The sequence below is a fragment of the Pleurodeles waltl genome, chromosome 3_1 (genome assembly GCF_031143425.1).
Source record: "Pleurodeles waltl isolate 20211129_DDA chromosome 3_1, aPleWal1.hap1.20221129, whole genome shotgun sequence".
In the NCBI taxonomy this organism is placed as follows: domain Eukaryota; kingdom Metazoa; phylum Chordata; class Amphibia; order Caudata; family Salamandridae; genus Pleurodeles; species Pleurodeles waltl.
The window spans coordinates 499,185,103-499,256,170 of NC_090440.1; positions in this window are offsets into that span (position 1 = coordinate 499,185,103).

Sequence of the window (71,068 nt, forward strand, 5' to 3'; positions counted from 1 at the left end):
TGTTGCGGGCGCTAGGCCTACCCACACAAGTGAGGTATCATTTTTATCGGGAGACTTGGGGGAACGCTGGGTGGAAGGAAATTTGTGGCTCCTCTCTGATTCCAGAACTTTCTGTCACCGAAATGCGAGGAAAACGTGTTTATTTAGCCACATTTTGAGGCTTGCAAAGTATTCTGGGTAACAGAACCTGGTCAGAGCCCCACAAGCCACCCCATATTGGATTCCCCTAGGTCTCTAGTTTTCAAAAATGCACAGGTTTGGCAGGTTTCCCTAGGTGCCGGCTGAGCTAGACGCCAAAATCTACAGGTAGGCACTATGCAAAAAACAGCTCTGTTTTCTGTCAAAAAAATGGGATGTGTCCACGTTGTGTTTTGGGGCATTTCCTGTTGCGGGCGCTAGGCCTACCCACACAAGTGAGGTATCATTTTTATCGGGAGACTTTGGGGAACGCTGGGTGGAAGGAAATTTGTGGCTCCTCTCAGATTCCAGAACTTTCTGTCACCGAAATGCGAGGAAAACGTGTTTCTTTAGCCACATTTTGAGGTTTGCAAAGGATTCTGGGTAACAGAAACTGGTCAGAGCCCCACAAGCCACCCCATATTGGATTCCCCTAGGTCTCTAGTTTTCAAAAATGCACAGGTTTGGTAGGTTTCCCTAGGTGCCGGCTGAGCTAGAGGCCAAAATCTACAGGTAGGCACTATGCAAAAAACAGCTATGTTTTCTGTCAAAAAAATGGGATGTGTCCACGTTGTGTTTTGGGGCATTTCCTGTCGCGGGCGCTAGGCCTACCCAGACAAGTGAGGTACCATTTTTATCGGGAGACTTGGGGGAACGCTGGGTGGAAGGAAATTTGTGGCTCCTCTCTGATTCCAGAACTTTCTGTCACCGAAATGCGAGGAAAACGTGTTTATTTAGCCACATTTTGAGGCTTGCAAAGTATTCTGGGTAACAGAACCTGGTCAGAGCCCCACAAGCCACCCCATATTGGATTCCCCTAGGTCTCTAGTTTTCAAAAATGCACAGGTTTGTCAGGTTTCCCTAGGTGCCGGCTGAGCTAGACGCCAAAATCTACAGGTAGGCACTATGCAAAAAACAGCTCTGTTTTCTGTCAAAAAAATGGGATGTGTCCACGTTGTGTTTTGGGGCATTTCCTGTTGCGGGCGCTAGGCCTACCCACACAAGTGAGGTATCATTTTTATCGGGAGACTTTGGGGAACGCTGGGTGGAAGGAAATTTGTGGCTCCTCTCAGATTCCAGAACTTTCTGTCACCGAAATGCGAGGAAAACGTGTTTATTTAGCCACATTTTGAGGTTTGCAAAGGATTCTGGGTAACAGAAACTGGTCAGAGCCCCACAAGCCACCCCATATTGGATTCCCCTAGGTCTCTAGTTTTCAAAAATGCACAGGTTTGGTAGGTTTCCCTAGGTGCCGGCTGAGCTAGAGGCCAAAATCTACAGGTAGGCACTTTGCAAAAAACAGCTCTGTTTTCTGTCCTAAAATGGGATGTGTCCACGTTGTGTTTTGTGGCATTTCCTGTTGTGGGCGCTAGGTCTTCCCACACAAGTGAGGTATCATTTTTATCGGGAGACTTGGGGTATGCTGGGTGTAAGGAAATTTGTGGCTCCTCTCAGATTCCAGAACTTTCTGTCACCGAAATGTGAGGAAAATGTGTTTTTTTAGCCACATTTTGAGGTTTGCAAAGGATTCTGGGTAACAGAACCTGGTCAGAGCCCCACGAGTCACCCCATCTTGGATTCCCCTAGGTCTCTAGTTTTCAAAAATGCACAGGTTTGGTAGGTTTCCCTAGGTGCCGGCTGAGAAAGAGGCCAAAATCTATAGGCAGGCACTTTACAAAAAACAGCTCTGTTTTCTGTCAAAAAATGGGATGTGTCCACGTTGTGTTTTGGGGCATTTCCTGTCGCGGGCGCTAGGCCTACCCACACAAGTGAGGTACCATTTTTATAGGGAGACTTGGGGGAACGCTGGGTGGAAGGAAATTTGTGGCTCCTCTTAGATTCCAGAACTTCCTGTCACCGAAATGTGAGGAAAACGTGTTTTTTTAGCCACATTTTGAGGTTTGCAAAGGATTCTGGGTAACAGAACCTGGTCAGAGCCCACAAGTCACCCCATCTTGGATTCCCCTAGGTCTCTAGTTTTAAAAAATGCACAGGTTTGGTAGGTTTCCCTAGGTGCCGGCTGAGCTAGAGGCCAAAATCTACAGGTAGGCACTTTGCAAAAAACAGCTCTGTTTTCTGTCAAAAAATGGGATGTGTCCACGTTGTGTTTTGGGGCATTTCCTGTTGCGGGCGCTAGGCCTACCCACACAAGTGAGGTATCATTTTTATCGGGAGACTTGGGGGAACGCTGGGTGGAAGGAAATTTGTGGCTCCTCTCTGATTCCAGAACTTTCTGTCACCGAAATGCGAGGAAAACGTGTTTATTTAGCCACATTTTGAGGCTTGCAAAGTATTCTGGGTAACAGAACCTGGTCAGAGCCCCACAAGCCACCCCATATTGGATTCCCCTAGGTCTCTAGTTTTCAAAAATGCACAGGTTTGGCAGGTTTCCCTAGGTGCCGGCTGAGCTAGACGCCAAAATCTACAGGTAGGCACTATGCAAAAAACAGCTCTGTTTTCTGTCAAAAAAATGGGATGTGTCCACGTTGTGTTTTGGGGCATTTCCTGTTGCGGGCGCTAGGCCTACCCACACAAGTGAGGTATCATTTTTATCGGGAGACTTTGGGGAACGCTGGGTGGAAGGAAATTTGTGGCTCCTCTCAGATTCCAGAACTTTCTGTCACCGAAATGCGAGGAAAACGTGTTTCTTTAGCCACATTTTGAGGTTTGCAAAGGATTCTGGGTAACAGAAACTGGTCAGAGCCCCACAAGCCACCCCATATTGGATTCCCCTAGGTCTCTAGTTTTCAAAAATGCACAGGTTTGGTAGGTTTCCCTAGGTGCCGGCTGAGCTAGAGGCCAAAATCTACAGGTAGGCACTATGCAAAAAACAGCTATGTTTTCTGTCAAAAAAATGGGATGTGTCCACGTTGTGTTTTGGGGCATTTCCTGTCGCGGGCGCTAGGCCTACCCAGACAAGTGAGGTACCATTTTTATCGGGAGACTTGGGGGAACGCTGGGTGGAAGGAAATTTGTGGCTCCTCTCTGATTCCAGAACCTTCTGTCACCGAAATGCGAGGAAAACGTGTTTATTTAGCCACATTTTGAGGCTTGCAAAGTATTCTGGGTAACAGAACCTGGTCAGAGCCCCACAAGCCACCCCATATTGGATTCCCCTAGGTCTCTAGTTTTCAAAAATGCACAGGTTTGGCAGGTTTCCCTAGGTGCCGGCTGAGCTAGACGCCAAAATCTACAGGTAGGCACTATGCAAAAAACAGCTCTGTTTTCTGTCAAAAAAATGGGATGTGTCCACGTTGTGTTTTGGGGCATTTCCTGTTGCGGGCGCTAGGCCTACCCACACAAGTGAGGTATCATTTTTATCGGGAGACTTTGGGGAACGCTGGGTGGAAGGAAATTTGTGGCTCCTCTCAGATTCCAGAACTTTCTGTCACCGAAATGCGAGGAAAACGTGTTTATTTAGCCACATTTTGAGGTTTGCAAAGGATTCTGGGTAACAGAAACTGGTCAGAGCCCCACAAGCCACCCCATATTGGATTCCCCTAGGTCTCTAGTTTTCAAAAATGCACAGGTTTGGTAGGTTTCCCTAGGTGCCGGCTGAGCTAGAGGCCAAAATCTACAGGTAGGCACTATGCCAAAAACAGCACTGTTTTCTGTCAAAAAAATGGGATGTGTCCACGTTGTGTTTTGGGGCATTTCCTGTCGCGGGCGCTAGGCCTACCCAGACAAGTGAGGTACCATTTTTATAGGGAGACTTGGGGGAACGCTGGGTGGAAGGAAATTTGCGGCTCCTCTCAGATTCCAGAACTTTCTGTCACCGAAATGCGAGGAAAACGTGTTTATTTAGCCACATTTTGAGGTTTGCAAAGTATTCTGGGTAACAGAACCTGGTCAGAGCCCCACAAGGCACCCCATATTGGATTCCCCTAGGTCTCTAGTTTTCAAAAATGCACAGGTTTGGCAGGTTTCCCTAGGTGCCGGCTGAGCTAGACGCCAAAATCTACAGGTAGGCACTATGCAAAAAACAGCTCTTTTTTCTGTCAAAAAAATGGGATGTGTCCACGTTGTGTTTTGGGGCATTCCCTGTTGCGGGCGCTAGGCCTACCCACACAAGTGAGGTATCATTTTTATCGGGAGACTTGGGGGAACGCTGGTTGGAAGGAAATTTGTGGCTCCTCTCAGATTCCAGAAATTTCTGTCACCGAAATGCGAGGAAAACATGTTTATTTAGCCACATTCTGAGGTTTGCAAAGGAGTCTGGATAACAGAACCTGGTCAGAGCCCCACAAGTCACGTCATCTTGGATTCCCCTAGGTCTCTAGTTTTCAGAAATGCACAGGTTTGGTAGGTTTCCCTAGGTGCCGGCTGAGCTAGAGGCCAAAATCTACATGTAGGCACTTTGCAAAAAAAAGCTCTGTTTTCTGTCATAAAATGGGATGTGTCCACGTTGTCTTTTGTGGCATTTCCTGTCGTGGGCGCTAGGCCTACCCACACAAGTGAGGTATCATTTTTATCGGGAGACTTGGGGGAACGCTGGGTGGAAGGAAATTTGTGGCTCCTCTCAGATTCCAGAACTTCCTGTCACCGAAATGTGAGGAAAACGTGTTTTTTTAGCCACATTTTGAGGTTTGCATAGGATTCTGGGTAACAGAACCTGGTCAGAACCCCACAAGTCACCCCATCTTGGATTCCCCTAGGTCTCTAGTTTTCAAAAATGCACAGGTTTGAAAGGTTTCCCTAGGTGCCGGCTGAGCTAGACGCCAAAATCTACAGGTAGGCACTATGCAAAAAACAGCTCTGTTTTCTGTCAAAAAAATGGGATGTGTCCACGTTGTGTTTTGGGGCATTTCCTGTTGCGGGCGCTAGGCCTACCCACACAAGTGAGGTATCATTTTTATCGGGAGACTTTGGGGAACGCTGGGTGGAAGGAAATTTGTGGCTCCTCTCAGATTCCAGAACTTTCTGTCACCGAAATGTGAGGAAAACGTGTTTTTTTACCCACATTTTGAGGTTTGCAAAGGAGTCTGGGTAACAGAACCTGGTCAGAGCCCCACAAGTCACGTCATCTTGGATTCCCCTAGGTCTCTAGTTTTCAAAAATGCACAGGTTTGGTAGGTTTCCCTAGGTGCCGGCTGAGCTAGAGGACAAAATCTACAGGTAGGCACTATGCAAAAAACAGCTCTGTTTTCTGTCAAAAAATGGGATGTGTCCACATTGTGTTTTGGGGGCATTTCCTGTTGCGGGCGCTAGGCCTACCCACACAAGTGAGGTATCATTTTTATCGGGAGACTTGGGGGAACGCTGGGTGGAAGGAAATTTGTGGCTCCTCTCAGATTCCAGAAATTTCTGTCACCGAAATGCGAGGAAAACGTGTTTATTTAGCCACATTTTGAGGTTTGCAAAGGATTCTGGGTAACAGAACCTGGTCAGAGCCCCACAAGACACCCCATATTGGATTCCCCTAGGTCTCTAGTTTGCAAAAATGCACAGGTTTGGTAGGTTTCCCTAGGTGCCAGCTGAGCTAGAGGCCAAAATCTACAGGTAGGCACTATGCAAAAAACAGCTCTGTTTTCTGTCCTAAAATGGGATGTGTCCACGTTGTGTTTTGTGGCATTTCCTGTTGTGGGCGCTAGGTCTTCCCACACAAGTGAGGTATCATTTTTATCTGGAGACTTGGGGTACGCTGGGTGTAAGGAAATTTGTGGCTCCTCTCAGATTCCAGAACTTTCTGTCACCGAAATGTGAGGAAAATGTGATTTTTTAGCCACATTTTGAGGTTTGCAAAGGATTCTGGGTAACAGAACCTGGTCAGAGCCCCACGAGTCACCCCATCTTGGATTCCCCTAGGTCTCTAGTTTTCAAAAATGCACAGGTTTGGTAGGTTTCCCTAGGTGCCGGCTGAGAAAGAGGCCAAAATCTATAGGCAGGCACTTTACAAAAAACAGCTCTGTTTTCTGTCAAAAAATGGGATGTGTCCACGTTGTGTTTTGGGGCATTTCCTGTCGCGGGCGCTAGGCCTACCCACACAAGTGAGGTACCATTTTTATAGGGAGACTTGGGGGAACGCTGGGTGGAAGGAAATTTGTGGCTCCTCTTAGATTCCAGAACTTCCTGTCTCCGAAATGTGAGGAAAACGTGTTTTTTTAGCCACATTTTGAGGTTTGCAAAGGATTCTGGGTAACAGAACCTGGTCAGAGCCCACAAGTCACCCCATCTTGGATTCCCCTAGGTCTCTAGTTTTAAAAAATGCACAGGTTTGGTAGGTTTCCCTAGGTGCCGGCTGAGCTAGAGGCCAAAATCTACAGGTAGGCACTTTGCAAAAAACAGCTCTGTTTTCTGTCAAAAAATGGGATGTGTCCACGTTGTGTTTTGGGGCATTTCCTGTTGCGGGCGCTAGGCCTACCCACACAAGTGAGGTATCATTTTTATCGGGAGACTTGGGGGAACGCTGGGTGGAAGGAAATTTGTGGCTCCTCTCTGATTCCAGAACTTTCTGTCACCGAAATGCGAGGAAAACGTGTTTATTTAGCCACATTTTGAGGCTTGCAAAGTATTCTGGGTAACAGAACCTGGTCAGAGCCCCACAAGCCACCCCATATTGGATTCCCCTAGGTCTCTAGTTTTAAAAAATGCACAGGTTTGGCAGGTTTCCCTAGGTGCCGGCTGAGCTAGACGCCAAAATCTACAGGTAGGCACTATGCAAAAAACAGCTCTGTTTTCTGTCAAAAAAATGGGATGTGTCCACGTTGTGTTTTGGGGCATTTCCTGTTGCGGGCGCTAGGCCTACCCACACAAGTGAGGTATCATTTTTATCGGGAGACTTTGGGGAACGCTGGGTGGAAGGAAATTTGTGGCTCCTCTCAGATTCCAGAACTTTCTGTCACCGAAATGCGAGGAAAACGTGTTTCTTTAGCCACATTTTGAGGTTTGCAAAGGATTCTGGGTAACAGAAACTGGTCAGAGCCCCACAAGCCACCCCATATTGGATTCCCCTAGGTCTCTAGTTTTAAAAAATGGACAGGTTTGGTAGGTTTCCCTAGGTGCCGGCTGAGCTAGAGGCCAAAATCTACAGGTAGGCACTATTCAAAAAACAGCTCTGTTTTCTGTCAAAAAAATGGGATGTGTCCATGTTGTGTTTTGGGGCATTTCCTGTCGCGGGCGCTAGGCCTACCCAGACAAGTGAGGTACCATTTTTATAGGGAGACTTGGGGGAACGCTGGGTGGAAGGAAATTTGCGGCTCCTCTCAGATTCAAGAACTTTCTGTCACCGAAATGCGAGGAAAACGTGTTTATTTAGCCACATTTTGAGGTTTGCAAAGTATTCTGGGTAACAGAACCTGGTCAGAGCCCCACAAGGCACCCCATATTGGATTCCCCTAGGTCTCTAGTTTTCAAAAATGCACAGGTTTGGCAGGTTTCCCTAGGTGCCGGCTGAGCTAGACGCCAAAATCTACAGGTAGGCACTATGCAAAAAACAGCTCTTTTTTCTGTCAAAAAAATGGGATGTGTCCACGTTGTGTTTTGGGGCATTTCCTGTTGCGGGCGCTAGGCCTACCCACACAAGTGAGGTATCATTTTTATCGGGAGACTTGGGGGAACGCTGGTTGGAAGGAAATTTGTGGCTCCTCTCAGATTCCAGAAATTTCTGTCACCGAAATGCGAGGAAAACGTGTTTATTTAGCCACATTCTGAGGTTTGCAAAGTATTCTGGGTAACAGAACCTGGTCAGAGCCCCACAAGCCACCCCATATTGGATTCTCCTAGGTCTCTAGTTTTCAAAAATGCACAGGTTTGGTAGGTTTCCCTAGGTGCCGGCTGAGCTAGACGCCAAAATCTACAGGTAGGCACTATGCAAAAAACAGCTCTGTTTTCTGTCAAAAAAATGGGATGTGTCCACGTTGTGTTTTGGGGCATTTCCTGTTGCGGGCGCTAGGCCTACCCACACAAGTGAGGTATCATTTTTATCGGGAGACTTTGGGGAACGCTGGGTGGAAGGAAATTTGTTGCTCCTCTCAGATTCCAGAACTTTCTGTCACCGAAATGCGAGGAAAACGTGTTTATTTAGCCACATTTTGAGGTTTGCAAAGGATTCTGGGTAACAGAAACTGGTCAGTGCCCCACAAGCCACCCCATATTGGATTCCCCTAGGTCTCTAGTTTTCAAAAATGCACAGGTTTGGTAGGTTTCCCTAGGTGCCGGCTGAGCTAGAGGCCAAAATCTACAGGTAGGCACTATGCAAAAAACAGCTCTGTTTTCTGTCAAAAAAATGGGATGTGTCCACGTTGTGTTTTGGGGCATTTCCTGTTGCGGGCGCTAGGCCTACCCACACAAGTGAGGTATCATTTTTATCGGGAGACTTGTGGGAACGCTGGGTGGAAGGAAATTTGTGGCTCCTCTCAGATTCCAGAACTTTCTGTCACCGAAATGTGAGGAAAACGTGTTTTTTTATCCACATTTTGAGGTTTGCAAAGGAGTCTGCTTAACAGAACCTGGTCAGAGCCCCACAAGTCACGTCATCTTGGATTCCCCTAGGTCTCTAGTTTTAAAAAATGCACAGGTTTGGTAGGTTTCCCTAGGTGCCGGCTGAGCTAGAGGCCAAAATCTACAGGTAGGCACTATGCAAAAAACAGTTCTGTTTTCTGTTAAAAAATGGGATGTGACCACATTGTGTTTTGGGGGCATTTCCTGTTGCGGGCGCTAGGCCTACCCACACAAGTGAGGTATCATTTTTATCGGGAGACTTGGGGGAACGCTGGGTGGAAGGAAATTTGTGGCTCCTCTCAGATTCCAGAACTTTCTGTCACCGAAATGCGAGGAAAACGTGTTTATTTAGCCACATTTTGAGGTTTGCAAAGGATTCTGTGTAACAGAACCTAGTCAGAGCCCCACAAGCCACCGCATATTGGATTCCCCTAGGTCTCTAGTTTTCAAAAATGCACAGGTTTGGTAGGTTTCCCTAGGTGCCGGCTGAGCTAGAGGCCAAAATCTACAGGTAGGCACTTTGCAAAAAACAGCTCTGTTTTCTGACAAAAAATGGGATGTGTCCACGTTGTGTTTTGTGGCATTTCCTGTTGTGGGCGCTAGGCCTTCCCACACAAGTGAGGTATCATTTTTATCTGGAGACTTAGTGGAACGCTGGGTGGAAGGAAATTTGTGGCTCCTCTCAGATTCCAGAACTTTCTGTCACCGAAATGTGAGGAAAATGTGTTTTTTTAGCCACATTTTGAGGTTTGCAAAGGATTCTGGGTAACAGAACCTGGTCAGAGTCCCACGAGTCACCCCATCTTGGATTCCCCTAGGTCTCTAGTTTTCAAAAATGCACAGGTTTGGTAGGTTTCCCTAGGTGCCGGCTGAGCTAGAGGCCAAAATCTACAGGTAGGCACTATGCAATAAACAGCTCTGTTTTCTGTCAAAAAAATGGGATGTGTCCACGTTGTGTTTTGGGGCATTTCCTGTCGCGGGCGCTAGGCCTACCCAGACAAGTGAGGTACCATTTTTATAGGGAGACTTGGGGGAACGCTGGGTGGAAGGAAATTTGCGGCTCCTCTCAGATTCAAGAACTTTCTGTCACCGAAATGCGAGGAAAACGTGTTTATTTAGCCACATTTTGAGGTTTGCAAAGTATTCTGGGTAACAGAACCTGGTCAGAGCCCCACAAGGCACCCCATATTGGATTCCCCTAGGTCTCTAGTTTTCAAAAATGCACAGGTTTGGCAGGTTTCCCTAGGTGCCGGCTGAGCTAGACGCCAAAATCTACAGGTAGGCACTATGCAAAAAACAGCTCTTTTTTCTGTCAAAAAAATGGGATGTGTCCACGTTGTGTTTTGGGGCATTTCCTGTTGCGGGCGCTAGGCCTACCCACACAAGTGAGGTATCATTTTTATCGGGAGACTTGGGGGAACGCTGGTTGGAAGGAAATTTGTGGCTCCTCTCAGATTCCAGAAATTTCTGTCACCGAAATGCGAGGAAAACGTGTTTATTTAGCCACATTCTGAGGTTTGCAAAGTATTCTGGGTAACAGAACCTGGTCAGAGCCCCACAAGCCATCCCATATTGGATTCTCCTAGGTCTCTAGTTTTCAAAAATGCACAGGTTTGGTAGGTTTCCCTAGGTGCCGGCTGAGCTAGACGCCAAAATCTACAGGTAGGCACTATGCAAAAAACAGCTCTGTTTTCTGTCAAAGAAATGGGATGTGTCCACGTTGTGTTTTGGGGCATTTCCTGTTGCGGGCGCTAGGCCTACCCACACAAGTGAGGTATCATTTTTATCGGGAGACTTTGGGGAACGCTGGGTGGAAGGAAATTTGTTGCTCCTCTCAGATTCCAGAACTTTCTGTCACCGAAATGCGAGGAAAACGTGTTTATTTAGCCACATTTTGAGGTTTGCAAAGGATTCTGGGTAACAGAAACTGGTCAGTGCCCCACAAGCCACCCCATATTGGATTCCCCTAGGTCTCTAGTTTTCAAAAATGCACAGGTTTGGTAGGTTTCCCTAGGTGCCGGCTGAGCTAGAGGCCAAAATCTACAGGTAGGCACTATGCAAAAAACAGCTCTGTTTTCTGTCAAAAAAATGGGATGTGTCCACGTTGTGTTTTGGGGCATTTCCTGTTGCGGGCGCTAGGCCTACCCACACAAGTGAGGTATCATTTTTATCGGGAGACTTGTGGGAACGCTGGGTGGAAGGAAATTTGTGGCTCCTCTCAGATTCCAGAACTTTCTGTCACCGAAATGTGAGGAAAACGTGTTTTTTTATCCACATTTTGAGGTTTGCAAAGGAGTCTGCTTAACAGAACCTGGTCAGAGCCCCACAAGTCACGTCATCTTGGATTCCCCTAGGTCTCTAGTTTTCAAAAATGCACAGGTTTGGTAGGTTTCCCTAGGTGCCGGCTGAGCTAGAGGCCAAAATCTACAGGTAGGCACTATGCAAAAAACAGTTCTGTTTTCTTTTAAAAAAGCGGATGTGACCACATTGTGTTTTGGGGGCATTTCCTGTTGCGGGCGCTAGGCCTACCCACACAAGTGAGGTATCATTTTTATCGGGAGACTTGGGGGAACGCTGGGTGGAAGGAAATTTGTGGCTCCTCTCAGATTCCAGAACTTTCTGTCACCGAAATGCGAGGAAAACGTGTTTATTTAGCCACATTTTGAGGTTTGCAAAGGATTCTGTGTAACAGAACCTAGTCAGAGCCCCACAAGCCACCGCATATTGGATTCCCCTAGGTCTCTAGTTTTGAAAAATGCACAGGTTTGGTAGGTTTCCCTAGGTGCCGGCTGAGCTAGAGGCCAAAATCTACAGGTAGGCACTTTGCAAAAAACAGCTCTGTTTTCTGACAAAAAATGGGATGTGTCCACGTTGTGTTTTGTGGCATTTCCTGTTGTGGGCGCTAGGCCTTCCCACACAAGTGAGGTATCATTTTTATCTGGAGACTTAGTGGAACGCTGGGTGGAAGGAAATTTGTGGCTCCTCTCAGATTCCTGAACTTTCTGTCACCGAAATGTGAGGAAAATGTGTTTTTTTAGCCACATTTTGAGGTTTGCAAAGGATTCTGGGTAACAGAACCTGGTCAGAGTCCCACGAGTCAACCCATCTTGGATTCCCCTAGGTCTCCAGTTTTCAAAAATGCACAGGTTTGGTAGGTTTCCCTAGGTGCCGGCTGAGAAAGAGGCCAAAATCTACAGGCAGGCACTTTGCAAAAAACAGCTCTGTTTTCTGTAAAAAAATGGGATGTGTCCACGTTGTGTTTTGGGGCATTTCCTGTTGCGGGCGCTAGGCCTACCCACACAAGTGAGGTACCATTTTTATAGGGAGACTTGGGGGAACGCTGGGTGGAAGGAAATTTGTGGCTCCTCTTAGATTCCAGAACTTCCTGTCACCGAAATGTGAGGAAAACGTGTTTCTTTAGCCACATTTTGAGGTTTGCAAAGGATTCTGGGTAACAGAACCTTGGTCAGAGCCCCACAAGTCACCCCATCTTGGATTCCCCTAGGTCTCTAGTTTTCAAAAATGCACAGGTTTGGTAGGTTTCCCTAGGTGCCCGCTGAGCTAGAGGCCAAAATCTACAGGTAGGCACTTTGCAAAAAACAGCTCTGTTTTCTGTCAAAAAATGGGATGTGTCCACGTTGTGTTTTGGGGCATTTCCTGTTGCGGGTGCTAGGCCTACCCACACAAGTGAGGTATCATTTTTATCGGGACACTTGGGGGAACGCTGGGTGGAAGGAAATTTGTGGCTCCTCTCAGATTCCAGAACTTTCTGTCACCGAAATGCGAGGAAAACGTGTTTATTTAGCCACATTTTGAGGTTTGCAAAGTATTCTGGGTAACAGAACCTGGTCAGAGCAACACAAGCCACCCCGTATTGGATTCCCCTAGGTCTCTAGTTTTCAAAAATGCACAGGTTTGGCAGGTTTCCCTAGGTGCCGGCTGAGCTAGACGCCAAAATCTACAGGTAGGCACTATGCAAAAAACAGCTTTGTTTTCTGTTCAAAAAATGGGATGTGTCCACGTTGTGTTTTGGGGCATTTCCTGTTGCGGGCGCTAGGCCTACCCACACAAGTGAGGTATCATTTTTATCGGGAGACTTGGGGGAACGCTGGGTGGAAGGAAATTTGTGGCTCCTCTCAGATTCCAGAACTTTCTGTCACAGAAATGTGAGGAAAACGTGTTTATTTAGCCACATTCTGAGGTTTGCAAAGTATTCTGGGTAACAGAACCTGGTCAGAGCCCCACAACCCACCCCATATTGGATTCCCCTAGGTCTCTAGTTTTCAAAAATGCACAGGTTTGGCAGGTTTCCGTAGGTGCCGGCTGAGCTAGACGCCAAAATCTACAGGTAGGCACTATGCAAAAAACAGCTCTGTTTTCTGTCAAAAAAATGGGATGTGTCCACGTTGTGTTTTGGGGCATTTCCTGTTGCGGGCGCTAGGCCTACCCACACAAGTGAGGTATCATTTTTATCGGGTGACTTGGGGGAACGCTGGGTGGAAGGAAATTTGTGGCTCCTCTCAGATTCCAGAACTTTCTGTCACCGAAATGTGAGGAAAATGTGTTTTTTTAGCCACATTTTGAGGTTTGCAAAGGATTCTGGGTAACAGAACCTGGTCAGAGTCCCACGAGTCACCCCATCTTGGATTCCCCTAGGTCTCTAGTTTTAAAAAATGCACAGGTTTGGTAGGTTTCCCTAGCTGCCGGCTGAGAAAGAGGCCAAAATCTACAGGCAGGCACTTTGCAAAAAACAGCTCTGTTTTCTGTCAAAAAATGGGATGTGTCCACGTTGTGTTTTGGGGCATTTCCTGTTGCGGGCGCTAGGCCTACCCACACAAGTGAGGTACCATTTTTATAGGGAGACTTGGGGGAACGCTGGCTGGAAGGAAATTTGTGGCTCCTCTTAGATTCCAGAACTTCCTGTCACCGAAATGTGAGGAAAACGTGTTTTTTTAGCCACATTTTGAGGTTTGCAAAGGATTCTGGGTAACAGAACCTGGTCAGAGCCCCACAAGTCACCCCATCTTGGATTCCCCTAGGTCTCTAGTTTTCAAAAATGCACAGGTTTGGTAGGTTTCCCTAGGTGCCCGCTGAGATAGAGGCCAAAATCTACAGGTAGGCACTTTGCAAAAAACAGCTCTGTTTTCTGTCAAAAAATGGGATGTGTCCACGTTGTGTTTTGGGGCATTTCCTGTTGCGGGTGCTAGGCCTACCCACACAAGTGAGGTATCATTTTTATCGGGAGACTTGGGGGAACGCTGGGTGGAAGGAAATTTGTGGCTCCTCTCAGATACCAGAACTTTCTGTCACCGAAATGCGAGGAAAACGTGTTTATTTAGCCACATTTTGAGGTTTGCAAAGTATTCTGGGTAACAGAACCTGGTCAGAGCCCCACAAGCCACCCCATATTGGATTCCCCTAGGTCTCTAGTTTTCAAAAATGCACAGGTTTGGCAGGTTTCCCTAGGTGCCGGCTGAGCTAGACGCCAAAATCTACAGGTAGGCACTATGCAAAAAACAGCTCTGTTTTCTGTCAAAAAAATGGGATGTGTCCACGTTGTGTTTTGGGGCATTTCCTGTTGCGGGCGCTAGGCCTACCCACACAAGTGAGGTATCATTTTTATCGGGAGACTTGGGGGAACGCTGGGTGGAAGGAAATTTGTGGCTCCTCTCAGATTCCAGAACTTTCTGTCACCGAAATGTGAGGAAAATGTGTTTTTTTAGCCACATTTTGAGGTTTGCAAAGGATTCTGGGTAACAGAACCTGGTCAGAGCCCCACAAGTCACCCCATCTGGGATTCCCCTAGGTCTCTAGTTTTCAGAAATGCACAGGTTTGGTAGGTTTCCCTAGGTGCCGGCTGAGCTAGAGGCCAAAATCTACAGGTAGGCACTTTGTAAAAAAAAGCTGTTTTCTGTCAAAAAATGGGATGTGTCCACGTTGTGTTTTGGGGGCATTTCCTGTTGCGGGCGCTAGGCCTACCCACACAAGTGAGGTATCATTTTTATCGGGAGACTTGGGGGAACGCTGGGTGGAAGGAAATTTGTGGCTCCTCTCAGATTCCAGAACTTTCTGTCACCGAAATGCGAGGAAAACGTGTTTATTTAGCCACATTCTGAGGTTTGCAAAGTATTCTGGGTAACAGAACCTGGTCAGAGCCCCACAAGCCACCCCATATTGGATTCCCCTAGGTCTCTAGTTTTCAAAAATGCACAGGTTTGGCAGGTTTCCGTAGGTGCCGGCTGAGCTAGACGTCAAAATCTACAGGTAGGCACTATGCAAAAAGCAGCTCTGTTTTCTGTCAAAAAAATGGGATGTGTCCACGTTGTGTTTTGGGGCATTTCCTGTTGCGGGCGCTAGGCCTACCCACACAAGTGAGGTATCATTTTTATCGGGTGACTTGGGGGAACGCTGGGTGGAAGGAAATTTGTGGCTCCTCTCAGATTCCAGAATTTTCTGTCACTGTAATGCTAGGAAAACGTGTTTATTTAGCCACATTTTGAGGTTTGCAAAGGATTCTGGGTAACAGAACCTGGTCAGAGCCCCACAAGCCACCCCGTATTGGATTCCCCTAGGTCTCTAGTTTTCAAAAATGCACAGGTTTGGTAGGTTTCCCTAGGTGCCGGCTGAGCTAGAGGCCAAAATCTACAGGTAGGCACTTTGCAAAAAAAGGTTCTGTTTTCTGTAAAAAAATGGGATGTGTCCACATTGTGTTTTGGGGCATTTCCTGTCACAGGCGCTAGGCCTACCCACACAAGTGAGGTATCATTTTTATCGGGAGACTTGGGGGAACGCTGGGTGGAAGGAAGTTTGTGGCTCCTCTCAGATTCCAGAACTTTCTGTCACCGAAATGTGAGGAAAATGTGTTTTTTTAGCCACATTTTGAGGTTTGCAAAGGATTCTGGGTAACAGAACCTGGTCAGAGCCCCACAAGTCACCCCATCTGGGATTCCCCTAGGTCTCTAGTTTTCAGAAATGCACAGGTTTGGTAGGTTTCCCTAGGTGCCGGCTGAGCTAGAGGCCAAAATCTACAGGTAGGCACTTTGTAAAAAAAAGCTGTTTTCTGTCAAAAAATGGGATGTGTCCACGTTGTGTTTTGGGGGCATTTCCTGTTGCGGGCGCTAGGCCTACCCACACAAGTGAGGTATCATTTTTATCGGGAGACTTGGGGGAACGCTGGGTGGAAGGAAATTTGTGGCTCCTCTCAGATTCCAGAACTTTCTGTCACCGAAATGCGAGGAAAACGTGTTTATTTAGCCACATTTTGAGGTTTGCAAAGTATTCTGGGTAACAGAACCTGGTCAGAGCCCCACAAGCCACCCCATATTGGATTCCCCTAGGTCTCTAGTTTTCAAAAATGCACAGGTTTGGCAGGTTTCCCTAGGTGAGGCTGAGCTAGACGTCAAAATCTACAGGTTGGCACTATGCAAAAAACAGCTCTGTTTTCTGTCAAAAAAATGGGATGTGTCCACGTTGTGTTTTGGGGCATTTCCTGTTGCGGGCGCTAGGCCTACCCATACAAGTGAGGTATCATTTTTATCGGGAGACTTGGGGGAACGCTGGGTGGAAGGAAATTTGTGGCTCCTCTCAGATTCCAGAACTTTCTGTCACCGAAATGCGAGGAAAACGTGTTTATTTAGCCACATTCTGAGGTTTGCAAAGTATTCTGGGTAACAGAACCTGGTCAGAGCCCCACAAGCCACCCCATATTGGATTCCCCTAGGTCTCTAGTTTTCAAAAATGCACAGGTTTGGCAGGTTTCCGTAGGTGCCGGCTGAGCTAGACGTCAAAATCTACAGGTAGGCACTATGCAAAAAACAGCTCTGTTTTCTGTCAAAAAAATGGGATGTGTCCACGTTGTGTTTTGGGGCATTTCCTGTTGCGGGCGCTAGGCCTACCCACACAAGTGAGGTATCATTTTTATCGGGTGACTTGGGGGAACGCTGGGTGGAAGGAAATTTGTGGCTCCTCTCAGATTCCAGAATTTTCTGTCACCGAAATGCGATGAAAACGTGTTTATTTAGCCACATTTTGAGGTTTGCAAAGTATTCTGGGTAACAGAACCTGGTCAGAGCCCCACAAGCCACCCCATATTGGATTCCCCTTGTTCTCTAGTTTTCAAAAATGCACAGGTTTGGCAGGTTTCCCTAGGTGCCGGCTGAGCTAGACGCCAAAATCTACAGGTAGGCACTTTGCAAAAAACAGCTCTGTTTTCTGTCAAAAAAATGGGATGTGTCCACGTTGTGTTTTGGGGCATTTCCTGTTGCGGGCGCTAGGCCTACCCACACAAGTGAGGTATCATTTTTATCGGGTGACTTGGGGGAACGCTGGGTGGAAGGAAATTTGTGGCTCCTCTCAGATTCCAGAACTTTCTGTCACCGAAATGCGAGGAAAACGTGTTTATTTAGCCACATTTTGAGGTTTGCAAAGGATTCTGGGTAACAGAACCTGGTCAGAGCCCCACAAGCCACCCCATATTGGATTCCCCTAGGTCTCTAGTTTTCAAAAATGCACAGGTTTGGTAGGTTTCCCTAGGTGCCGGCTGAGCTAGAGGCCAAAATCTACAGGTAGACACTTTGCAAAAAACGGCTGTTTTCTGTAAAAAAATGGGATGTGTCCACGTTGTGTTTTGGGGCATTTCCTGTCACAGGCGCTAGGCCTACCCACACAAGTGAGGTATAATTTGTATCGGGAGACTTGGGGGAACGCTGGGTGGAAGGAAATTTGTGGCTCCTCTCAGATTCCAGAACTTTCTGTCACAGAAATGTGAGGAAAACGTGTTTTTTTAGCCACATTTTGAGGTTTGCAAAGGATTCTCGGTAACAGAACCTGGTCAGAGCCCCACCAGTCACCCCATCTTGGATTCCCCTAGGTCTCTAGTTTTCAGAAATGCACAGGTTTGGTAGGTTTCTCTAGGTGCCGGCTGAGCTAGAGGCCAAAATCTACAGGTAGGCACTTTGTAAAAAAACAGCTCTGTTTTCTGTCAAAAAATGGGATGTGTCCACGTTGTGTTTTGGGGGCATTTCCTGTTGTGGGCGCTAGGCCTACCCACACAAGTGAGGTATCATTTTTATCGGGAGACTTGGGGGAACGCTGGGTGGAAGGAAATTTGTGGCATCTCTCAGATTCCAGAACTTTCTGTCACCGAAATGCGAGGAAAACATGTTTATTTAGCCACATTTTGAGGTTTGCAAAGGATTCTGGGTAACAGAACCTGGTCAGAGCCCCACAAACCACCCCATATTGGATTCCCCGAGGCCTCTAGTTTTCAAAAATGCACAGGTTTGGTAGGTTTCCCTAGGTGCCGGCTGAGCTAGAGGCCAAAATCTACAGGTAGACACTTTGCAAAAAACGGCTCTGTTTTCTGTAAAAAAATGGGATGTGTCCACGTTGTGTTTTGGGGCATTTCCTGTCACAGGCGCTAGGCCTACCCACACAAGTGAGGTATAATTTGTATCGGGAGACTTGGGGGAACGCTGGGTGGAAGGAAATTTGTGGCTCCTCTCAGATTCCAGAACTTTCTGTAACTGAAATGTGAGGAAAATGTGTTTTTTTAGCCACATTTTGAGGTTTGCAAAGGATTCTCGGTAACAGAACCTGGTCAGAGCCCCACCAGTCACCCCATCTTGGATTCCCCTAGGTCTCTAGTTTTCAGAAATGCACAGGTTTGGTAGGTTTCTCTAGGTGCCGGCTGAGCTAGAGGCCAAAATCTACAGGTAGGCACTTTGTAAAAAAACAGCTCTGTTTTCTGTCAAAAAATGGGATGTCTCCACGTTGTGTTTTGGGGGAATTTCCTGTTGCGGGCGCTAGGCCTACCCACACAAGTGAGGTATCATTTTTATCGGGAGACTTGGGGGAACGCTGGGTGGAAGGAAATTTGTGGCTTCTCTCAGATTCCAGAACTTTCTGTTACCGAAATGCGAGGAAAACATGTTTATTTAGCCACATTTTGAGGTTTGCAAAGGATTCTGGGTAACAGAACCTGGTCAGAGCCCCACAAGCCACCCCATATTGGATTCCCCCAGGCCTCTAGTTTTCAAAAATGCACAGGTTTGGTAGGTTTCCCTAGGTGCCGGCTGAGCTAGAGGCCAAAATCTACAAGTAGGCACTTTGCAAAAAACAGCTCTGTTTTCTGTCATAAAATGGGATGTGTCCACGTTAACTTTTGTGGCATTTCCTGTCGTGGGCGCTAGGCCTACCCACACAAGTGAGGTATCATTTTTATCGGGAGACTTGGGGGAACGCTGGGTGGAAGGAAATTTGTGGCTCCTCTCAGATTCCAGAACTTCCTGTCACCAAAATGTGAGGAAAACGTGTTTTTTTAGCCACATTTTGAGGTTTGCATAGGATTCTGGGTAACAGAACCTGGTCAGAGCCCCACAAGTCACCCCATCTTGGTTTCCCCTAGGTCTCTAGTTTTAAAAAATGCACAGGTTTGGCAGGTTTCCCTAGGTGCCGGCTGAGCTAGACGCCAAAATCTACAGGTAGGCACTATGCAAAAAACAGCTCTGTTTTCTGTCAAAAAAATGGGATGTGTCCACGTTGTGTTTTGGGGCATTTCCTGTTGCGGGCGCTAGGCCTACCCACACAAGTGAGGTATCATTTTTATCGGGTGACTTGGGGGAACGCTGGGTGGCAGGAAATTTGTGGCTCCTCTCAGATTCCAGAACTTTCTGTCACCGAAATGCGAGGAAAACGTGTTTATTTAGCCACATTTTGAGGTTTGCAAAGGATTCTGGGTAACAGAACCTGGTCAGAGCCCCACAAGCCACTCCATATTGGATTCCCCTAGGTCTCTAGTTTTCAAAAATGCACAGGTTTGGTAGGTTTCCCTAGGTGCCGGCTGAGCTAGAGGCCAAAATCTACAGGTAGGCACTTTGCAAAAAACCGCTCTGTTTTCTGTAAAAAAATGGGATGTGTCCACGTTGTGTTTTGGGGCATTTCCTGTCACAGGCGCTAGGCCTACCCACACAAGTGAGGTATCATTTTTATCGGGAGACTTGGGGGAACGCTGGGTGGAAGGAAATTTGTGGCTCCTCTCAGATTCCAGAACTTTCTGTCACTGAAATATGAGGAAAATGTGTTTTTTTAGCCACATTTTGAGATTTGCAAAGGATTCTGGGTAACAGAACCTGGTCAGAGCCCCACCAGTCACGCCATCTTGGATTCCCCTAGGCCTCTAGTTTTCAGAAATGCACAGGTTTGGTAGGTTTCCCTAGGTGCCGGCTGAGCTAGAGGCCAAAATCTACAGGTAGGCACTTTGTAAAAAAACAGCTCTGTTTTCTGTCAAAAAATGGGATGTGTCCACGTTGTGTTTTGGGGGCATTTCCTGTTGCGGGCGCTAGGCCTACCCACACAAGTGAGGTATCATTTTTATCGGGAGACTTGGGGGAACGCTGGGTGGAAGGAAATTTGTGGCTTCTCTCAGATTCCAGAACTTTCTGTCACCGAAATGCGAGGAAAACATGTTTATTTAGCCACATTTTGAGGTTTGCAAAGGATTCTGGGTAACAGAACCTGGTCAGAGCCCCACAAACCACCCCATATTGGATTCCCCGAGGCCTCTAGTTTTAAAAAATGCACAGGTTTGCAAGGTTTCCCTAGGTGCCGGCTGAGCTAGAGGCCAAAATCTACAGCTAGGCACTTTGCAAAAAACAGCTCTGTTTTCTGTCATAAAATGGGATGTGTCCACGTTGTCTTTTGTGGCATTTCCTGTCGTGGGCGCTAGGCCTACCCACACAAGTGAGGTATCATTTTTATCGGGAGACTTGGGGGAACGCTGGGTGGAAGGAAATTTGTGGCTCCTCTCAGATTCCAGAACTTCCTGTCACCGAAATGTGAGGAAAACATGTTTTTTTAACCACATTTTGAGGTTTGCATAGGATTCTGGGTAACAGAACCTCGTCAGAGCCCCACAAGTCACCCCATCTTGGATTCCCCTAGGTCTCTAGTTTTCAAAAATGCACAGGTTTGGCAGGTTTCCCTAGGTGCCGGCTGAGCTAGACGCCAAAATCTACAGGTAGGCACTATGCAAAAAACAGCTCTGTTTTCTGTAAAAAAATGGGATGTGTCCACGTTGTGTTTTGGGGCATTTCCTGTTGCGGGTGCTAGGCCTACCCACACAAGTGAGGTATCATTTTTATCGGGAGACTTTGTGGAACGCTGGGTGGAAGGAAATTTGTGGCTCCTCTCAGATTCCAGAACTTTCTGTCACCGAAATGTGAGGAAAACGTGTTTTTTTAGCCACATTTTGAGGTTTGCAAAGGAGTCTGGGTTACAGAACCTGGTCAGAGCCCCACAAGTCACGTCATCTTGGATTCCCCTAGGTCTCTAGTTTTCAGAAATGCACAGGTTTGGTAGGTTTCCCTAGGTGTCGGCTGAGCTAGAGGCCAAAATCTACATGTAGGCACTTTGCAAAAAACAGCTCTGTTTTCTGTCAAAAAAATGGGATGTGTCCAAGTTGTGTTTTGGGGCATTTCCTGTTGCGGGCGCTAGGCCTACCCACACAAGTGAGGTATCATTTTTATCGGGAGACTTTGGGGAACGCTGGGTGGAAGGAAATTTGTGGCTTCTCTCAGATTCCAGAACTTTCTGTCACCGAAATGCGAGGAAAACATGTTTATTTAGCCACATTTTGAGGTTTGCAAAGGATTCTGGGTAACAGAACCTGGTCAGAGCCCCACAAGCCACCCCATATTGGATTCCCCGAGGCCTCTAGTTTTAAAAAATGCACAGGTTTGCAAGGTTTCCCTAGGTGCCGGCTGAGCTAGAGGCCAAAATCTACAGGTAGGCACTTTGCAAAAAACAGCTCTGTTTTCTGTCATAAAATGGGATGTGTCCACGTTGTCTTTTGTGGCATTTCCTGTCGTGGGCGCTAGGCCTACCCACACAAGTGAGGTATCATTTTTATCGGGAGACTTGGGGGAACGCTGGGTGGAAGGAAATTTGTGGCTCCTCTCAGATTCCAGAACTTCCTGTCACCGAAATGTGAGGAAAACGTGTTTTTTTAACCACATTTTGAGGTTTGCATAGGATTCTGGGTAACAGAACCTCGTCAGAGCCCCACAAGTCACCCCATCTTGGATTCCCCTAGGTCTCTAGTTTTCAAAAATGCACAGGTTTGGCAGGTTTCCCTAGGTGCCGGCTGAGCTAGACGCCAAAATCTACAGGTAGGCACTATGCAAAAAACAGCTCTGTTTTCTGTCAAAAAAATGGGATGTGTCCACGTTGTGTTTTGGGGCATTTCCTGTTGCGGGTGCTAGGCCTACCCACACAAGTGAGGTATCATTTTTATCGGGAGACTTTGTGGAACGCTGGGTGGAAGGAAATTTGTGGCTCCTCTCAGATTCCAGAACTTTCTGTCACCGAAATGTGAGGAAAACGTGTTTTTTTTAGCCACATTTTGAGGTTTGCAAAGGAGTCTGGGTAACAGAACCTGGTCAGAGCCCCACAAGTCACGTCACCTTGGATTCCCCTAGGTCTCTAGTTTTCAGAAATGCACAGGTTTGGTAGGTTTCCCTACGTGCCGGCTGAGCTAGAGGCCAAAATCTACATGTAGGCACTTTGCAAAAAACAGCTCTGTTTTCTGTCATAAAATGGGATGTGTCCACGTTGTCTTTTGTGGCATTTCCTGTCGTGGGCGCTAGGCCTACCCACACAAGTGAGGTATCATTTTTATCGGGAGACTTGGGGGAACGCTGGGTGGAAGGAAATTTGTGGCTCCTCTCAGATTCCAGAACTTCCTGTCACCGAAATGTGAGGAAAACGTGTTTTTTTTGCCACATTTTGAGGTTTGCATAGGATTCTGGGTAACAGAACCTGGTCAGAGCCCCACAAGTCACCCCATCTTGGATTCCTCTAGGTCTCTAGTTTTCAAAAATGCACAGGTTTGGCAGGTTTCCCTAGGTGCCGGCTGAGCTAGACGCCAAAATCTACAGGTAGGCACTATGCAAAAAACAGCTCTGTTTTCTGTCAAAAAAATGGGATGTGTCCACGTTGTGTTTTGGGGCATTTCCTGTTGCGGGCGCTAGGCCTACCCCCACAAGTGAGGTATCATTTTTATCGGGAGACTTTGGGGAACGCTGGGTGGAAGGAAATTTGTGGCTCCTCTCAGATTCCAGAACTTTCTGTCACCGAAATGTGAGGAAAACGTGTTTTTTTACCCACATTTTGAGGTTTGCAAAGGAGTCTGGGTAACAGAACCTGGTCAGAGCCCCACAAGTCACGTCATCTTGGATTCCCCTAGGTCTCTAGTTTTCAAAAATGCACAGGTTTGGTAGGTTTCCCTAGGTGCCGGCTGAGCTAGAGGCCAAAATCTACAGGTAGGCACTATGCAAAAAACAGCTCTGTTTTCTGTCAAAAAATGGGATGTGTCCACATTGTGTTTTGGGGGCATTTCCTGTTGCGGGCGCTAGGCCTACCCACACAAGTGAGGTATCATTTTTATCGGGAGACTTGGGGGAACGCTGGGTGGAAGGAAATTTGTGGCTCCTCTCAGATTCCAGAAATTTCTGTCACCGAAATGCGAGGAAAACGTGTTTATTTAGCCACATTTTGAGGTTTGCAAAGGATTCTGGGTAACAGAACCTGGTCAGAGCCCCACAAGCCACCCCATATTGGATTCCCCGAGGCCTCTAGTTTTAAAAAATGCACAGGTTTGCAAGGTTTCCCTAGGTGCCGGCTGAGCTAGAGGCCAAAATCTACAGGTAGGCACTTTGCAAAAAACAGCTCTGTTTTCTGTCATAAAATGGGATGTGTCCACGTTGTCTTTTGTGGCATTTCCTGTCGTGGGCGCTAGGCCTACCCACACAAGTGAGGTATCATTTTTATCGGGAGACTTGGGGGAACGCTGGGTGGAAGGAAATTTGTGGCTCCTCTCAGATTCCAGAACTTCCTGTCACCGAAATGTGAGGAAAACGTGTTTTTTTAACCACATTTTGAGGTTTGCATAGGATTCTGGGTAACAGAACCTCGTCAGAGCCCCACAAGTCACCCCATCTTGGATTCCCCTAGGTCTCTAGTTTTCAAAAATGCACAGATTTGGCAGGTTTCCCTAGGTGCCGGCTGAGCTAGACGCCAAAATCTACAGGTAGGCACTATGCAAAAAACAGCTCTGTTTTCTGTCAAAAAAATGGGATGTGTCCACGTTGTGTTTTGGGGCATTTCCTGTTGCGGGTGCTAGGCCTACCCACACAAGTGAGGTATCATTTTTATCGGGAGACTTTGTGGAACGCTGGGTGGAAGGAAATTTGTGGCTCCTCTCAGATTCCAGAACTTTCTGTCACCGAAATGTGAGGAAAACGTGTTTTTTTAGCCACATTTTGAGGTTTGCAAAGGAGTCTGGGTAACAGAACCTGGTCAGAGCCCCACAAGTCACGTCACCTTGGATTCCCCTAGGTCTCTAGTTTTCAGAAATGCACAGGTTTGGTAGGTTTCCCTAGGTGCCGGCTGAGCTAGAGGCCAAAATCTACAGGTAGGCACTATGCAAAAAACAGCTCTGTTTTCTGTCAAAAAATGGGATGTGTCCACATTGTGTTTTGGGGGCATTTCCTGTTGCGGGCGCTAGGCCTACCCACACAAGTGAGGTATCATTTTTATCGGGAGACTTGGGGGAACGCTGGGTGGAAGGAAATTTGTGGCTCCTCTCAGATTCCAGAAATTTCTGTCACCGAAATGCGAGGAAAAAGTGTTTATTTAGCCACATTTTGAGGTTTGCAAAGGATTCTGGGTAACAGAACCTGGTCAGAGCCCCACAAGACACCCCATATTGGATTCCCCTAGGTCTCTAGTTTTAAAAAATGCACAGGTTTGGTAGGTTTCCCTAGGTGCCGGCTGAGCTAGAGGCCAAAATCTACAGGTAGGCACTTTGCAAAAAACAGCTCTGTTTTCTGTCCAAAAATGGGATGTGTCCACGTTGTGTTTTGTGGCATTTCCTGTTGTGGGCGCTAGGCCTTCCCACACAAGTGAGGTTTCATTTTTATCGGGAGACTTGGGGTACGCTGGGTGTAAGGAAATTTGTGGCTCCTCTCAGATTCCAGAACTTTCTGTCACCGAAATGTGAGGAAAATGTGTTTTTTTAGCCACATTTTGAGGTTTGCAAAGGATTCTGGGTAACAGAACCTGGTCAGAACCCCACGAGTCACCCCATCTTGGATTCCCCTAGGTCTCTAGTTTTCAAAAATGCACAGGTTTGGTAGGTTTCCCTAGGTGCCGGCTGAGAAAGAGGCCAAAATCTATAGGCAGGCACTTTACAAAAAACAGCTCTGTTTTCTGTCAAAAAATGGGATGTGTCCACGTTGTATTTTGGGGCATTTCCTGTCGCGGGCGCTAGGCCTACCCACACAAGTGAGGTACCATTTTTATAGGGAGACTTGGGGGAACGCTGGGTGGAAGGAAATTTGTGGCTCCTCTTAGATTCCAGAACTTCCTGTCACCGAAATGTGAGGAAAACGTGTTTTTTTAGCCACATTTTGAGGTTTGCAAAGGATTCTGGGTAACAGAACCTGGTCAGAGCCCACAAGTCACCCCATCTTGGATTCCCCTTGGTCTCTAGTTTTCAAAAATGCACAGGTTTGGTAGGTTTCCCTAGGTGCCGGCTGAGCTAGAGGCCAAAATCTACAGGTAGGCACTTTGCAAAAAACAGCTCTGTTTTCTGTCAAAAAATGGGATGTGTCCACGTTGTGTTTTGGGGCATTTCCTGTTGCGGGCGCTAGGCCTACCCACACAAGTGAGGAATCATTTTTATCGGGAGACTTGGGGGAACGCTGGGTGGAAGGAAATTTGTGGCTCCTCTCTGATTCCAGAACTTTCTGTCACCGAAATGCGAGGAAAACGTGTTTATTTAGCCACATTTTGAGGCTTGCAAAGTATTCTGGGTAACAGAACCTGGTCAGAGCCCCACAAGCCACCCCATATTGGATTCCCCTAGGTCTCTAGTTTTCAAAAATGCACAGGTTTGGCAGGTTTCCCTAGGTGCCGGCTGAGCTAGACGCCAAAATCTACAGGTAGGCACTATGCAAAAAACAGCTCTGTTTTCTGTCAAAAAAATGGGATGTGTCCACGTTGTGTTTTGGGGCATTTCCTGTTGCGGGCGCTAGGCCTACCCACACAAGTGAGGTATCATTTTTATCGGGAGACTTGGGAGAACGCTGGGTGGAAGGAAATTTGTGGCTCCTCTCAGATTCCAGAACTTTCTGTCACCGAAATGCGCGGAAAACGTGTTTATTTAGCCACATTCTGAGGTTTGCAAAGTATTCTGGGTAACAGAACCTGGTCAGAGCCCCACAAGCCACCCCATATTGGATTCTCCTAGGTCTCTAGTTTTCAAAAATGCACAGGTTTGGTAGGTTTCCCTAGGTGCCAGCTGAGCTAGACGCCAAAATCTACAGGTAGGCACTATGCAAAAAACAGCTCTGTTTTCTGTCAAAAAAATGGGATGTGTCCACGTTGTATTTTGGTGCATTTCCTGTTGCGGGCGCTAGGCCTACCCACACAAGTGAGGTATCATTTTTATCAGGAGACTTTGGGGAACGCTGGGTGGAAGGAAATTTGTGGCTCCTCTCAGATTCCAGAACTTTCTGTCACCGAAATGCGAGGAAAACGTGTTTATTTAGCCACATTTTGAGGTTTGCAAAGGATTCTGGGTAACAGAAACTGGTCAGAGCCCCAAAAGCCACCCCATATTGGATTCCCCTAGGTCTCTAGTTTTCAAAAATGCACAGGTTTGGTAGGTTTCCCTAGGTGCCGGCTGAGCTAGAGGCCAAAATCTACAGGTAGGCACTATGCAAAAAACAGCTCTGTTTTCTGTCAAAAAAATGGGATGTGTCCACGTTGTGTTTTGGGGCATTTCCTGTCGCGGGCGCTAGGCCTACCCAGACAAGTGAGGTACCATTTTTATAGGGAGACTTGGGGGAACGCTGGGTGGAAGGAAATTTGTGGCTCCTCTTAGATTCCAGAACTTCCTGTCACCGAAATGTGAGGAAAACGTGTTTTTTTAGCCACATTTTGAGGTTTGCAAAGGATTCTGGGTAACAGAACCTGGTCAGAGCCCACAAGTCACCCCATCTTGGATTCCCCTAGGTCTCTAGTTTTCAAAAATGCACAGGTTTGGTAGGTTTCCCTAGGTGCCGGCTGAGCTAGAGGCCAAAATCTACAGGTAGGCACTTTGCAAAAAACAGCTCTGTTTTCTGTCAAAAAATGGGATGTGTCCACGTTGTGTTTTGGGGCATTTCCTGTTGCGCGTGCTAGGCCTACCCACACAAGTGAGGTATCATTTTTATCGGGAGACTTGGGGGAACGCTGGGTGGAAGGAAATTTGCGGCTCCTCTCAGATTCCAGAACTTTCTGTCACCGAAATGCGAGGAAAACGTGTTTATTTAGCCACATTTTGAGGTTTGCAAAGTATTCTGGGTAACAGAACCTGGTCAGAGCCCCACAAGCCACCCCATATTGGATTCCCCTAGGTCTCTAGTTTTCAAAAATGCACAGGTTTGGCAGGTTTCCCTAGGTGAGGCTGAGCTAGACGTCAAAATCTACAGGTTGGCACTATGCAAAAAACAGCTCTGTTTTCTGTCAAAAAAATGGGATGTGTCCACGTTGTGTTTTGGGGCATTTCCTGTTGCGGGCGCTAGGCCTACCCATACAAGTGAGGTATCATTTTTATCGGGAGACTTGGGGGAACGCTGGGTGGAAGGAAATTTGTGGCTCCTCTCAGATTCCAGAACTTTCTGTCACCGAAATGCGAGGAAAACGTGTTTATTTAGCCACATTCTGAGGTTTGCAAAGTATTCTGGGTAACAGAACCTGGTCAGAGCCCCACAAGCCACCCCATATTGGATTCCCCTAGGTCTCTAGTTTTCAAAAATGCACAGGTTTGGCAGGTTTCCGTAGGTGCCGGCTGAGCTAGACGTCAAAATCTACAGGTAGGCACTATGCAAAAAACAGCTCTGTTTTCTGTCAAAAAAATGGGATGTGTCCACGTGGTGTTTTGGGGCATTTCCTGTTGCGGGCGCTAGGCCTACCCACACAAGTGAGGTATCATTTTTATCGGGTGACTTGGGGGAACGCTGGGTGGAAGGAAATTTGTGGCTCCTCTCAGATTCCAGAATTTTCTGTCACCGAAATGCAATGAAAACGTGTTTATTTAGCCACATTTTGAGGTTTGCAAAGTATTCTGGGTAACAGAACCTGGTCAGAGCCCCACAAGCCACCCCATATTGGATTCCCCTTGTTCTCTAGTTTTCAAAAATGCACAGGTTTGGCAGGTTTCCCTAGGTGCCGGCTGAGCTAGACGCCATAATCTACAGGTAGGCACTTTGCAAAAAACAGCTCTGTTTTCTGTCAAAAAAATGGGATGTGTCCACGTTGTGTTTTGGGGCATTTCCTGTTGCGGGCGCTAGGCCTACCCACACAAGTGAGGTATCATTTTTATCGGGTGACTTGGGGGAACGCTGGGTGGAAGGAAATTTGTGGCTCCTCTCAGATTCCAGAACTTTCTGTCACCGAAATGCGAGGAAAACGTGTTTATTTAGCCACATTTTGAGGTTTGCAAAGGATTCTGGGTAACAGAACCTGGTCAGAGCCCCACAAGCCACCCCATATTGGATTCCCCTAGGTCTCTAGTTTTCAAAAATGCACAGGTTTGGTAGGTTTCCCTAGGTGCCGGCTGAGCTAGAGGCCAAAATCTACAGGTAGACACTTTGCAAAAAACGGCTCTGTTTTCTGTAAAAAAATGGGATGTGTCCACGTTGTGTTTTGGGGCATTTCCTGTCACAGGCGCTAGGCCTACCCACACAAGTGAGGTATAATTTGTATCGGGAGACTTGGGGGAACGCTGGGTGGAAGGAAATTTGTGGCTCCTCTCAGATTCCAGAACTTTCTGTAACTGAAATGTGAGGAAAATGTGTTTTTTTAGCCACATTTTGAGGTTTGCAAAGGATTCTCGGTAACAGAACCTGGTCAGAGCCCCACCAGTCACCCCATCTTGGATTCCCCTAGGTCTCTAGTTTTCAGAAATGCACAGGTTTGGTAGGTTTCTCTAGGTGCCGGCTGAGCTAGAGGCCAAAATCTACAGGTAGGCACTTTGTAAAAAAACAGCTCTGTTTTCTGTCAAAAAATGGGATGTGTCCACGTTGTGTTTTGGGGGCATTTCCTGTTGCGGGCGCTAGGCCTACCCACACAAGTGAGGTATCATTTTTATCGGGAGACTTGGGGGAACGCTGGGTGGAAGGAAATTTGTGGCATCTCTCAGATTCCAGAACTTTCTGTCACCGAAATGCGAGGAAAACATGTTTATTTAGCCACATTTTGAGGTTTGCAAAGGATTCTGGGTAACAGAACCTGGTCAGAGCCCCACAAACCACCCCATATTGGATTCCCCGAGGCCTCTAGTTTTCAAAAATGCACAGGTTTGGTAGGTTTCCCTAGGTGCCGGCTGAGCTAGAGGCCAAAATCTACAGGTAGACACTTTGCAAAAAACGGCTCTGTTTTCTGTAAAAAAATGGGATGTGTCCACGTTGTGTTTTGGGGCATTTCCTGTCACAGGCGCTAGGCCTACCCACTCAAGTGAGGTATAATTTGTATCGGGAGACTTGGGGGAACGCTGGGTGGAAGGAAATTTGTGGCTCCTCTCAGATTCCAGAACTTTCTGTAACTGAAATGTGAGGAAAATGTGTTTTTTTAGCCACATTTTGAGGTTTGCAAAGGATTCTCGGTAACAGAACCTGGTCAGAGCCCCACCAGTCACCCCATCTTGGATTCCCCTAGGTCTCTAGTTTTCAGAAATGCACAGGTTTGGTAGGTTTCTCTAGGTGCCGGCTGAGCTAGAGGCCAAAATCTACAGGTAGGCACTTTGTAAAAAAACAGCTCTGTTTTCTGTCAAAAAATGGGATGTCTCCACGTTGTGTTTTGGGGGAATTTCCTGTTGCGGGCGCTAGGCCTACCCACACAAGTGAGGTATCATTTTTATCGGGAGACTTGGGGGAACGCTGGGTGGAAGGAAATTTGTGGCTTCTCTCAGATTCCAGAACTTTCTGTTACCGAAATGCGAGGAAAACATGTTTATTTAGCCACATTTTGAGGTTTGCAAAGGATTCTGGGTAACAGAACCTCGTCAGAGCCCCACAAGCCACCCGATATTGGATTCCCCCAGGCCTCTAGTTTTCAAAAATGCACAGGTTTGGTAGGTTTCCCTAGGTGCCGGCTGAGCTAGAGGCCAAAATCTACAAGTAGGCACTTTGCAAAAAACAGCTCTGTTTTCTGTCATAAAATGGGATGTGTCCACGTTAACTTTTGTGGCATTTCCTGTCGTGGGCGCTAGGCCTACCCACACAAGTGAGGTATCATTTTTATCGGGAGACTTGGGGGAACGCTGGGTGGAAGGAAATTTGTGGCTCCTCTCAGATTCCAGAACTTCCTGTCACCGAAATGTGAGGAAAATGTGTTTTTTTAGCCACATTTTGAGGTTTGCATAGGATTCTGGGTAACAGAACCTGGTCAGAGCCCCACAAGTCACCCCATCTTGGTTTCCCCTAGGTCTCTAGTTTTAAAAAATGCACAGGTTTGGCAGGTTTCCCTAGGTGCCGGCTGAGCTAGACGCCAAAATCTACAGGTAGGCACTATGCAAAAAACAGCTCTGTTTTCTGTAAAAAAAATGGGATGTGTCCACGTTGTGTTTTGGGGCATTTCCTGTTGCGGGCGCTAGGCCTACCCACACAAGTGAGGTATCATTTTTATCGGGTGACTTGGGGGAACGCTGGGTGGCAGGAAATTTGTGGCTCCTCTCAGATTCCAGAACTTTCTGTCACCGAAATGCGAGGAAAACGTGTTTATTTAGCCACATTTTGAGGTTTGCAAAGGATTCTGGGTAACAGAACCTGGTCAGAGCCCCACAAGCCACTCCATATTGGATTCCCCTAGGTCTCTAGTTTTCAAAAATGCACAGGTTTGGTAGGTTTCCCTAGGTGCCGGCTGAGCTAGAGGCCAAAATCTACAGGTAGGCACTTTGCAAAAAACCGCTCTGTTTTCTGTAAAAAAATGGGATGTGTCCACGTTGTGTTTTGGGGCATTTCCTGTCACAGGCACTAGGCCTACCCACACAAGTGAGGTATCATTTTTATCGGGAGACTTGGGGGAACGCTGGGTGGAAGGAAATTTGTGGCTCCTCTCAGATTCCAGAACTTTCTGTCACTGAAATATGAGGAAAATTTGTTTTTTTAGCCACATTTTGAGATTTGCAAAGGATTCTGGGTAACAGAACCTGGTCAGAGCCCCACCAGTCACGCCATCTTGGATTCCCCTAGGCCTCTAGTTTTCAGAAATGCACAGGTTTGGTAGGTTTCTCTAGGTGCCGGCTGAGCTAGAGGCCAAAATCTACAGGTAGGCACTTTGTAAAAAAACAGCTCTGTTTTCTGTCAAAAAATGGGATGTGTCCACGTTGTGTTTTGGGGGCATTTCCTGTTGCGGGCGCTAGGCCTACCCACACAAGTGAGGTATCATTTTTATCGGGAGACTTGGGGGAACGCTGGGTGGAAGGAAATTTGTGGCTTCTCTCAGATTCCAGAACTTTCAGTCACCGAAATGCGAGGAAAACATGTTTATTTAGCCACATTTTGAGGTTTGCAAAGGATTCTGGGTAACAGAACCTGGTCAGAGCCCCACAAACCACCCCATATTGGATTCCCCGAGGCCTCTAGTTTTAAAAAATGCACAGGTTTGCAAGGTTTCCCTAGGTGCCGGCTGAGCTAGAGGCCAAAATCTACAGCTAGGCACTTTGCAAAAAACAGCTCTGTTTTCTGTCATAAAATGGGATGTGTCCACGTTGTCTTTTGTGGCATTTCCTGTCGTGGGCGCTAGGCCTACCCACACAAGTGAGGTATCATTTTTATCGGGAGACTTGGGGGAACGCTGGGTGGAAGGAAATTTGTGGCTCCTCTCAGATTCCAGAACTTCCTGTCACCGAAATGTGAGGAAAACGTGTTTTTTTAACCACATTTTGAGGTTTGCATAGGATTCTGGGTAACAGAACCTCGTCAGAGCCCCACAAGTCACCCCATCTTGGATTCCCCTAGGTCTCTAGTTTTCAAAAATGCACAGGTTTGGCAGGTTTCCCTAGGTGCCGGCTGAGCTAGACACCAAAATCTACAGGTAGGCACTATGCAAAAAACAGCTCTGTTTTCTGTCAAAAAAATGGGATGTGTCCACGTTGTGTTTTGGGGCATTTCCTGTTGCGGGTGCTAGGCCTACCCACACAAGTGAGGTATCATTTTTATCGGGAGACTTTGTGGAACGCTGGGTGGAAGGAAATTTGTGGCTCCTCTCAGATTCCAGAACTTTCTGTCACCGAAATGTGAGTAAAACGTGTTTTTTTAGCCACATTTTGAGGTTTGCAAAGGAGTCTGGGTTACAGAACCTGGTCAGAGCCCCACAAGTCACGTCATCTTGGATTCCCCTAGGTCTCTAGTTTTCAGAAATGCACAGGTTTGGTAGGTTTCCCTAGGTGTCGGCTGAGCTAGAGGCCAAAATCTACATGTAGGCACTTTGCAAAAAACAGCTCTGTTTTCTGTCATAAAATGGGATGTGTCCACGTTGTCTTTTGTGGCATTTCCTGTCGTGGGCGCTAGGCCTACCCACACAAGTGAGGTATCATTTTTATCGGGAGACTTGGGGGAACGCTGGGTGGAAGGAAATTTGTGGCTCCTCTCAGATTCCAGAACTTCCTGTCACCGAAATGTGAGGAAAACGTGTTTTTTTAGCCACATTTTGAGGTTTGCATAGGATTCTGGGTAACAGAACCTGGTGAGAGCCCCACAAGTCACCCCATCTTGGATTCCCCTAGGTCTCTAGTTTTCAAAAATGCACAGGTTTGGCAGGTTTCCCTAGGTGCCGGCTGATCTAGACGCCAAAATCTACAGGTAGGCACTATGCAAAAAACAGCTCTGTTTTCTGTCAAAAAAATGGGATGTGTCCACGTTGTGTTTTGGGGCATTTCCTGTTGCGGGCGCTAGGCCTACCCACACAAGTGAGGTATCATTTTTATCGGGAGACTTTGGGGAACGCTGGGTGGAAGGAAATTTGTGGCTTCTCTCAGATTCCAGAACTTTCTGTCACCGAAATGCGAGGAAAACATGTTTATTTAGCCACATTTTGAGGTTTGCAAAGGATTCTGGGTAACAGAACCTGGTCAGAGCCCCACAAGCCACCCCATATTGGATTCCCCGAGGCCTCTAGTTTTAAAAAATGCACAGGTTTGCAAGGTTTCCCTAGGTGCCGGCTGAGCTAGAGGCCAAAATCTACAGGTAGGCACTTTGCAAAAAACAGCTCTGTTTTCTGTCATAAAATGGGATGTGTCCACGTTGTCTTTTGTGGCATTTCCTGTCGTGGGCGCTAGGCCTACCCACACAAGTGAGGTATCATTTTTATCGGGAGACTTGGGGGAACGCTGGGTGGAAGGAAATTTGTGGCTCCTCTCAGATTCCAGAACTTCCTGTCACCGAAATGTGAGGAAAACGTGTTTTTTTAACCACATTTTGAGGTTTGCATAGGATTCTGGGTAACAGAACCTCGTCAGAGCCCCACAAGTCACCCCATCTTGGATTCCCCTAGGTCTCTAGTTTTCAAAAATGCACAGGTTTGGCAGGTTTCCCTAGGTGCCGGCTGAGCTAGACGCCAAAATCTACAGGTAGGCACTATGCAAAAAACAGCTCTGTTTTCTGTCAAAAAAATGGGATGTGTCCACGTTGTGTTTTGGGGCATTTCCTGTTGCGGGTGCTAGGCCTACCCACACAAGTGAGGTATCATTTTTATCGGGAGACTTTGTGGAACGCTGGGTGGAAGGAAATTTGTGGCTCCTCTCAGATTCCAGAACTTTCTGTCACCGAAATGTGAGGAAAACGTGTTTTTTTAGCCACATTTTGAGGTTTGCAAAGGAGTCTGGGTAACAGGACCTGGTCAGAGCCCCACAAGTCACGTCATCTTGGATTCCCCTAGGTCTCTAGTTTTCAAAAATGCACAGGTTTGGTAGGTTTCCCTAGGTGCCGGCTGAGCTAGAGGCCAAAATCTACAGGTAGGCACTATGCAAAAAACAGCTCTGTTTTCTGTCAAAAAATGGGATGTGTCCACATTGTGTTTTGGGGGCATTTCCTGTTGCGGGCGCTAGGCCTACCCACACAAGTGAGGTATCATTTTTATCGGGAGACTTGGGGGAACGCTGGGTGGAAGGAAATTTGTGGCTCCTCTCAGATTCCAGAACTTCCTGTCACCGAAATGTGAGGAAAACGTGTTTTTTTTGCCACATTTTGATGTTTGCATAGGATTCTGGGTAACAGAACCTGGTCAGAGCCCCACAAGTCACCCCATCTTGGATTCCTCTAGGTCTCTAGTTTTCAAAAATGCACAGGTTTGGCAGGTTTCCCTAGGTGCCGGCTGAGCTAGACGCCAAAATCTACAGGTAGGCACTATGCAAAAAACAGCTCTGTTTTCTGTCAAAAAAATGGGATGTGTCCACGTTGTGTTTTGGGGCATTTCCTGTTGCGGGCGCTAGGCCTACCCACACAAGTGAGGTATCATTTTTATCGGGAGACTTTGGGGAACGCTGGGTGGAAGGAAATTTGTGGCTCCTCTCAGATTCCAGAACTTTCTGTCACCGAAATGTGAGGAAAACGTGTTTTTTTAGCCACATTTTGAGGTTTGCAAAGGAGTCTGGGTAACAGAACCTGGTCAGAGCCCCACAAGTCACGTCATCTTGGATTCCCCTAGGTCTCTAGTTTTCAAAAATGCACAGGTTTGGTAGGTTTCCCTACGTGCCGGCTGAGCTAGAGGCCAAAATCTACATGTAGGCACTTTGCAAAAAACAGCTCTTTTTCTGTCATAAAATGGGATGTGTCCACGTTGTCTTTTGTGGCATTTCCTGTCGTGGGCGCTAGGCCTACCCACACAAGTGAGGTATCATTTTTATCGGGAGACTTGGGGGAACGCTGGGTGGAAGGAAATTTGTGGCTCCTCTCAGATTCCAGAACTTCCTGTCACCGAAATGTGAGGAAAACGTGTTTTTTTTGCCACATTTTGAGGTTTGCATAGGATTCTGGGTAACAGAACCTGGTCAGAGCCCCACAAGTCACCCCATCTTGGATTCCTCTAGGTCTCTAGTTTTCAAAAATGCACAGGTTTGGCAGGTTTCCCTAGGTGCCGGCTGAGCTAGACGCCAAAATCTACAGGTAGGCACTATGCAAAAAACAGCTCTGTTTTCTGTCAAAAAAATGGGATGTGTCCACGTTGTGTTTTGGGGCATTTCCTGTTGCGGGCGCTAGGCCTACCCACACAAGTGAGGTATCATTTTTATCGGGAGACTTTGGGGAACGCTGGGTGGAAGGAAATTTGTGGCTCCTCTCAGATTCCAGAACTTTCTGTCACCGAAATGTGAGGAAAACGTGTTTTTTTACCCACATTTTGAGGTTTGCAAAGGAGTCTGGGTAACAGAACCTGGTCAGAGCCCCACAAGTCACGTCATCTTGGATTCCCCTAGGTCTCTAGTTTTCAAAAATGCACAGGTTTGGTAGGTTTCCCTAGGTGCCGGCTGAGCTAGAGGCCAAAATCTACAGGTAGGCACTATGCAAAAAACAGCTCTGTTTTCTGTCAAAAAATGGGATGTGTCCACATTGTGTTTTGGGGGCATTTCCTGTTGCGGGCGCTAGGCCTACCCACACAAGTGAGGTATCATTTTTATCGGGAGACTTGGGGGAACGCTGGGTGGAAGGAAATTTGTGGCTCCTCTCAGATTCCAGAAATTTCTGTCACCGAAATGCGAGGAAAACGTGTTTATTTAGCCACATTTTGAGGTTTGCAAAGGATTCTGGGTAACAGAACCTGGTCAGAGCCCCACAAGACACCCCATATTGGATTCCCCTAGGTCTCTAGTTTTAAAAAATGCACAGGTTTGGTAGGTTTCCCTAGGTGCCGGCTGAGCTAGAGGCCAAAATCTACAGGTAGGCACTTTGCAAAAAACAGCTCTGTTTTCTGTCCAAAAATGGGATGTGTCCACGTTGTGTTTTGTGGCATTTCCTGTTGTGGGCGCTAGGCCTTCCCACACAAGTGAGGTATCATTTTTATCGGGAGACTTGGGGTACGCTGGGTGTAAGGAAATTTGTGGCTCCTCTCAGATTCCAGAACTTTCTTTCACCGAAATGTGAGGAAAATGTGTTTTTTTAGCCACATTTTGAGGTTTGCAAAGGATTCTGGGTAACAGAACCTGGTCAGAACCCCACGAGTCACCCCATCTTGGATTCCCCTATGTCTCTAGTTTTCAAAAATGCACAGGTTTGGTAGGTTTCCCTAGGTGCCGGCTGAGAAAGAGGCCAAAATCTATAGGCAGGCACTTTACAAAAAACAGCTCTGTTTTCTGTCAAAAAATGGGATGTGTCCACGTTGTGTTTTGGGGCATTTCCTGTCGCGGGCGCTAGGCCTACCCACACAAGTGAGGTACCATTTTTATAGGGAGACTTGGGGGAACGCTGGGTGGAAGGAAATTTGTGGCTCCTCTTAGATTCCAGAACTTCCTGTCACCGAAATGTGAGGAAAACGTGTTTTTTTAGCCACATTTTGAGGTTTGCAAAGGATTCTGGGTAACAGAACCTGGTCAGAGCCCACAAGTCACCCCATCTTGGATTCCCCTAGGTCTCTAGTTTTCAAAAATGCACAGGTTTGGTAGGTTTCCCTAGGTGCCGGCTGAGCTAGAGGCCAAAATCTACAGGTAGGCACTTTGCAAAAAACAGCTCTGTTTTCTGTCAAAAAATGGGATGTGTCCACGTTGTGTTTTGGGGCATTTCCTGTTGCGGGCGCTAGGCCTACCCACACAAGTGAGGTATCATTTTTATCGGGAGACTTGGGGGAACGCTGGGTGGAAGGAAATTTGTGGCTCCTCTCTGCTTCCAGAACTTTCTGTCACCGAAATGCGAGGAAAACGTGTTTATTTAGCCACATTTTGAGGCTTGCAAAGTATTCTGGGTAATAGAACCTGGTCAGAGCCCCACAAGCCACCCCATATTGGATTCCCCTAGGTCTCTAGTTTTCAAAAATGCACAGGTTTGGCAGGTTTCCCTAGGTGCCGGCTGAGCTAGACGCCAAAATCTACAGGTAGGCACTATGCAAAAAACAGCTCTGTTTTCTGTCAAAAAAATGGGATGTGTCCACGTTGTGTTTTGGGGCATTTCCTGTTGCGGGCGCTAGGCCTACCCACACAAGTGAGGTATCATTTTTATCGGGAGACTTGGGAGAACGCTGGGTGGAAGGAAATTTGTGGCTCCTCTCAGATTCCAGAACTTTCTGTCACCGAAATGCGCGGAAAACGTGTTTATTTAGCCACATTCTGAGGTTTGCAAAGTATTCTGGGTAACAGAACCTGGTCAGAGCCCCACAAGCCACCCCATATTGGATTCTCCTAGGTCTCTAGTTTTCAAAAATGCACAGGTTTGGTAGGTTTCCCTAGGTGCCAGCTGAGCTAGACGCCAAAATCTACAGGTAGGCACTATGCAAAAAACAGCTCTGTTTTCTGTCAAAAAAATGGGATGTGTCCACGTTGTATTTTGGTGCATTTCTTGTTGCGGGCGCTAGGCCTACCCACACAAGTGAGGTATCATTTTTATCGGGAGACTTTGGGGAACGCTGGGTGGAAGGAAATTTGTGGCTCCTCTCAGATTCCAGAACTTTCTGTCACCGAAATGCGAGGAAAACGTGTTTATTTAGCCACATTTTGAGGTTTGCAAAGGATTCTGGGTAACAGAAACTGGTCAGAGCCCCAAAAGCCACCCCATATTGGATTCCCCTAGGTCTCTAGTTTTCAAAAATGCACAGGTTTGGTAGGTTTCCCTAGGTGCCGGCTGAGCTAGAGGCCAAAATCTACAGGTAGGCACTTTGCAAAAAACAGCTCTGTTTTCTGTCAAAAAATGGGATGTGTCCACGTTGTGTTTTGGGGCATTTCCTGTTGCGCGTGCTAGGCCTACCCACACAAGTGAGGTATCATTTTTATCGGGAGACTTGGGGGAACGCTGGGTGGAAGGAAATTTGCGGCTCCTCTCAGATTCCAGAACTTTCTGTCACCGAAATGCGAGGAAAACGTGTTTATTTAGCCACATTTTGAGGTTTGCAAAGTATTCTGGGTAACAGAACCTGGTCAGAGCCCCACAAGGCACCCCATATTGGATTCCCCTAGGTCTCTAGTTTTAAAAAATGCACAGGTTTGGCAGGTTTCCCTAGGTGCCGGCTGAGCTAGACGCCAAAATCTACAGGTAGGCACTATGCAAAAAACGGCTCTTTTTTCTGTCAAAAAAATGGGATGTGTCCACGTTGTGTTTTGGGGCATTTCCTGTTGCGGGCGCTAGGCCTACCCACACAAGTGAGGTATCATTTTTATCGGGAGACTTGGGGGAACGCTGGTTGGAAGGAAATTTGTGGCTCCTCTCAGATTCCAGAAATTTCTGTCACCGAAATGCGAGGAAAACGTGTTTATTTAGCCACATTCTGAGGTTTGCAAAGTATTCTGGGTAACAGAACCTGGTCAGAGCCCCACAAGCCACCCCATATTGGATTCTCCTAGGTCTCTAGTTTTCAAAAATGCACAGGTTTGGTAGGTTTCCCTAGGTGCCGGCTGAGCTAGACGCCAAAATCTACAGGTAGGCACTATGCAAAAAACAGCTCTGTTTTCTGTAAAAAAAATGGGATGTGTCCACGTTGTGTTTTGGGGCATTTCCTGTTGCGGGCGCTAGGCCTACCCACACAAGTGAGGTATCATTTTTATCGGGAGACTTTGGGGAACGCTGGGTGGAAGGAAATTTGTTGCTCCTCTCAGATTCCAGAACTTTCTGTCACCGAAATGCGAGGAAAACGTGTTTATTTAGCCACATTTTGAGGTTTGCAAAGGATTCTGGGTAACAGAAACTGGTCAGTGCCCCACAAGCCACCCCATATTGGATTCCCCTAGGTCTCTAGTTTTCAAAAATGCACAGGTTTGGTAGGTTTCCCTAGGTGCCGGCTGAGCTAGAGGCCAAAATCTACAGGTAGGCACTATGCAAAAAACAGCTCTGTTTTCTGTCAAAAAAATGGGATGTGTCCACGTTGTGTTTTGGGGCATTTCCTGTTGCGGGCGCTAGGCCTACCCACACAAGTGAGGTATCATTTTTATCGGGAGACTTGTGGGAACGCTGGGTGGAAGGAAATTTGTGGCTCCTCTCAGATTCCAGAACTTTCTGTCACCGAAATGTGAGGAAAACGTGTTTTTTTATCCACATTTTGAGGTTTGCAAAGGAGTCTGCTTAACAGAACCTGGTCAGAGCCCCACAAGTCACGTCATCTTGGATTCCCCTAGGTCTCTAGTTTTAAAAAATGCACAGGTTTGGTAGGTTTCCCTAGGTGCCGGCTGAGCTAGAGGCCAAAATCTACAGGTAGGCACTATGCAAAAAACAGTTCTGTTTTCTGTCAAAAAATGGGATGTGTCCACATTGTGTTTTGGGGGCATTTCCTGTTGCGGGCGCTAGGCCTACCCACACAAGTGAGGTATCATTTTTATCGGGAGACTTGGGGGAACGCTGGGTGGAAGGAAATTTGTGGCTCCTCTCAGATTCCAGAAATTTCTGTCACCGAAATGCGAGGAAAACGTGTTTATTTAGCCACATTTTGAGGTTTGCAAAGGATTCTGGGTAACAGAACCTGGTCAGAGCCCCACAAGACACCCCATATTGGATTCCCCTAGGTCTCTAGTTTTCAAAAATGCACAGGTTTGGTAGGTTTCCCTAGGTGCCGGCTGAGCTAGAGGCCAAAATCTACAGGTAGGCACTTTGCAAAAAACAGCTCTGTTTTCTGTCCAAAAATGGGATGTGACCACGTTGTGTTTTGTGGCATTTCCTGTTGTGGGCGCTAGGCCTTCCCACACAAGTGAGGTATCATTTTTATCGGGAGACTTGGGGTACGCTGGGTGTAAGGAAATTTGTGGCTCCTCTCAGATTCCAGAACTTTCTGTCACCGAAATGTGAGGAAAATGTGTTTTTTTAGCCACATTTTGAGGTTTGCAAAGGATTCTGGGTAACAGAACCTGGTCAGAGCCCCACGAGTCACCCCATCTTGGATTCCCCTAGGTCTCTAGTTTTAAAAAATGCACAGGTTTGGTAGGTTTCCCTAGGTGCCGGCTGAGAAAGAGGCCAAAATCTATAGGCAGGCACTTTACAAAAAACAGCTCTGTTTTCTGTCAAAAAATGGGATGTGTCCACGTTGTGTTTTGGGGCATTTCCTGTCGCGGGCGCTAGGCCTACCCACACAAGTGAGGTACCATTTTTATAGGGAGACTTGGGGGAACGCTGGGTGGAAGGAAATTTGTGGCTCCTCTTAGATTCCAGAACTTCCTGTCACCGAAATGTGAGGAAAACGTGTTTTTTTAGCCACATTTTGAGGTTTGCAAAGGATTCTGGGTAACAGAACCTGGTCAGAGCCCACAAGTCACCCCATCTTGGATTCCCCTAGGTCTCTAGTTTTCAAAAATGCACAGGTTTGGTAGGTTTCCCTAGGTGCCGGCTGAGCTAGAGGCCAAAATCTACAGGTAGGCACTTTGCAAAAAACAGCTCTGTTTTCTGTCAAAAAATGGGATGTGTCCACGTTGTGTTTTGGGGCATTTCCTGTTGTGGGCGCTAGGCCTACCCACACAAGTGAGGTATCATTTTTATCGGGAGACATGGGGGAACGCTGGGTGGAAGGAAATTTGTGGCTCCTCTCAGATTCCAGAAATTTCTGTCACCGAAATGCGAGGAAAACGTGTTTATTTAGCCACATTTTGAGGTTTGCAAAGGATTCTGGGTAACAGAACCTGGTCAGAGCCCCACAAGACACCCCATATTGGATTCCCCTAGGTCTCTAGTTTTAAAAAATGCACAGGTTTGGTAGGTTTCCCTAGGTGCCGGCTGAGCTAGAGGCCAAAATCTACAGGTAGGCACTTTGCAAAAAACAGCTCTGTTTTCTGTCCAAAAATGGGATGTGTCCACGTTGTGTTTTGTGGCATTTCCTGTTGTGGGCGCTAGGCCTTCCCACACAAGTGAGGTATCATTTTTATCGGGAGACTTGGGGTACGCTGGGTGTAAGGAAATTTGTGGCTCCTCTCAGATTCCAGAACTTTCTTTCACCGAAATGTGAGGAAAATGTGTTTTTTTAGCCACATTTTGAGGTTTGCAAAGGATTCTGGGTAACAGAACCTGGTCAGAACCCCACGAGTCACCCCATCTTGGATTCCCCTAGGTCTCTAGTTTTCAAAAATGCACAGGTTTGGTAGGTTTCCCTAGGTGCCGGCTGAGAAAGAGGCCAAAATCTATAGGCAGGCACTTTACAAAAAACAGCTCTGTTTTCTGTCAAAAAATGGGATGTGTCCACGTTGTGTTTTGGGGCATTTCCTGTCGCGGGCGCTAGGCCTACCCACACAAGTGAGGTACCATTTTTATAGGGAGACTTGGGGGAACGCTGGGTGGAAGGAAATTTGTGGCTCCTCTTAGATTCCAGAACTTCCTGTCACCGAAATGTGAGGAAAACGTGTTTTTTTAGCCACATTTTGAGGTTTGCAAAGGATTCTGGGTAACAGAACCTGGTCAGAGCCCACAAGTCACCCCATCTTGGATTCCCCTAGGTCTCTAGTTTTCAAAAATGCACAGGTTTGGTAGGTTTCCCTAGGTGCCGGCTGAGCTAGAGGCCAAAATCTACAGGTAGGCACTTTGCAAAAAACAGCTCTGTTTTCTGTCAAAAAATGGGATGTGTCCACGTTGTGTTTTGGGGCATTTCCTGTTGCGGGCGCTAGGCCTACCCACACAAGTGAGGTATCATTTTTATCGGGAGACTTGGGGGGAACGCTGGGTGGAAGGAAATTTGTGGCTCCTCTCTGCTTCCAGAACTTTCTGTCACCGAAATGCGAGGAAAACGTGTTTATTTAGCCACATTTTGAGGCTTGCAAAGTATTCTGGGTAATAGAACCTGGTCAGAGCCCCACAAGCCACCCCATATTGGATTCCCCTAGGTCTCTAGTTTTCAAAAATGCACAGGTTTGGCAGGTTTCCCTAGGTGCCGGCTGAGCTAGACGCCAAAATCTACAGGTAGGCACTATGCAAAAAACAGCTCTGTTTTCTGTCAAAAAAATGGGATGTGTCCACGTTGTGTTTTGGGGCATTTCCTGTTGCGGGCGCTAGGCCTACCCACACAAGTGAGGTATCATTTTTATCGGGAGACTTGGGAGAACGCTGGGTGGAAGGAAATTTGTGGCTCCTCTCAGATTCCAGAACTTTCTGTCACCGAAATGCGCGGAAAACGTGTTTATTTAGCCACATTCTGAGGTTTGCAAAGTATTCTGGGTAACAGAACCTGGTCAGAGCCCCACAAGCCACCCCATATTGGATTCTCCTAGGTCTCTAGTTTTCAAAAATGCACAGGTTTGGTAGGTTTCCCTAGGTGCCAGCTGAGCTAGACGCCAAAATCTACAGGTAGGCACTATGCAAAAAACAGCTCTGTTTTCTGTCAAAAAAATGGGATGTGTCCACGTTGTATTTTGGTGCATTTCTTGTTGCGGGCGCTAGGCCTACCCACACAAGTGAGGTATCATTTTTATCGGGAGACTTTGGGGAACGCTGGGTGGAAGGAAATTTGTGGCTCCTCTCAGATTCCAGAACTTTCTGTCACCGAAATGCGAGGAAAACGTGTTTATTTAGCCACATTTTGAGGTTTGCAAAGGATTCTGGGTAACAGAAACTGGTCAGAGCCCCAAAAGCTACCCCATATTGGATTCCCCTAGGTCTCTAGTTTTCAAAAATGCACAGGTTTGGTAGGTTTCCCTAGGTGCCGGCTGAGCTAGAGGCCAAAATCTACAGGTAGTCACTATGCAAAAAACAGCTCTGTTTTCTGTCAAAAAAATGGGATGTGTCCACGTTGTGTTTTGGGGCATTTCCTGTCGCGGGCGCTAGGCCTACCCAGACAAGTGAGGTACCATTTTTATAGGGAGACTTGGGGGAACGCTGGGTGGAAGGAAATTTGTGGCTCCTCTTAGATTCCAGAACTTCCTGTCACCGAAATGTGAGGAAAACGTGTTTTTTTAGCCACATTTTGAGGTTTGCAAAGGATTCTGGGTAACAGAACCAGGTCAGAGCCCACAAGTCACCCCATCTTGGATTCCCCTAGGTCTCTAGTTTTCAAAAATGCACAGGTTTGGTAGGTTTCCCTAGGTGCCGGCTGAGCTAGAGGCCAAAATCTACAGGTAGGCACTTTGCAAAAAACAGCTCTGTTTTCTGTCAAAAAATGGGATGTGTCCACGTTGTGTTTTGGGGCATTTCCTGTTGCGCGTGCTAGGCCTACCCACACAAGTGAGGTATCATTTTTATCGGGAGACTTGGGGGAACGCTGGGTGGAAGGAAATTTGCGGCTCCTCTCAGATTCCAGAACTTTCTGTCACCGAAATGCGAGGAAAACGTGTTTATTTAGCCACATTTTGAGGTTTGCAAAGTATTCTGGGTAACAGAACCTGGTCAGAGCCCCACAAGGCACCCCATATTGGATTCCCCTAGGTCTCTAGTTTTAAAAAATGCACAGGTTTGGCAGGTTTCCCTAGGTGCCGGCTGAGCTAGACGCCAAAATCTACAGGTAGGCACTATGCAAAAAACGGCTCTTTTTTCTGTCAAAAAAATGGGATGTGTCCACGTTGTGTTTTGGGGCATTTCCTGTTGCGGGCGCTAGGCCTACCCACACAAGTGAGGTATCATTTTTATCGGGAGACTTGGGGGAACGCTGGTTGGAAGGAAATTTGTGGCTCCTCTCAGATTCCAGAAATTTCTGTCACCGAAATGCGAGGAAAACGTGTTTATTTAGCCACATTCTGAGGTTTGCAAAGTATTCTGGGTAACAGAACCTGGTCAGAGCCCCACAAGCCACCCCATATTGGATTCTCCTAGGTCTCTAGTTTTCAAAAATGCACAGGTTTGGTAGGTTTCCCTAGGTGCCGGCTGAGCTAGACGCCAAAATCTACAGGTAGGCACTATGCAAAAAACAGCTCTGTTTTCTGTCAAAAAAATGGGATGTGTCCACGTTGTGTTTTGGGGCATTTCCTGTTGCGGGCGCTAGGCCTACCCACACAAGTGAGGTATCATTTTTATCGGGAGACTTTGGGGAACGCTGGGTGGAAGGAAATTTGTTGCTCCTCTCAGATTCCAGAACTTTCTGTCACCGAAATGCGAGGAAAACGTGTTTATTTAGCCACATTTTGAGGTTTGCAAAGGATTCTGGGTAACAGAAACTGGTCAGTGCCCCACAAGCCACCCCATATTGGATTCCCCTAGGTCTCTAGTTTTCAAAAATGCACAGGTTTGGTAGGTTTCCCTAGGTGCCGGCTGAGCTAGAGGCCAAAATCTACAGGTAGGCACTATGCAAAAAACAGCTCTGTTTTCTGTCAAAAAAATGGGATGTGTCCACGTTGTGTTTTGGGGCATTTCCTGTTGCGGGCGCTAGGCCTACCCACACAAGTGAGGTATCATTTTTATCGGGAGACTTGTGGGAACGCTGGGTGGAAGGAAATTTGTGGCTCCTCTCAGATTCCAGAACTTTCTGTCACCGAAATGTGAGGAAAACGTGTTTTTTTATCCACATTTTGAGGTTTGCAAAGGAGTCTGCTTAACAGAACCTGGTCAGAGCCCCACAAGTCACGTCATCTTGGATTCCCCTAGGTCTCTAGTTTTAAAAAATGCACAGGTTTGGTAGGTTTCCCTAGGTGCCGGCTGAGCTAGAGGCCAAAATCTACAGGTAGGCACTATGCAAAAAACAGTTCTGTTTTCTGTCAAAAAATGGGATGTGTCCACATTGTGTTTTGGGGGCATTTCCTGTTGCGGGCGCTAGGCCTACCCACACAAGTGAGGTATCATTTTTATCGGGAGACTTGGGGGAACGCTGGGTGGAAGGAAATTTGTGGCTCCTCTCAGATTCCAGAAATTTCTGTCACCGAAATGCGAGGAAAACGTGTTTATTTAGCCACATTTTGAGGTTTGCAAAGGATTCTGGGTAACAGAACCTGGTCAGAGCCCCACAAGACACCCCATATTGGATTCCCCTAGGTCTCTAGTTTTCAAAAATGCACAGGTTTGGTAGGTTTCCCTAGGTGCCGGCTGAGCTAGAGGCCAAAATCTACAGGTAGGCACTTTGCAAAAAACAGCTCTGTTTTCTGTCCAAAAATGGGATGTGTCCACGTTGTGTTTTGTGGCATTTCCTGTTGTGGGCGCTAGGCCTTCCCACACAAGTGAGGTATCATTTTTATCGGGAGACTTGGGGTACGCTGGGTGTAAGGAAATTTGTGGCTCCTCTCAGATTCCAGAACTTTCTGTCACCGAAATGTGAGGAAAATGTGTTTTTTTAGCCACATTTTGAGGTTTGCAAAGGATTCTGGGTAACAGAACCTGGTCAGAGCCCCACGAGTCACCCCATCTTGGATTCCCCTAGGTCTCTAGTTTTAAAAAATGCACAGGTTTGGTAGGTTTCCCTAGGTGCCGGCTGAGAAAGAAGCCAAAATCTATAGGCAGGCACTTTACAAAAAACAGCTCTGTTTTCTGTCAAAAAATGGGATGTGTCCACGTTGTGTTTTGGGGCATTTCCTGTCGCGGGCGCTAGGCCTACCCACACAAGTGAGGTACCATTTTTATAGGGAGACTTGGGGGAACGCTGGGTGGAAGGAAATTTGTGGCTCCTCTTAGATTCCAGAACTTCCTGTCACCGAAATGTGAGGAAAACGTGTTTTTTTAGCCACATTTTGAGGTTTGCAAAGGATTCTGGGTAACAGAACCTGGTCAGAGCCCACAAGTCACCCCATCTTGGATTCCCCTAGGTCTCTAGTTTTCAAAAATGCACAGGTTTGGTAGGTTTCCCTAGGTGCCGGCTGAGCTAGAGGCCAAAATCTACAGGTAGGCACTTTGCAAAAAACAGCTCTGTTTTCTGTCAAAAAATGGGATGTGTCCACGTTGTGTTTTGGGGCATTTCCTGTTGTGGGCGCTAGGCCTACCCACACAAGTGAGGTATCATTTTTATCGGGAGACATGGGGGAACGCTGGGTGGAAGGAAATGTGTGGCTCCTCTCTGATTCCAGAACTTTCTGTCACCGAAATGCGCGGAAAACGTGTTTATTTAGCCACATTCTGAGGTTTGCAAAGTATTCTGGGTAACAGAACCTGGTCAGAGCCCCACAAGCCACCCCATATTGGATTCTCCTAGGTCTCTAGTTTTCAAAAATGCACAGGTTTGGTAGGTTTCCCTAGGTGCCAGCTGAGCTAGACGCCAAAATCTACAGGTAGGCACTATGCAAAAAACAGCTCTGTTTTCTGTCAAAAAAATGGGATGTGTCCACGTTGTATTTTGGGGCATTTCCTGTTGCGGGCGCTAGGCCTACCCACACAAGTGAGGTATCATTTTTATCGGGAGACTTTGGGGAATGCTGGGTGGAAGGAAATTTGTGGCTCCTCTCAGATTCCAGAACTTTCTGTCACCGAAATGCGAGGAAAACGTGTTTATTTAGCCACATTTTGAGGTTTGCAAAGGATTCTGGGTAACAGAAACTGGTCAGAGCCCCAAAAGCCACCCCATATTGGATTCCCCTAGGTATCTAGTTTTAAAAAATGCACAGGTTTGGTAGGTTTCCCTAGGTGCCGGCTGAGCTAGAGGCCAAAATCTACAGGTAGGCACTATGCAAAAAACAGCTCTGTTTTCTGTAAAAAAAATGGGATGTGTCCACGTTGTGTTTTGGGGCATTTCCTGTCGCGGGCGCTAGGCCTACCCAGACAAGTGAGGTACCATTTTTATAGGGAGACTTGGGGGAACGCTGGGTGGAAGGAAATTTGTGGCTCCTCTTAGATTCCAGAACTTCCTGTCACCGAAATGTGAGGAAAACGTGTTTTTTTAGCCACATTTTGAGGTTTGCAAAGGATTCTGGGTAACAGAACCTGGTCAGAGCCCACAAGTCACCCCATCTTGGATTCCCCTAGGTCTCTAGTTTTCAAAAATGCACAGGTTTGGTAGGTTTCCCTAGGTGCCGGCTTTGCTAGAGGCCAAAATCTACAGGTAGGCACTTTGCAAAAAACAGCTCTGTTTTCTGTCAAAAAATGGGATGTGTCCACGTTGTGTTTTGGGGCATTTCCTGTTGCGCGTGCTAGGCCTACCCACACAAGTGAGGTATCATTTTTATCGGGAGACTTGGGGGAACGCTGGGTGGAAGGAAATTTGCGGCTCCTTTCAGATTCCAGAACTTTCTGTCACCGAAATGCGAGGAAAACGTGTTTATTTAGCCACATTTTGAGGTTTGCAAAGTATTCTGGGTAACAGAACCTGGTCAGAGCCCCACAAGGCACCCCATATTGGATTCCCCTAGGTCTCTAGTTTTAAAAAATGCACAGGTTTGGCAGGTTTCCCTAGGTGCCGGCTGAGCTAGACGCCAAAATCTACAGGTAGGCACTATGCAAAAAACGGCTCTTTTTTCTGTCAAAAAAATGGGATGTGTCCACGTTGTGTTTTGGGGCATTTCCTGTTGCGGGCGCTAGGCCTACCCACACAAGTGAGGTATCATTTTTATCGGGAGACTTGGGGGAACGCTGGTTGGAAGGAAATTTGTGGCTCCTCTCAGATTCCAGAAATTTCTGTCACCGAAATGCGAGGAAAACGTGTTTATTTAGCCACATTCTGAGGTTTGCAAAGTATTCTGGGTAACAGAACCTGGTCAGAGCCCCACAAGCCACCCCATATTGGATTCTCCTAGGTCTCTAGTTTTCAAAAATGCACAGGTTTGGTAGGTTTCCCTAGGTGCCGGCTGAGCTAGACGCCAAAATCTACAGGTAGGCACTATGCAAAAAACAGCTCTGTTTTCTGTCAAAAAAATGGGATGTGTCCACGTTGTGTTTTGGGGCATTTCCTGTTGCGGGCGCTAGGCCTACCCACACAAGTGAGGTATCATTTTTATCGGGAGACTTTGGGGAACGCTGGGTGGAAGGAAATTTGTTGCTCCTCTCAGATTCCAGAACTTTCTGTCACCGAAATGCGAGGAAAACGTGTTTATTTAGCCACATTTTGAGGTTTGCAAAGGATTCTGGGTAACAGAAACTGGTCAGTGCCCCACAAGCCACCCCATATTGGATTCCCCTAGGTCTCTAGTTTTCAAAAATGCACAGGTTTGGTAGGTTTCCCTAGGTGCCGGCTGAGCTAGAGGCCAAAATCTACAGGTAGGCACTATGCAAAAAACAGCTCTGTTTTCTGTCAAAAAAATGGGATGTGTCCACGTTGTGTTTTGGGGCATTTCCTGTTGCGGGCGCTAGGCCTACCCACACAAGTGAGGTATCATTTTTATCGGGAGACTTGTGGGAACGCTGGGTGGAAGGAAATTTGTGGCTCCTCTCAGATTCCAGAACTTTCTGTCACCGAAATGTGAGGAAAACGTGTTTTTTTATCCACATTTTGAGGTTTGCAAAGGAGTCTGCTTAACAGAACCTGGTCAGAGCCCCACAAGTCACGTCATCTTGGATTCCCCTAGGTCTCTAGTTTTAAAAAATGCACAGGTTTGGTAGGTTTCCCTAGGTGCCGGCTGAGCTAGAGGCCAAAATCTACAGGTAGGCACTATGCAAAAAACAGTTCTGTTTTCTGTTAAAAAATGGGATGTGACCACATTGTGTTTTGGGGGCATTTCCTGTTGCGGGCGCTAGGCCTACCCACACAAGTGAGGTATCATTTTTATCGGGAGACTTGGGGGAACGCTGGGTGGAAGGAAATTTGTGGCTCCTCTCAGATTCCAGAACTTTCTGTCACCGAAATGCGAGGAAAACGTGTTTATTTAGCCACATTTTGAGGTTTGCAAAGGATTCTGGGTAACAGAACCTAGTCAGAGCCCCACAAGCCACCGCATATTGGATTCCCCTAGGTCTCTAGTTTTAAAAAATGCACAGGTTTGGTAGGTTTCCCTAGGTGCCGGCTGAGCTAGAGGCCAAAATCTACAGGTAGGCACTTTGCAAAAAACAGCTCTGTTTTCTGACAAAAAATGGGATGTGTCCACGTTGTGTTTTGTGGCATTTCCTGTTGTGGGCGCTAGGCCTTCCCACACAAGTGAGGTATCATTTTTATCTGGAGACTTAGTGGAACGCTGGGTGGAAGGAAATTTGTGGCTCCTCTCAGATTCCAGAACTTTCTGTCACCGAAATGTGAGGAAAATGTGTTTTTTTAGCCACATTTTGAGGTTTGCAAAGGATTCTGGGTAACAGAACCTGGTCAGAGTCCCCACGAGTCACCCCATCTTGGATTCCCCTAGGTCTCTAGTTTTCAAAAATGCACAGGTTTGGTAGGTTTCCCTAGGTGCCGGCTGAGAAAGAGGCCAAAATCTACAGGCAGGCACTTTGCAAAAAACAGCTCTGTTTTCTGTAAAAAAATGGGATGTGTCCACGTTGTGTTTTGGGGCATTTCCTGTTGCGGGCGCTAGGCCTACCCACACAAGTGAGGTACCATGTTTATAGGGAGACTTGGGGGAACGCTGGGTGGAAGGAAATTTGTGGCTCCTCTTAGATTCCAGAACTTCCTGTCACCGAAATGTGAGGAAAAAGTGTTTCTTTAGCCACATTTTGAGGTTTGCAAAGGATTCTGGGTAACAGAACCTGGTCAGAGCCCCACAAGTCACCCCATCTTGGATTCCCCTAGGTCTCTAGTTTTCAAAAATGCACAGGTTTGGTAGGTTTCCCTAGGTGCCCGCTGAGCTAGAGGCCAAAATCTACAGGTAGGCACTTAGCAAAAAACAGCTCTGTTTTCTGTCAAAAAAATGGGATGTGTCCACGTTGTGTTTTGGGGCATTTCCTGTTGCGGGTGCTAGGCCTACCCACACAAGTGAGGTATCATTTTTATCGGGACACTTGGGGGAACGCTGGGTGGAAGGAAATTTGTGGCTCCTCTCAGATTCCAGAACTTTCTGTCACCGAAATGCGAGGAAAACGTGTTTATTTAGCCACATTTTGAGGTTTGCAAAGTATTCTGGGTAACAGAACCTGGTCAGAGCAACACAAGCCACCCCATATTGGATTCCCCTAGGTCTCTAGTTTTCAAAAATGCATAGGTTTGGCAGGTTTCTCTAGGTGCCGGCTGAGCTAGACGCCAAAATCTACAGGTAGGCACTATGCAAAAAACAGCTCTGTTTTCTGTCCAAAAAATGGGATGTGTCCACGTTGTGTTTTGGGGCATTTCCTGTTGCGGGCGCTAGGCCTACCCACACAAGTGAGGTATCATTTTTATCGGGAGACTTGGGGGAACGCTGGGTGGAAGGAAATTTGTGGCTCCTCTCAGATTCCAGAACTTTCTGTCACAGAAATGTGAGGAAAACGTGTTTATTTAGCCACATTCTGAGGTTTGCAAAGTATTCTGGGTAACAGAACCTGGTCAGAGCCCCACAACCCACCCCATATTGGATTCCCCTAGGTCTCTAGTTTTTCAAAAATGCACAGGTTTTGGAAGGTTTTCCGTAGGTGCCGGCTGAGCTAGACGCCAAAATCTACAGGTAGGCACTATGCAAAAAACAGCTCTGTTTTCTGTCAAAAAAATGGGATGTGTCCACGTTGTGTTTTGGGGCATTTCCTGTTGCGGGCGCTAGGCCTACCCACACAAGTGAGGTACCATTTTTATAGGGAGACTTGGGGGAACGCTGGCTGGAAGGAAATTTGTGGCTCCTCTTAGATTCCAGAACTTCCTGTCACCGAAATGTGAGGAAAACGTGTTTTTTTAGCCACATTTTGAGGTTTGCAAAGGATTCTGGGTAACAGAACCTGGTCAGAGCCCCACAAGTCACCCCATCTTGGATTCCCCTAGGTCTCTAGTTTTCAAAAATGCACAGGTTTGGTAGGTTTCCCTAGGTGCCCGCTGAGCTAGAGGCCAAAATCTACAGGTAGGCACTTTGCAAAAAACAGCTCTGTTTTCTGTCAAAAAATGTGATGTGTCCACGTTGTGTTTTGGGGCATTTCCTGTTGCGGGTGCTAGGCCTACCCACACAAGTGAGGTATCATTTTTATCGGGAGACTTGGGGGAACGCTGGGTGGAAGGAAATTTGTGGCTCCTCTCAGATTCCAGAACTTTCTGTCACCGAAATGCGAGGAAAACGTGTTTTTTTAGCCACATTTTGAGGTTTGCAAAGTATTCTGGGTAACAGAACCTGGTCAGAGCCCCACAAGCCACCCCATATTGGATTCCCCCTAGGTCTCTAGTTTTCAAAAATGCACAGGTTTGGCAGGTTTCCCTAGGTGCCGGCTGAGCTAGATGCCAAAATCTACAGGTAGGCACTATGCAAAAAACAGCTCTGTTTTCTGTCAAAAAAATGGGATGTGTCCACGTTGTGTTTTGGGGCATTTCCTGTTGCGGACGCTAGGCCTACCCACACAAGTGAGGTATCATTTTTATCGGGAGACTTGGGGGAACGCTGGGTGGAAGGAAATTTGTGGCTCCTCTCAGATTCCAGAACTTTCTGTCACCGAAATGTGAGGAAAATGTGTTTTTTTAGCCACATTTTGAGGTTTGCAAAGGATTCTGGGTAACAGAACCTGGTCAGAGCCCCACAAGTCACCCCATCTGGGATTCCCCTAGGTCTCTAGTTTTCAGAAATGCACAGGTTTGGTAGGTTTCCCTAGGTGCCGGCTGAGCTAGAGGCCAAAATCTACAGGTAGGCACTTTGTAAAAAAAAGCTCTGTTTTCTGTCAAAAAATGGGATGTGTCCACGTTGTGTTTTGGGGGCATTTCCTGTTGCGGGCGCTAGGCCTACCCACAAAAGTGAGGTATCATTTTTATCGGGAGACTTGGGGGAACGCTGGGTGGAAGGAAATTTGTGGCTCCTCTCAGATTCCAGAACTTTCTGTCACCGAAATGTGAGGAAAACGTGTTTTTTTAGCCACATTTTGAGGTTTGCAAAGGATTCTGGGTAACAGAACCTGGTCAGAGCCCCACAAGTCACCCCATCTGGGATTCCCCTAGGTCTCTAGTTTTCAGAAATGCACAGGTTTGGTAGGTTTCCCTAGGTGCCGGCTGAGCTAGAGGCCAAAATCTACAGGTAGGCACTTTGCAAAAAACAGCTCTGTTTTCTGTCAAAAAATGGGATGTGTCCACGTTGTGTTTTGGGGCATTTCGTGTTGCGGGTACTAGGCCTACCCACAAAAGTGAGGTATCATTTTTATCGGGAGACTTGGGGGAACGCTGGGTGGAAGGAAATTTGTGGCTCCTCTCAGATTCCAGAACTTTCTGTCACCGAAATGCGAGGAAAACGTGTTTATTTAGCCACATTCTGAGGTTTGCAAAGTATTCTGGGTAACAGAACCTGGTCAGAGCCCCACAAGCCACCCCATATTGGATTCCCCTAGGTCTCTAGTTTTCAAAAATGCACAGGTTTGGCAGGTTTCCGTAGGTGCCGGCTGAGCTAGACGTCAAAATCTACAGGTAGGCACTATGCAAAAAGCAGCTCTGTTTTCTGTCAAAAAAATGGGATGTGTCCACGTTGTGTTTTGGGGCATTTCCTGTTGCGGGCGCTAGGCCTACCCACACAAGTGAGGTATCATTTTTATCGGGTGACTTGGGGGAACGCTGGGTGGAAGGAAATTTGTGGCTCCTCTCAGATTCCAGAATTTTCTGTCACCGAAATACGAGGAAAACGTGTTTATTTAGCCACATTTTGAGGTTTGCAAAGGATTCTGGGTAACAGAACCTGGTCAGAGCCCCACAAGCCACCCCGTATTGGATTCCCCTAGGTCTCTAGTTTTCAAAAATGCACAGGTTTGGTAGGTTTCCCTAGGTGCCGGCTGAGCTAGAGGCCAAAATCTACAGGTAGGCACTTTGTAAAAAAAAGCTGTTTTCTGTCAAAAAATGGGATGTGTCCACGTTGTGTTTTGGGGGCATTTCCTGTTGCGGGCGCTAGGCCTACCCACACAAGTGAGGTATCATTTTTATCGGGAGACTTGGGGGAACGCTGGGTGGAAGGAAGTTTGTGGCTCCTCTCAGATTCCAGAACTTTCTGTCACCGAAATGTGAGGAAAATGTGTTTATTTAGCCACATTTTGAGGTTTGCAAAGGATTCTGGGTAACAGAACCTGGTCAGAGCCCCACAAGCCACCCCATATTGGATTCCCCTAGGTCTCTAGTTTTCAAAAATGCACAGGTTTGGCAGGTTTCCCCAGGTGAGGCTGAGCTAGACGTCAAAATCTACAGGTTGGCACTATGCAAAAAACAGCTCTGTTTTCTGTCAAAAAAATGGGATGTGTCCACGTTGTGTTTTGGGGCATTTCCTGTTGCGGGCGCTAGGCCTACCCATACAAGTGAGGTATCATTTTTATCGGGAGACTTGGGGGAACGCTGGGTGGAAGGAAATTTGTGGCTCCTCTCAGATTCCAGAACTTTCTGTCACCGAAATGCGAGGAAAACGTGTTTATTTAGCCACATTCTGAGGTTTGCAAAGTATTCTGGGTAACAGAACCTGGTCAGAGCCCCACAAGCCACCCCATATTGGATTCCCCGAGGTCTCTAGTTTTCATAAATGCACAGGTTTGGCAGGTTTCCGTAGGTGCCGGCTGAGCTAGACGTCAAAATCTACAGGTAGGCACTATGCAAAAAACAGCTCTGTTTTCTGTCAAAAAAATGGGATGTGTCCACGTTGTGTTTTGGGGCATTTCCTGTTGCGGGCGCTAGGCCTACCGACACAAGTGAGGTATCATTTTTATCGGGTGACTTGGGGGAACGCTGGGTGGAAGGAAATTTGTGGCTCCTCTCAGATTCCAGAATTTTCTGTCACCGAAATGCGAGGAAAACGTGTTTATTTAGCCACATTTTGAGGTTTGCAAAGGATTCTGGGTAACAGAACCTGGTCAGAGCCCCACAAGCCACCCCATATTGGATTCCCCTAGGTCTCTAGTTTTCAAAAATTCACAGGTTTGGTAGGTTTCCCTAGGTGCCGGCTGAGCTAGAGGCCAAAATCTATAGGTAGGCACTTTGCAAAAAAAGGCTCTGTTTTCTGTAAAAAAATGGGATGTGTCCACGTTGTGTTTTGGGGCATTTCCTGTCACAGGCGCTAGGCCTACCCACACAAGTGAGGTATCATTTTTATCGGGAGACTTGGGGGAACGCTGGGTGGAAGGAAGTTTGTGGCTCCTCTCAGATTCCAGAACTTTCTGTCACCGAAATGTGAGGAAAATGTGTTTTTTTAGCCACATTTTGAGGTTTGCAAGGGATTCTGGGTAACAGAACCTGGTCAAAGGCCCACAAGTCACCCCATCTGGGATTCCCCTAGGTCTCTAGTTTTCAGAAATGCACAGGTTTGGTAGGTTTCCCTAGGTGCCGGCTGAGCTAGAGGCCAAAATCTACAGGTAGGCACTTTGTAAAAAAAAGCTCTGTTTTCTGTCAAAAAATGGGATGTGTCCACATTGTGTTTTGGGGGCATTTCCTGTTGCGGGCGCTAGGCCTTCCCACACAAGTGAGGTATCATTTTTATCGGGAGACTTGGGGGAACGCTGGGTGGAAGGAAATTTGTGGCTCCTCTCAGATTCCAGAACTTTCTGTCACCGAAATGCGAGGAAAACGTGTTTATTTAGCCACATTTTGAGGTTTGCAAAGTATTCTGGGTAACAGAACCTGGTCAGAGCCCCACAAGCCACCCCATATTGGATTCCCCTAGGTCTCTAGTTTTCAAAAATGCACAGGTTTGGCAGGTTTCCCCAGGTGCCGGCTGAGCTAGACGCCAAAATCTACAGGTAGGCACTATGCAAAAATCAGCTCTGTTTTCTGTCAAAAGAATGGGATGTGTCCACGTTGTGTTTTGGGGCATTTCCTATTGCGGGCGCTAGGCCTACCCACACAAGTGAGTATCATTTTTATCGGGAGACTTTGGGGAACGCTGGGTGGAAGGAAATTCGTGGCTCCTCTCAGATTCCAGAACTTTCTGTCACCGAAATGCGAGGAAAACGTTTTTATTTAGCCACATTTTGAGGTTTGCAAAAGATTCTGGGTAACAGAACCTGGTCAGAGCCCCACAACCCACCCCATATTGGATTCCCCTAGGTCTCTAGTTTTCAAAAATGCACAGGTTTGGCAGGTTTCCGTAGGTGCCGGCTGAGCTAGAGGCCAAAATCTACAGGTAGGCACTTTGTAAAAAAAAGCTCTGTTTTCTGTCAAAAAATGGGATGTGTCCACATTGTGTTTTGGGGGCATTTCCTGTCGCGGGCGCTAGGCATACCCACACAAGTGAGGTATCATTTTTATCGGGAGACTTGGGGGAACGCTGGGTGGAAGGAAATTTGTGGCTCCTCTCAGATTCCAGAACTTTCTGTCACCGAAATGAGAGGAAAATGTGTTTTTTTTAGCCACATTTTGAGGTTTGCAAAGGATTCTGGGTAACAGAACCTGGTCAGAGCCCCACAAGTCACCCCATCTTGGATTCCCCTAGGTCTCTATTTTTCAGAAATGCACAGGTTTGGTAGGTTTCCCTAGGTGCCGGCTGAGCTAGAGGCCAAAATCTACAGGTAGGCACTTTGTAAAAAAAAGCTCTGTTTTCTGTCAAAAAATGGGATGTGTCCACGTTGTGTTTTGGGGGCATTTCCTGTTGCGGGCGCTAGGCCTACCCACACAAGTGAGGTATCATTTTTATCGGGAGACTTGGGGGAACGCTGGGTGGAAGGAAATTTGTGGCTCCTCTCAGATTCCAGAACTTTCTGTCACCGAAATGCGAGGAAAACATGTTTATTTAGCCACATTTTGAGGTTTGCAAAGGATTCAGGGTAACAGAACCTGGTCAGAGCCCCACAAGCCACCCCATATTGGATTCCCCTAGGTCTCTAGTTTTCAAAAATGCACAGGTTTGGTAGGTTTCCCTAGGTGCCGGCTGAGCTAGAGGCCAAAATCTACAGGTAGGCACTATGCAAAAAACAGCACTGTTTTCTGTCAAAAAAATGGGATGTGTCCACGTTGTGTTTTGGGGCATTTCCTGTTGCGGGCGCTAGGCCTACCCACACAAGTGAGGTATCATTTTTATCAGGAGACTTGTGGGAACGCTGGGTGGAAGGAAAATTGTGGCTCCTCTCAGATTCCAGAACTTTCTGTCACCGAAATTGTGTGGAAAAAGTGTTTATTTAGCCACATTTTGAGGTTTGCAAAGGAGTCTGGGTAACAGAACCTGGTCAGAGCCCCACAAGCCACCCCATATTGGATTCCCCTAGGTCTCTAGTTTTCAAAAATGCACAGGTTTGGCAGGTTTCCGTAGGTGCCGGCTGAGCTAGACGCCAAAATCTACAGGTAGGCACTATGCAAAAAACAGCTCTGTTTTCTGTCAAAAAAATGGGATGTGTCCACGTTGTGTTTTGGGGCATTTCCTGTTGCGGGCGCTAGGCCTACCCACACAAGTGAGGTATAATTTTTATCGGGTGACTTGGGGGAACGCTGGGTGGAAGGAAATTTGTGGCTCCTCTCAGATTCCAGAACTTTCTGTCACCGAAATGCGAGGAAAACGTGTTTATTTAGCCACATTTTGAGGTTTGCAAAGGATTCTGGGTAACAGAACCTGGTCAGAGCCCCACAAGCCACCCCATACTGGATTCCCCTAGGTCTCTAGTTTTCAAAAATGCACAGGTTTGGTAGGTTTCTCTAGGTGCCGGCTGAGCTAGAGGCCAAAATCTACAGGTAGGCACTTTGCAAAAAACAGCTCTGTTTTCAGACAAAAAATGGGATGTGTCCACGTTGTGTTTTGTGGCATTTCCTGTTGTGGGCGCTAGGCCATCCCACACAAGTGAGGTGTCATTTTTATCTGGAGACTTAGGGGAACGCTGGGTGGAAGGAAATTTGTGGCTCCTCTCAGATTCCAGAACTTTCTGTCACCGAAATGCGAGGAAAACGTGTTTATTTAGCCACATTCTGAGGTTTGCAAAATATTCTGGGTAACAGAACCTGGTCAGAGCCCCACAAGCCACCCCATATTGGATTCCCCTAGGTCTCTAGTTTTCAAAAATGCACAGGTTTGGCAGGTTTCCGTAGGTGCCGGCTGAGCTAGACGCCAAAATCTACAGGTAGGCACTATGCAAAAAACAGCTCTGTTTTCTGTCAAAAAAAATGGGATGTGTCCACGTTGTGTTTTGGGGCATTTCCTGTTGCGGGCGCTAGGCCTACCCACACAAGTGAGGTATAATTTTTATCGGGTGACTTGGGGGAACGCTGGGTGGAAGGAAATTTGTGGCTCCTCTCAGATTCCAGAACTTTCTGTCACCGAAATGCGAGGAAAACGTGTTTATTTAGCCACATTTTGAGGTTTGCAAAGGTTTCTGGGTAACAGAACCTGGTCAGAGCCCCACAAGCCACCCCATATTGGATTCCCCTAGGTCTCTAGTTTTCAAAAATACACAGGTTTGGTAGGTTTCCCTAGGTGCCGGCTGAGCTAGAGGCCAAAATCTACAGGTAGGCACTTTGCAAAAAACAGCTCTGTTTTCAGACAAAAAATGGGATGTGTCCACGTTGTGTTTTGTGGCATTTCCTGTTGTGGGCGCTAGGCCTTCCCACACAAGTGAGGTGTCATTTTTATCTGGAGACTTAGGGGAACACTGGGTGGAAGGAAATTTGTGGCTCCTCTCAGATTCCAGAACTTTCTGTCACCGAAATGTGAGGAAAATGTGTTTTTTTAGCCACATTTTGAGGTTTGCAAAGGATTCTGGGTAACATAACCTGGTCAGAGTCCAACGAATCACCCCATCTTGGATTCCCCTAGGTCTCTAGTTTTCAAAAATGCACAGGTTTGGTAGGTTTCCCTAGGTGCCGGCTGAGAAAGAGGCCAAAATCTACAGGCAGGCACTTTGCAAAAAACAGCTCTGTTTTCTGTCAAAAAATGGGATGTGTCCACGTTGTGTTTTGGGGCATTTCCTGTTGCGGGCGCTAGGCCTACCCACACAAGTGAGGTATCATTTTTATCGGGAGACTTAGGGGAACGCTGGGTGGAAGGAAATTTGTGGCTCCTCTCAGATTCCAGAACTTTCTGTCACCGAAATGTGAGGAAAACGTGTTTTTTTAGCCACATTTTGAGGTTTGCAAAGGATTCTGGGTAACAGAACCTGGTCAGAGCCCCACAAGTCACCCCATCTTGGATTCCCCTAGGTCTCTAGTTTTCAAAAATGCACAGGTGTGGTAGGTTTCCCTAGGTGCCAGCTGAGCTAGAGGCCAAAATCTACAGGTAGGCACTTTGCAAAAAACAGCTCTGTTTTCTGTGAAAAAATGGGATGTGTCCACGTTGTGTTTTGGGGCATTTCCTGTTGCGGGTGCTAGGCCTACCCACACAAGTGAGGTATCATTTTTATCGGAGACTTGGGGGATCGCTGGGTGGAAGGAAATTTGTGGCTCCTCTCAGATTCCAGAACTTTCTGTCACCGAAATGCGAGGAAAACGTGTTTATTTAGCCACATTTTGAGGTTTGCAAAGTATTCTGGGTAACAGAACCTGGTCAGAGCCCCACAAGCCACCCCATATTGGATTCCCCTAGGTCTCTAGTTTTCAAAAATGCACAGGTTTGGCAGGTTTCCCTAGGTGCCGGCTGAGCTAGACGCCAAAATCTACAGGTAGGCACTATGCAAAAAACAGCTCTGTTTTCTGTAAAAAAAATGGGATGTGTCCACGTTGTGTTTTGGGGCATTTCCTGTTGCGGGTGCTAGGCCTACCCACACAAGTGAGGTATAATTTTTATCGGGTGACTTGGGGGAACGCTGGGTGGAAGGAAATTTGTGGCTCCTCTCAGATTCCAGAACTCTCTGTCACCGAAATGCGAGGAAAACGTGTTTATTTAGCCACATTTTGAGGTTTCCAAAGGATTCTGGGTAACAGAACCTGGTCAGAGCCCCACAAGCCACCCCATACTGGATTCCCTTAGGTCTCTAGTTTTCAAAAATGCACAGGTTTGGTAGGTTTCCCCTAGGTGCCGGCTGAGCTAGAGGCCAAAATCTACAGGTAGGCACTTTGCAAAAAACAGCTCTGTTTTCTGTAAAAAAATGGGATGTGTCCACGTTGTGTTTTGGGGCATTTCCTGTCAAAGGCGCCAGGCCTACCCACACAAGTGAGGTATCATTATTATCGGGAGACTTGGGGGAACGCTGTGTGGAAGGAAATTTGTAGCTCCTCTCAGATTCCAGAACTTTCTGTCACCGAAATGTGAGGAAAATGTGTTTTTTTAGCCACATTTTGAGGTTTGCAAAGGATTCTGGGTAACAGAACCTGGTCAGAGCCCCACAAGTCACCCCATCTTGGATTCCCCTAGGTCTCTAGTTTTCAGAAATGCACAGGTTTGGTAGGTTTCCCTAGGTGCCGGCTGAGCTGGAGGCCAAAATCTACAGGTAGGCACTTTGCAAAAAACAGCTCTGTTTTCTGTCAAAAAATGGGATGTGTCCACGTTGTGTTTTGTGGCATTTCCTGTCGTGGGCGCTAGGCCTACCCACACAAGTGAGGTATCATTTTTATCGGGAGACTTGGGGGAACGCTGGGTGGAAGGAAATTTGTGGCTCCTCCCAGATTCCAGAACTTTCTGTCACCGAAATGTGAGGAAAACGTGTTTTTTTACCCACATTTTGAGGTTTGCAAAGGAGTCTGGGTAACAGGACCTGGTCAGAGCCCACAAGTCACGTCATCTTGGATTCCCCTAGGTCTTTAGTTTTCAAAAATGCACAGGTTTGGTAGGTTTCCCTAGGTGCCGGGTGAGCTAGAGGCCAAAATCTACAGGTAGGCACTTTGCAAAAAACAGCTCTGTTTTCTGTCAAAAAATAGGATGTGTCCACGTTGTGTTTTGGGGCATTTCCTGTCGCGGGCGCTAGGCCTACCCACACAAGTGAGGTATCATTTTTAAAGGGAGACTTGGGGGAACGCTGGGTGGAAGGAAATTTGTGGCTCCTCTCAGATTCCAGAACTTCCTGTCACCGAAATGTGAGGAAAACGTGTTTTTTTAGCCACATTTTGAGGTTTGCAAAGGTTTCTGGGTAACAGAACCTGGTCAGAGCCCCACAAGTCACGCCCATCTTGGATTTCCCTAGGTCTCTAGTTTTCAAAAATGCACAGGTTTGGTAGGTTTCCCTAGGTGCCGGCTGAGCTAGAGGCCAAAATCTACAGGTAGGCACTTTGCAAAAAACAGCTCTGTTTTCTGTCAAAAAATAGGATGTGTCCACGTTGTGTTTTGGGGCATTTCCTGTCGCGGGCGCTAGGCCTACCCACACAAGTGAGGTATCATTTTTAAAGGGAGACTTGGGGGAACGCTGGGTGGAAGGAAATTTGTGGCTCCTCTCAGATTCCAGAACTTCCTGTCACCGAAATGTGAGGAAAACGTGTTTTTTTAGCCACATTTTGAGGTTTGCAAAGGTTTCTGGGTAACAGAACCTGGTCAGAGCCCCACAAGTCACGCCCATCTTGGATTTCCCTAGGTCTCTAGTTTTCAAAAATGCACAGGTTTGGTAGGTTTCCCTAGGTGCCGGCTGAGCTAGAGGCCAAAATCTACAGGTAGGCACTTTGCAAAAAACAGCTCTGTTTTCTGTCAAAAAATGGGATGTATCCACTTTGTGTTTTGGGCATTTCCTGTCGCAGGAGCTAGGCCTACCCACACAAGTGAGGTACCATTTTTATAGTGAGACTTGGGGGAACGCTGGGTGGAAGGAAATTTGTGGCTCCTCTCAGATTCCAGAACTTTCTGTCACCGAAATGTGAGGAAAACATGTTTTTTTAGCCACATTTTGAGGTTTGCAAAGGAGTCTGGGTAACAGTACCTAGTCAGAGCCCCACAAGTCACCTCATCTGGGATTCCCTAGGTCTCTAGTTTCAAAATACGCAGGTTTGGTAGGTTTCCCAGGTGCCGGCTGAGCTAGAGGCCAAAATCTACAGGTAGGCACTTTGCAAAAAACAGCTCTGTTTTCTGTCAAAAAATGGGATGTGTCCAAGTTGTGTTTTGTGGCATTTCCTGTCGCGGGTGTTAGACCTACCCACACAAGTGAGGTATCATTTTTATCGGGAGACTTGAGGGAACGCTAGGTGGAAGGAAATTTGTGGCTCCTCCAAGATTCCAGAACATTCTGTCACCGAAATGTGAGGAAAATGTGTTTTTTTAGTCACATTTTGAGGTTTGCAAAGGATTCTGGGTAACAGAACCTGGTCAGAGCCCCACAAGTCACCCCATATTGAATTCCCCTAGGTCTCTAGTTTTCACAAATGCACAGGTTTGCTAGGTTTCCCTAGGTGCCGGCTGAGCTAGAGGCCAAAATCTACAGGTAGGCACTTTGTAAAAAAACGGCTCTGTTTTCTGTCAAAAAATGGGATGTGTCCATGTTGTGTTTTGGGGCATTTCCTGTCACGGGCGCTAGGCCTACCCACACAAATGAGGTATAATTTTTATCGGGAGACTTGGGGGAACGCTGGGTGGAAGGAAACTTGTGGCTCCTCTCAGATTCCAGAACTTTCTGTTGCCGAAATGTGAGGAGAACGTGTTTTTTTAGCCACATTTTGAGGTTTGCAAAGGATTTTGGGTAACATAACCTTGTCAGAGCCCCACAAGCCACCCCATATTGGATTCCTCTAGGTCTCTAGTTTTCAAAAATGCACAGGGTTGACAAGTTTCCGTAGGTGCCGGCTGAGCTAGACGCCAAAATCTACAGGTAGGCACTATGCAAAAAACAGCTCTGTTTTCTGTCAAAAAATAGGATGTGTCCACGTTGTGTTTTGGGTCATTTCCTGTCGCGGGCGCTAGGCCTACCCACACAAGTGAGGTACCGATTTTATAGGGAGACTTGGGGAACGCTGGGTGGAAGGAAATTTGTGGCTCCTCTCAGATTCCAGAACTTCCTGTCACCGAAAGGTGAGGGAAACGTTTTTTTTTAGCCACATTTTGAGGTTTGCAAAGGATTCTGGGTAACAGAACCTGGTCAGAGCCCCACAAGTCACCCCATCTTGGATTCCCCTAGGTCTCTAGTTTTACAAAATGCACAGGTTTGGTAGGTTTCCTAGGTGCCGGCTGAGCTAGAGGCCAAAATCTACAGGTAGGCACTTTGCAAAAAACAGCTCTGTTTTCTGTCTAAAAATAGGATGTGTCCACGTTGTGTTTTGGGTCATTTCCTGTCGCGGGCGCTAGGCCTACCCACACAAGTGAGGTACCATTTTTATAGGGAGACTTGGGGGAACGCTGGGTGGAAGGAAATTTGTGGCTCCTCTCAGATTCCAGAACTTCCTGTCACCGAAATGTGAGGAAAACGTGTTTTTTTAGCCACATTTTGAGGTTTGCATAGGATTCTGGGTAACAGAACCTGGTCAGAGCCCCACAAGTCACCCCATCTTGAATTCCCCTAGGTCTATAGTTTTCAAAAATGCACAGGTTTAGCAGGTTTCCCTAGGTGCCGGCTGAGCTAGACGCCAAAATCTACAGGTAGGTACTATGCAAAAAACAGCTCTGTTTTCTGTCAAAAAAATGGGATGTGTCCACGTTGTGTTTTGGGGCATTTCCTGTTGCGGGCGCTAGGCCTACCCACACAAGTGAGGTATCATTTTTATCGGGAGACTTGGCGGAACGCTGGGTGGAAGGAAATTTGTGGGTCCTCTCAGATTCCAGAACTTTCTGTCACCGAAATGCGAGAAAAACGTGTTTATTTAGCCACATTTTGAGGTTTGCAAAGGATTCTGGGTAACAGAACCTGGTCAGAGCCCCACAAGCCACCCCATATTGGATTCCCGTAGGTCTCTAGTTTTAAAAAATGCACAGGTTTGGTAGGTTTCCCTAGGTGCCGGCTGAGCTAGAGGCCAAAATCTACAGGTAGGCACTATGCAAAAAACAGCTCTTTTTTCTGGCAAAAAAATGAGATGTGTCCACGTTGTGTTTTGGGGCATTTCTTGTTGCAGGCGCTTGGCCTACCCACACAAGTGAGGTATCATTTTTATCGGGAGACTTGTGGGAATGCTGGGTGGAAGGAAAATTGTGGCTCCTCTCAGATTCCAGAACTTTCTGTCACCGAAATGCGAGTAAAACGTGTTTATTTAGCCACATTTTGAGGTTTGCAAAGGATTCTGGGTAACAGAACCTGGTCAGAGCCCCACAAGCCACCCCATATTGGATTCCCCTAGATCTCTAGTTTTAAAAAATGCACAGGTTTGGTAGGTTTCCCTAGGTGCCGGCTGAGCTAGAGGCCAAAATCTACAGGTAGGCACTTTGCAAAAAACAGCTCTGTTTTCTGTCAAAAAATGGGATGTGTCCACGTTGTGTTTTGGGGCATTTCCTGTTGCGGGTGCTAGGCCTACCCACACAAGTGAGGTATCATTTTTATCGGGAGACTTGGGGGAACTCTGGGTGGAAGGAAATTTGTGGCTCCTCTCAGATTCCAGAACTTCCTGTCACCGAAATGTGAGGAAAATGTGTTTTTTTAGCCACATTTTGAGGTTTGCATAGGATTCTGGGTAACAGAACCTGGTCAGAGCCCCACAAGTCACCCCATCTTGGATTCCCCTAGGTCTCTAGTTTTCAAAAATGCACAGGTTTGGCAGATTTCCCTAGGTGCCGGCTGAGCTAGACGCCAAAATCTACAGGTAGGCACTATGCAAAAAACAGCTCTGTTTTCTGTAAAAAAAATGGGATGTGTCCACGTTGTGTTTTGGGGCATTTTCTGTTGCGGGCGCTAGGCCTACCCACACAAGTGAGGTATCATTTTAATCGGGAGACTTGGGGGAACGCTGGGTGGAAGGAAATTTGTGGCACCTCTTAGATTCCAGAACTTCCTTTCACCGAAATGTGAGGAAAACGTGTTTTTTTAGCCACATTTTGAGGTTTGCAAAGGATTCTGGGTAACAGAACCTGGTCAGAGCCCCACAAGTCACCCCATCTTCGATTCCCCTAGGTCTCTAGTTTTAAAAAATGCACAGGTTTGGTAGGTTTCCCTAGGTGCCGGCTCAGCTAGAGGCCAAAATCTACAGGTAGGCACTTTGCAAAAAACAGCTCTGTTTTCTGTCAAAAAATGGGATGTGTCCACGTTGTGTTTTGGGGCATTTCCTGTTGCGGGTGCTAGGCCTACCCACACAAGTGAGGTATCATTTTTATCGGGAGACTTGGGGGAACGCTGGGTGGAAGGAAATTTGTGGCTCCTCTCAGATTCCAGAACTTCCTGTCACCGAAATGTGAGGAAAACGTGTTTTTTTAGCCACAGTTTGAGGTTTGCATAGGATTCTGGGTAACAGAACCTGGTCAGAGCCCCACAAGTCACCCCATCTTGGATTCCCCTAGGTCTCTAGTTTTCAAAAATGCACAGGTTTGGCAGGTTTCCCTAGGTGCCGGCTGAGCTAGACACCAAAATCTACAGGTAGGCACTATGCAAAAAACAGCTCTGTTTTCTGTAAAAAAAATGGGATGTGTCCACGTTGTGTTTTGGGGCATTTTCTGTTGCGGGCGCTAGGCCTACCCACACAAGTGAGGTATCATTTTAATCGGGAGACTTGGGGGAACGCTGGGTGGAAGGAAATTTGTGGCTGCTCTTAGATTCCAGAACTTGCTTTCACCGAAATGTGAGGAAAACGTGTTTTTTTAGCCACATTTTGAGGTTTGCAAAGGATTCTGGGTAACAGAACCTGGTCAGAGCCCCACAAGTCACCCCATCTTCGATTCCCCTAGGTCTCTAGTTTTAAAAAATGCACAGGTTTGGTAGGTTTCCCTAGGTGCCGGCTCAGCTAGAGGCCAAAATCTACAGGTAGGCACTTTGCAAAAAACAGCTCTGTTTTCTGTCAAAAAATGGGATGTGTCCACGTTGTGTTTTGGGGCATTTCCTGTTGCGGGTGCTAGGCCTACCCACACAAGTGAGGTATCATTTTTATCGGGAGACTTGGGGGAACGCTGGGTGGAAGGAAATTTGTGGCTCCTCTCAGATTCCAGAACTTCCTGTCACCGAAATGTGAGGAAAACGTGTTTTTTTAGCCACATTTTGAGGTTTGGATAGGATTCTGGGTAACAGAACCTGGTCAGAGCCCCACAAGTCACCCCATCTTGGATTCCCCTAGGTCTCTAGTTTTCAAAAATGCACAGGTTTGGCAGGTTTCCCTAGGTGCCGGCTGAGCTAGACGCCAAAATCTACAGGTAGGCACTATGCAAAAAACAGCTCTGTTTTTTGTCAAAAAAATGGGATGTGTCCACGTTGTGTTTTGGGGCATTTTCTGTTGCGGGCGCTAGGCCTACCTACCCAAGTGAGGTATCATTTTTATCGGGAGACTTTGGGGAACGCTGGGTGGAAGGAAATTTGCGGCTCCTCTCAGATTCCAGAACTTTCTGTCACCGAAATGCGAGGAAAACATGTTTATTTAGCCACATTTTGAGGTTTGCAAAGGATTCTGGGTAACATAACCTGGTCAGAGCCCCACAAGCCACCCCATATTGGATTCCCCTAGGTCTCTAGTTTTCAAAAATGCACAGGTTTGGTAGGTTTCCCTAGGTGCCGGCTGAGCTAGAGGCCAAAATCTACAGGTAGGCACTATGCAAAAAAACAGCTCTGTTTTCCGTCAAAAAAATGGGATGTGTCCACGTTGTGTTTTGGGTCATTTCCTGTCGCGGGCGCTAGGCCTACCCACACAAGTGAGGTACCATTTTTATAGGGAGACTTGGGGGAACGCTGGGTGGAAGGAAATTTGTGGCTCCTCTCAGATTCCAGAACTTCCTGTCACCGAAATGTGAGGAAAACGTGTTTTTTTAGCCACATTTTGAGGTTTGCATAGGATTCTGGGTAACAGAACCTGGTCAGAGCCCCACAAGTCACCCCATCTTGAATTCCCCTAGGTCTATAGTTTTCAAAAATGCACAGGTTTAGCAGGTTTCCCTAGGTGCCGGCTGAGCTAGACGCCAAAATCTACAGGTAGGCACTATGCAAAAAACAGCTCTGTTTTCTGTCAAAAAAATGGGATGTGTCCACGTTGTGTTTTGGGGCATTTCCTGTTGCGGGCGCTAGGCCTACCCACACAAGTGAGGTATCATTTTTATCGGGAGACTTGGCGGAACGCTGGGTGGAAGGAAATTTGTGGGTCCTCTCAGATTCCAGAACTTTCTGTCACCGAAATGCGAGAAAAACGTGTTTATTTAGCCACATTTTGAGGTTTGCAAAGGATTCTGGGTAACAGAATCTGGTCAGAGCCCCACAAGCCACCCCATATTGGATTCCCGTACGTCTCTAGTTTTCAAAAATGCACAGGTTTGGTAGGTTTCCCTAGGTGCCGGCTGAGCTAGAGGCCAAAATCTACAGGTAGGCACTATGCAAAAAACAGCTCTTTTTTCTGGCAAAAAAAATGAGATGTGTCCACGTTGTGTTTTGGGGCATTTCTTGTTGCAGGCGCTTGGCCTACCCACACAAGTGAGGTATCATTTTTATCGGGAGACTTGTGGGAATGCTGGGTGGAAGGAAAATTGTGGCTCCTCTCAGATTCCAGAACTTTCTGTCACCGAAATGCGAGTAAAACGTGTTTATTTAGCCACATTTTGAGGTTTGCAAAGGATTCTGGGTAACAGAACCTGGTCAGAGCCCCACAAGCCACCCCATATTGGATTCCCCTAGATCTCTAGTTTTAAAAAATGCACAGGTTTGGTAGGTTTCCCTAGGTGCCGGCTGAGATAGAGGCCAAAATCTACAGGTAGGCACTTTGAAAAAAACAGCTCTGTTTTCTGTCAAAAAATGGGATGTGTCCACGTTGTGTGTTGGGGCATTTTCTGTTGCGGGCGCTAGGCCTACCCACACAAGTGAGGTATCATTTTAATCGGGAGACTTGGGGGAACGCTGGGTGGAAGGAAATTTGTGGCTCCTCTTAGATTCCAGAACTTGCTTTCACCGAAATGTGAGGAAAACGTGTTTTTTTAGCCACATTTTGAGGTTTGCAAAGGATTCTGGGTAACAGAACCTGGTCAGAGCCCCACAAGTCACCCCATCTGGGATTCCCCTAGGTCTCTAGTTTTCAGAAATGCACAGGTTTGGTAGGTTTCCCTAGGTGCCGGCTGAGCTAGAGGCCAAAATCTACAGGTAGGCACTTTGCAAAAAACAGCTCTGTTTTCTGTCAAAAAATGGGATGTGTCCACGTTGTGTTTTGGGGCATTTCCTGTTGCGGGTGCTAGGCCTACCCACACAAGTGAGGTATCATTTTTATCGGGAGACTTGGGGGAACGCTGGGTGGAAGGAAATTTGTGGCTCCTCTCAGATTCCAGAACTTCCTGTCACCGAAATGTGAGGAAAACGTGTTTTTTTAGCCACATTTTGAGGTTTGCATAGGATTCTGGGTAACAGAACCTGGTCAGAGCCCCACAAGTCACCCCATCTTGGATTCCCCTAGGTCTCTAGTTTTCAAAAATGCACAGGTTTGGCAGGTTTCCCTAGGTGCCGGCTGAGCTAGACGCCAAAATCTACAGGTAGGCACTATGCAAAAAACAGCTCTGTTTTTTGTAAAAAAAATGGGATGTGTCCACGTTGTGTTTTGGGGCATTTTCTGTTGCGGGCGCTAGGCCTACCTACACAAGTGAGGTATCATTTTTATCGGGAGACTTTGGGGAACGCTGGGTGGAAGGAAATTTGTGGCTCCTCTCAGATTCCAGAACTTTCTGTCATCGAAATGCGAGGAAAACATGTTTATTTAGCCACATTTTGAGGTTTGCAAAGGATTCTGGGTAACATAACCTGGTCAGAGCCCCACAAGCCACCCCATATTGGATTCCCCTAGGTCTCTAGTTTTCAGAAATGCACAGGTTTGGTAGGTTTCCCTAGGTGCCGGCTGAGCTAGAGGCCAAAATCTACAGGTAGGCACTATGCAAAAAAACAGCTCTGTTTTCTGTCAAAAAAATGGGATGTGTCCACGTTGTGTTTTGGGTCATTTCCTGTCGCGGGCGCTAGGCCTACCCACACAAGTGAGGTACCATTTTTATAGGGAGACTTGGGGGAACGCTGAGTGGAAGGAAATTTGTGGCTCCTCTCAGATTCCAGAACTTCCTGTCACCGAAATGTGAGGAAAACGTGTTTTTTTAGCCACATTTTGAGGTTTGCATAGGATTCTGGGTAACAGAACCTGGTCAGAGCCCCACAAGTCACCCCATCTTGAATTCCCCTAGGTCTATAGTTTTCAAAAATGCACAGGTTTAGCAGGTTTCCCTAGGTGCCGGCTGAGCTAGACGCCAAAATCTACAGGTAGGCACTATGCAAAAAACAGCTCTGTTTTCTGTCAAAAAAATGGGATGTGTCCACGTTGTGTTTTGGGGCATTTCCTGTTGCGGGCGCTAGGCCTACCCACACAAGTGAGGTATCATTTTTATCGGGAGACTTGGCGGAACGCTGGGTGGAAGGAAATTTGTGGGTCCTCTCAGATTCCAGAACTTTCTATCACCGAAATGCGAGAAAAACGTGTTTATTTAGCCACATTTTGAGGTTTGCAAAGGATTCTGGGTAACAGAATCTGGTCAGAGCCCCACAAGCCACCCCATATTGGATTCCCGTACGTCTCTAGTTTTAAAAAATGCACAGGTTTGGTAGGTTTCCCTAGGTGCCGGCTGAGCTAGAGGCCAAAATCTACAGGTAGGCACTATGCAAAAAACAGCTCTTTTTTCTGGCAAAAAAAATGAGATGTGTCCACGTTGTGTTTTGGGGCATTTCTTGTTGCAGGCGCTTGGCCTACCCACACAAGTGAGGTATCATTTTTATCGGGAGACTTGTGGGAATGCTGGGTGGAAGGAAAATTGTGGCTCCTCTCAGATTCCAGAACTTTCTGTCACCGAAATGCGAGTAAAACGTGTTTATTTAGCCACATTTTGAGGTTTGCAAAGGATTCTGGGTAACAGAACCTGGTCAGAGCCCCACAAGCCACCCCATATTGGATTCCCCTAGATCTCTAGTTTTAAAAAATGCACAGGTTTGGTAGGTTTCCCTAGGTGCCGGCTGAGATAGAGGCCAAAATCTACAGGTAGGCACTATGCAAAAAACAGCTCTGTTTTCTGTCAAAAAAATGGGATGTGTCCACGTTGTGTGTTGGGGCATTTTCTGTTGCGGGCGCTAGGCCTACCCACACAAGTGAGGTATCATTTTAATCGGGAGACTTGGGGGAACGCTGGGTGGAAGGAAATTTGTGGCTCCTCTTAGATTCCAGAACTTCCTTTCACCGAAATGTGAGGAAAACATGTTTTTTTAGCCACATTTTGAGGTTTGCAAAGGATTCTGGGTAACAGAACCTGGTCAGAGCCCCACAAGTCACACCATCTTCGATTCCCCTAGGTCTCTAGTTTTAAAAAATGCACAGGTTTGGTAGGTTTCCCTAGGTGCCAGCTCAGCTAGAGGCCAAAATCTACAGGTAGGCACTTTGCAAAAAACAGCTCTGTTTTCTGTCAAAAAATGGGATGTGTCCACGTTGTGTTTTGGGGCATTTCCTGTTGCGGGTGCTAGGCCTACCCACACAAGTGAGGTATCATTTTTATCGGGAGACTTGGGGGAACTCTGGATGGAAGGAAATTTGTGGCTCCTCTCAGATTCCAGAACTTCCTGTCACCGAAATGTGAGGAAAAAGTGTTTTTTTAGCCACATTTTGAGGTTTGCATAGGATTCTGGGTAACAGAACCTGGTCAGAGCCCCACAAGTCACCCCATCTTGGATTCCCCTGGGTCTCTAGTTTTCAAAAATGCACAGGTTTGGCAGGTTTCCCTAGGTGCCGGCTGAGCTAGACGCCAAAATCTACAGGTAGGCACTATGCAAAAAACAGCTCTGTTTTCTGTAAAAAAAATGGGATGTGTCCACGTTGTGTTTTGGGGCATTTTCTGTTGCGGGCGCTAGGCCTACCCACACAAGTGAGGTATCATTTTAATCGGGAGACTTGGGGGAACGCTGGGTGGAAGGAAATTTGTGGCTCCTCTTAGATTCCAGAACTTCCTTTCACCGAAATGTGAGGAAAACGTGTTTTTTTAGCCACATTTTGAGGTTTGCAAAGGATTCTGGGTAACAGAACCTGGTCAGAGCCCCACAAGTCACGCCATCTTCGATTCCCCTAGGTCTCTAGTTTTAAAAAATGCACAGGTTTGGTAGGTTTCCCTAGGTGCCGGCTCAGCTAGAGGCCAAAATCTACAGGTAGGCACTTTGCAAAAAACAGCTCTGTTTTCTGTCAAAAAATGGGACGTGTCCACGTTGTGTTTTGGGGCATTTCCTGTTGCGGGTGCTAGGCCTACCCACACAAGTGAGGTATCATTTTTATCGGGAGACTTGGGGGAACGCTGGGTGGAAGGAAATTTGTGGCTCCTCTCAGATTCCAGAACTTCCTGTCACCGAAATGTGAGGAAAACGTGTTTTTTTAGCCACATTTTGAGGTTTGCATAGGATTCTGGGTAACAGAACCTGGTCAGAGCCCCACAAGTCACCCCATCTTGGATTCCCCTAGGTCTCTAGTTTTCAAAAATGCACAGGTTTGGCAGGTTTCCCTATGTGCCGGCTGAGCTAGACGCCAAAATCTACAGGTAGGCACTATGCAAAAAACAGCTCTGTTTTCTGTCAAAAAAATGGGATGTGTCCACGTTGTGTTTTGGGGCATTTTCTGTTGCGGGCGCTAGGCCTACCTACACAAGTGAGGTATCATTTTTATCGGGAGACTTTGGGGAACGCTGGGTGGAAGGAAATTTGTGGCTCCTCTCAGATTCCAGAACTTTCTGTCACCGAAATGCGAGAAAAACATGTTTATTTAGCCACATTTTGAGGTTTGCAAAGGATTCTGGGTAACAGAACCTGGTCAGAGCCCCACAAGCCACCCCATCTTGGATTCCCCTAGGTCTCTAGTTTTCAAAAATGCACAGGTTTGGCAGGTTTCCCTAGGTGCCGGCTGAGCTAGACGCCAAAATCTACAGGTAGGCACTATGCAAAAAACAGCTCTGTTTTCTGTAAAAAAAATGGGATGTGTCCACGTTGTGTTTTGGGTCATTTCCTGTTGCGGGCGCTAAGCCTACCCACACAAGTGAGGTATCATTTTTATCGGGAGACTTGTGGGAACGCTGGGTGGAAGGAAAATTGTGGCTCCTCTCAGATTCCAGAACTTTCTGTCACCGAAATGCGAGGAAAACGTGTTTATTTAGCCACATTTTGGGGTTTGCAAAGGATTCTGGGTAACAGAACCTGGTCAGAGCCCCACAAGCCACCCCATATTGGATTCCCCTAGATCTCTAGTTTAAGAAAATGCACAAGTTTGGTAGGTCTCCCTAGGTGCCAGCTGAGCTAGAGGCCAAAATCTACAGGTAGGCACTTTGCAAAAAACAGCTCTGTTTTCCGTCAAAAAATGGGATGTGTCCACGTTGTGTTTTGGGGCATTTTCTGTCGCGGGCGCTAGGCCTACCCACACAAGTGAGGTATCATTTTTATCGGGAGACTTGGGGGAACGCTGGGTGGAAGGAAATTTGTGGCTCCTCTCAGATTCCAGAACTTTCTGTCAC